The sequence below is a fragment of the Nicotiana sylvestris genome, chromosome 10 (assembly GCF_000393655.2).
Source record: "Nicotiana sylvestris chromosome 10, ASM39365v2, whole genome shotgun sequence".
Taxonomy (NCBI): Eukaryota; Viridiplantae; Streptophyta; class Magnoliopsida; order Solanales; family Solanaceae; genus Nicotiana; species Nicotiana sylvestris.
Genome location: NC_091066.1, coordinates 67,245,336 through 67,317,424, shown reverse-complemented (window position 1 = coordinate 67,317,424; position 72,089 = coordinate 67,245,336). Strand labels below are relative to the sequence as shown.

General features: G+C 38.0%; 4 protein-coding genes across 5 annotated transcripts; all 4 read right to left on the bottom strand.

Annotated features, from left to right (window-relative positions):
* Positions 1 to 5,332: 5,332 nt before the first annotated feature.
* Positions 5,333 to 7,720, bottom strand: LOC104248960 (U-box domain-containing protein 4-like). The gene is made up of 2 exons (XM_009805317.2): positions 6,548 to 7,720; positions 5,333 to 5,733 (listed from the first exon to the last, which is right to left on the bottom strand). The coding sequence occupies exons 1-2, from the start codon at positions 7,529 to 7,531 to the stop codon at positions 5,647 to 5,649; spliced, it is 1,071 nt and encodes a 356-aa protein (XP_009803619.1). The 5' UTR covers positions 7,532 to 7,720; the 3' UTR covers positions 5,333 to 5,646.
* A 6,930-nt stretch (positions 7,721 to 14,650) lies between these two features.
* LOC104248959 (WD repeat-containing protein ATCSA-1-like) lies at positions 14,651 to 24,335 on the bottom strand. 2 transcript variants are annotated; one of them, XM_009805315.2, is made up of 9 exons: positions 23,850 to 24,335; positions 21,768 to 22,015; positions 21,490 to 21,649; positions 19,149 to 19,327; positions 16,884 to 17,124; positions 15,905 to 16,059; positions 15,723 to 15,812; positions 15,063 to 15,134; positions 14,651 to 14,944 (listed from the first exon to the last, which is right to left on the bottom strand). In XM_009805315.2, the coding sequence occupies exons 1-9, from the start codon at positions 24,046 to 24,048 to the stop codon at positions 14,891 to 14,893; spliced, it is 1,398 nt and encodes a 465-aa protein (XP_009803617.1). In that variant the 5' UTR covers positions 24,049 to 24,335; the 3' UTR covers positions 14,651 to 14,890. The 2 variants fall into 2 exon arrangements, with proteins under 2 accessions (XP_009803617.1, XP_009803618.1); XM_009805316.2 differs by having other exon boundaries at positions 21,768 to 22,028; positions 23,888 to 24,333.
* A 20,809-nt stretch (positions 24,336 to 45,144) lies between these two features.
* LOC104248958 (uncharacterized) lies at positions 45,145 to 45,876 on the bottom strand. The gene has a single exon (XM_009805314.2). The coding sequence runs from the start codon at positions 45,874 to 45,876 to the stop codon at positions 45,145 to 45,147; it is 732 nt and encodes a 243-aa protein (XP_009803616.1).
* Positions 45,877 to 52,604: 6,728 nt separating this feature from the next.
* LOC138879461 (MAR-binding filament-like protein 1) lies at positions 52,605 to 54,251 on the bottom strand. The gene is made up of 6 exons (XM_070159072.1): positions 54,221 to 54,251; positions 54,010 to 54,138; positions 53,861 to 53,946; positions 53,496 to 53,759; positions 53,030 to 53,221; positions 52,605 to 52,961 (listed from the first exon to the last, which is right to left on the bottom strand). Exons 1-6 carry the CDS (start codon positions 54,249 to 54,251, stop codon positions 52,605 to 52,607), a joined length of 1,059 nt encoding a protein of 352 aa, XP_070015173.1.
* Between the last annotated feature and the right edge of the window lie 17,838 nt (positions 54,252 to 72,089).

The following is a 72,089-nucleotide window of genomic DNA, read 5'->3' as shown; positions in this document are numbered from 1 at the left end:
TCCTTATCAATTATGCAATCTTTTCGCTAAGGAGATATCAGATAAAACCACTTAAGCTTATCTCCTTCACGTGCATGCCTTGTGCTTGAATCAACCCGTGTCTGAGTATACTGTGTATGAACCTGGTTCATGCGTGAGTTCTTCTGTCAATCATCAAAATATACTTACTTAGGCGAACAAAATATTTTTGACATTTATTGAACGCGTAAATCAAAACTGCCGATAAATAAGTGAAATTAACATATTAAGTTTTCCTGTCCAGCAGATTAAAGGTTGGGAGATAGAAGGGTCCAGGAAAACTATCATGACGAATATTGAACGTTCCAATGTCCAGATAGACATCAGACATTTCTGTTCGGCTTTTAAGCGTGTTGTAGCTTAATTTAAAGTTTGATGTGAGGGTGAATGGAAAATGAAAGAGAAAATAAAATATTTGAGTTTCCCTCTTTGGTAAAGGGATATTGTCTCATATCGAGGAAGAAAAAACTTTTGATGGGTATATATACAATTGATCTTCTTCTAGCTCTTAAAGAGTTAAAAAGAAGGCAAGCCTCGCATCGTCGCCGCCGGCGGTCGCTCGGCTCGGCTTCAGATTCGGATTCGATCAAAGATCGATTGATTGATTAATTTTTTTGGACAAAATTCCGTTCCAGATTATTTTAAATCCATTTTTTAATTTTCCCGCAATATTCTCACCCGTTCCAATAGCTATGGCTATTCTGAAAGGTTGCAAACCTTTTCAGAAATAGTGCCAAATGGACTATAAATATGTCGTGAATCCCAGAATTTTTACTTACTAAATTTTTTGATTATCTTTTTCTTCTGCACAATATTTTCCAGTGTGTTTTACGACCATTGAGTGGTTCGCCGTTCGCCAGAGCTTTTGGTACCAATACGCTGGTGAGTTTAATCGTTCTATCCTGGGAGGATATATTCCAGCACCTCGGATATTTGAGTGTATTCAGGGGGCTCGATTTATTCCTATTTTTTTTCAGATTTTATTTTGTCATTCTGGTTCTACTAACTTTTTGTTTCTGTTTTTCCAAAAAGTTTACTGTTTTATTGTTTATTACAGCAATACAGATTGACAATTTCTACATATATATGTTTCAATACATAATTCTGGAGCTCATTAATCATTTCATGTTGCTACTTAATTAGAATTTCTACACATATATTCACATAATTCTGGAGCTCATTAGTCATTTCCATGTTGCTATGTAGTTAGTAATAGGGGTGGACGGGGACGCACCTGACTCAAGCGGTATCATCCGGCACCACTTGGTCAGAAAATATTACTAAGTATATGAATACTAACTGATATGCAAAGATAAATGCAGATAAATAAAATAAAGTGACATTGGTTAACAGAAAGTGATCCTTGCTCGCTTGGTCTAGCGCTGTAACTTTGTTAGGAAGATTGGGAGTTTGATTCCCAGCTGTTGTATATTTGTTACTTAGTTTTAGAAATCTTTAAAACAAAACGAGTAGATCTTGATGTCCTTACCACATTTGAGCTACAATAAATAATTTTAAAGTGAAAGCTAATTATTTTAGCCATTAGGTGCAATTTGCGATTTTGAGAATTGGGCATGCTATTTGCATAATAAAATGAATGGCGTGCTTTTCAGTGATTGTTTTGTGCATTATGTAAATAAAAGTATTTAGTATTAATTCTAATGAGACTATTATAATATATTAAAAAATTGAAAACTTGTCGAGTAGAATTATAGTAATGTATAAGGGTGGCAAGTGGATCGGTTAGGCTCAGGCCCCGCGAGCCCATATGGGTAATGGGCCTAAACGTACCTACCTATTTAAGCCCGGAACCAGAAGGGGTGCAGGCCCAAGTGGACCGGTTCAAAGAATAAGCCCGTTAGGACATTTGGGCCCGGGACCGGGTCCTAAGTGGGCCGGTTCAACCGGTCCCAAACGGTCCTAAACGGGCCCAACGATTACATTTTAGAAAAAAAAATCTCACAAAAAATTCTGACCGTTAACCATTTAAAATCTAGTTGTTATTTCTGCCAAAATAGCCGTCGGCTATTTATAAAATAGTCATTTCACCCCCCCCCCTCTCCCCAACTTTGTTTTAACTCCAAACTTTTTATAATTATATTTTTTTCCTATTTTCAACTATAAATACCCCCTCATTCTTTCATTTTTCTTCACAAAATCATCAACATCTCTCAATCTCTCTCTAATTTTTTTCTAAAATTGGTTACTTTATTGTTGCAATTTGTGTGAAAAATTGTGAAGTTGGTGAATTGAAGTTTTCAAGTCTTCAGCGATAATTAATTTTTAATAAGCTTTTCGTCAATTCGGTAAACTCGTTCCAACTCTTTAGTTTTAATATTATAGTTTTGTTTGTTTTATTTACTTTGTATAAGTATAATTAAGATGTCCTATTCCTTAAAAAATGTTTAGTAAAAATAAGGGAAAATTCAAGAATGGTGAATTTAGTGGCCAATCTATTCCTCCTCTAATTCCCCGTGCTCCCCTACCCAAACCCCATACCTGCCCTCCGCCTGCTCATTTTCTTGATAGTGATTATATTTTATTACAATTTACTGAGAATCAATATGTGCATAATATTGGAGGTGGTGAACACTTAGATTATGAATATATGAATTCTCTTTATGTTAAACGCAGCCGGATGATGATACACCCATTAGTCCTGTTGCTGAAGTTAACCCAACTAATCTAAATGATGCCCCGGTTGACCCCCCTCTTACTACCCCTATTTTTTCTAGACAACCTTCTAAACGGGTCGAATCATCTCTTGTTTGGCCATTTTTTATTTAAATAAGAGAAAAAAATAAAGCTAAATGTAAAACTTGTGGTAAAAAGTTAGCTTTTAACTATGTTGATCGAAGGGGGAGGGGGGGCGGAAAGTTTGAGGAGACACATAATGATACACCCTCAAGATAAAGTTAAATATAATCAAATAAAAGTTGCGGCCGGGGTGACAAGTCTACCTAGTCAGCCTGACCCTAGTACCGGGTCAAATCAATTTCAACCGGGAATTAACACTGTTACCGGTAGTATTTTATATTATGACCCAAGAAAAGATAGGGAGGAATTAGCAAAAATGGTTACTGTTATGTGCTTACCCTATAGTTTTCCTTCTAACCCTCACTTTGTGCATTATATTAGAAGAATTTTTAATCCTACTTATAAAAGATGGCCTCGCACAACCGTAAATAGCGATATTTATAAATATAAACATGAATATGAACAATATTTGCGCTATTTATTTACTCATATTAATTATCGTGTTGCTATTATTACTGATATTGGTAGAAGTGATAATGACCGTGATTATCTTACAGTTACAAGTCATTGGATAGATGAGGACTGGATAATGTAAAAGCACATTATTGCTTATAGAATAATTAATTCACGTCTCTCTAAATGCTCAAACTATTTGTAGTATTTATCAAATTGCAATAGATAATGCTAGACCAAATGTTCCAACTCCTTCTTCTTCTAGTTCTCAATCATCTAAAAGAACAGCAGGAGTAAGAGCACTTACTGCTTGGACCGAGTTCAGGGATTCTCAAGGTTGTCCCACTAGTGATTGTTCACAACTAAATGAGCTTGCAGTTTATTTGTCATAGGGACTTGATGAAGTGAATCCCGACGGCTCATTTAATCTTTTGGAACGGTGGAAGGACAAAGAAAAACACTTTTCGATTCTTTCACGGATGACCCGAGATATTTTAATCATTCAAGCTTCAACAGTAGCATCGAAGAGCGCTTTCAGTAAAGCAAAACTTCAACTCGGTGATTATAGAGCGTCTATGAGGGAGAGCTTGGAAATATCAGTACTTTTCAGAGACTGGATCCGTTCGAAACGAAGAAATTTTGGACTTGCTGAATCACAACCAGAGATAGACGAAGCTTACGAAGAAATGCTAGCTGAACTTGCAGATGATGTAGCTTCGTCGGAAGCAGTGATGAACAAGCTTCTTTTCCACCACCACCAACGGAAATTCCTCCGAACCTTGATGGATTTATGAAATTTGTAAGAGATACCATGTAAAATTAATATGTAACTTGTATTTTGGCACATCTTGATTAGTTTCTTTTTCTTCTCAATGGTGGTATTAGCATCTTGGTTCTGCTCATTCCATTGGGGGAGGGAGGAGGGGAGACTAAGAAAGATTGGGTCATGTTTTGTTAATGTCATAATAATAAAAATTATAACGCATTCCTTTGAATATCTTTTTACAATATTTTATCTTTTAAATTTGAGTTAAAAAATTTTAAGTCACAACTATATAATATAATTTACAAGAAATTACCTTAGATAAAAAAAATTAAAAAAAAGCTAGGCCCACATATACATATATACATATACATATACATATATACATATACATATACATATATATATATATATATATATATATATATATATATATATATATATAAGCCATGTATATAGTGTATATAATATATATAAGCTAAATAATTTACAAGAAATTGCCTTAGATAAAAAAAAATTTAAAAAAATTGGCCAGGCCCACTTAGGCCCGTTTACGCCCGGGCCCGGGCTCACTTAGCCCGAGACCATTAGTTCGTGGTCCTGGTTCCGGTCCGGTTACATCCAAAAGCCCACGAAGCCCAAGCCCACATAGAACTGGCCCGTTTAGGCCCGGACCGTTTGTCACCCTTAGTAATATACTTGAATTGTGTTTTATTCATATATTACAGTTTGTATTTTTAATTTTTTTTAATATGATGTCATTACAATAATTCATTCATTTGATCATATCTTTAAATAACAACACCATTTATAAAAATTTCTCCATACGCCCTGATTAGCATTTCCCTTTAAGAAATTATAGGCCATGCTGAACTATGACACACAAATGCCTTTTCATTCAATTGAAACAGAAAAAGATATTACGTGGAGTTCGTTTTACCTTCAAATTTCAACTCTCGTCGGTCCATATTAATCGTCTTTTACAATTTTTGTACTCCTTGATCACAATAATATTTGTCTTAGTAACACTTTATCTCTCTTTAAACACTAGCATTTAGGTGCAAAGTTTCATTTTCATTAAAGATTCCTATCTTCTATCTTTTCTTCTTCTCTTTATTACGGCCAATTCCATCCAAAAAAGATGAAGATAAAATTAAAAGAGGAAGAGTTAATATGTCAATTTCTTTACTCAATTTGACGTAATAAGTGGGTCTCACCTACAGCGAGTAGTAATACCTTAATTGCGAAAAAAAGAAAACCAATGAGATTCCTGGTGAGTTTTTGTTTTTCCTTTTCAAATTGTTATCGTTAAGGATTCGTGGGACAAAGTGTCGGGAGTAGTTGTGATTTTCACGTTTCATAAATAAGGTAGCTTTATATGAAAAGAAAAAGAAACAATCCAGGTACAAGTAACCTTTAAACCCATCCAAAAGTAGAAAGCAACTCAAGAAAGGGAAAAAGAAAACGCAAAAGTGACAGCCAAAAAACAACCAAAATTTACAAAGCTTTTGCTGAATTACAAAAGATATTTACAGTTTTCAGACTCATTTTTTTCTTCTACTTGACCATCTTTTGTGGTTCTCTTGAGTAGTGTTGGGTTGCTATGATACAAAATGAGGAAGCAAACAACAGAGGGACATAACATGTGGTGAGAATCAAAACGACACATCAGAAGCTCTGGCTGCTGCTGCAGCGGCGTTACCGGATCTTGGCTGTCGTAGAAGCGCAATCAGTGTCTCCGCCTGTCCATTCATAATACGACCAAAACACAAGATACTCATCAAATACTGCTGCTTAATAATACTCAAACACTGACAAATTCAAATATTTTATATACTCGTCGATCCAGCTTACTTTTTTCGGGGTCAATGACAAATTGTAAGTATAAAGTACGAAAAGATGAAGAGAAACCTATTTAAATTGTTCAAATAATTTACTAACACTGTCATATTTACATATTGAAAAGGACAAAGACACCAATTTAATTGAACTTCAGCTCTTAGTATTTTTCCCTAACCTGCTAGAGGCCACAGGAGGCAGACATATTGGAGAACGACTAGTGCATCCACCTAACAATAAATAGTTGTCATAACCAATTCACATCACCAAATTCACCATAATACTTACGTAGTCTATCTTTACACCTAAGCTCAGTGCTAACCCTACTTAATTAATTAGCCTAACTCATTAATTAATTACATACTTCACATTTCATGGCGGCGGTTATATCTTTTTCACTGTAGTAGCTAAATTTCACAAGGCAGATTTAATTGGGTTTTGAATATAACCTTTGCCATATTTTAGTGTATAAGGTACTCAATTCTTCCGAACCATATATTAAAGGATATATCCCCTATATGCAGCCCTGCAGGTGTGGATTTCACTACTTCCACAATAATTCTACATATATATTGATAAGTTTTTTCAATTAGAATTATATTTATATTGGAGTGATTAAAGTTACTATTAAGTACTACCGTTTTGTATGATTTAAAATTCTATCTCCATTTTTGACCAATAATAGACGGGGAAAAAAAGATATTTTTCATTTTTTACCTTTTGTTTGGCGCGACTTGTACCAGATTGGGACAAAGCAACCAATGGGGGAATAGCGCCTTCGCGTGCCACCATAGTACGGTAAGTCACGCTATCCTCACACAGCTGCCACAATATCGCCACCGCAATCTCCTTCTGTCGATGTGTCCCCACCTCCACGATCTCCACCAACACCGGAATTCCACCTTCCTCCACCACAGCCGCCCTCGCCTCTGTCAACGATATCAAAACGCTCACCACGAACGCCGATTTATCCACCATGTTTGAACTGAAATCCGCCATTGATTCCACTAACGGCTTCATTACTCCAGCTTGTACCGCTCTGACCTTGTTCTCCTTCACGGAGCATAAGGAGTACAGTGCAGTTGAGGCGTCCTTCTTCCCGCGGAAATTGCCGGCTTCTAGAAGGTTCACTAACGGGGGTATTGCACCCGACCGTCCGATTGCGATTTTGTTCTCTTCGATTTGCGACAAACGGAGCAGAGCGCAAGCGGAATTCTCCTTCGCGGTTGAATTGCCGATTTTCAGAGCTCGAACTAACGGTTTGATCGCTCCTGATGCTGCGATGAGCTCCTTATTTTCATCACAGAGAGATAAATTGAGAATCGCGGTAACGCCGTACTCTTGAAGGTGAAGATCAGTGGAAGAGATAAGAGAAATCAAAGGCTTAATCGCTCCAGCTCGAGCGATTTTGAGACGATTTTCCGATTTGTTCTTCGCTAAGAGTCTAAGCTCCATTGCCGCTTGCTTTTGCACGTCGATTGAGTTTGACTCGAGATCAGAGACGAGTTGCTGGATTAATTCATCTGAGTTCTCCGACGCGCATGCTATTAATAGTCGCCGGCTTTGAGAAGACGCCGTCGGGAACTCGCCGGATCTATCGCTGTTGCAGTCACTGAAAGCTGAGGAGGATTCAGTAATATTGAGACCGCTAAATGTTCGTCCCAGGTAGGTGAAATTTGGTTGATGAACCTCCGTTTCCATTGCTGGAGATAGTCTCTTCACCTCACCAACTATTCGCCGCCGGACATAATAATTCAATGTTTCCGGTGAGTTCACCGGAGTACAAGTTTTGAGTTAATAATACAAACTACAGCGTTTAGCTGGAGTTGTTTTGGGCCTAGACGATTTGGGCTTTGAGCAAACATGAATGAAAGGAAAATGGAACATATAGAGAGAGAACACCTGGATTAAGGCCTAGGAGAAAGGGAAGGACACGTGCGTGATCGTACAGAATCCAAGTAGGGACAGCACGTGCGAGGGGTCCCTTTTAACGCGTGTGTGGAAGGTTCGTTATTTCCATAATGCTCAAGTGTCCCTTCTTTTTTTTTTTTTTAGGAATTTTTATCTTTGATAATACCTTATTTATTTTAAATAAATATCATTTAAAAAAATATATTTTATAATACCTTTTAAGGTTTATAGCAAAATATTTAAATATGGTTACCTCCTAGCCCTAAACCACTAAATACCCTAATTTGTGACACTCTTTTCTTTCTCTCTCTACTTTGATACATTACATTCTCTTTCTCATCCCATTAAAATTTCCTATGGCGGAAGAGAAACAATCTTTGCTTGAGTATTGAGCCAAATTTTAGATTCTTTGAAAGGCGTTCGAAGTACGAAGAAGAAGAGGAGGAATAACAGCAAAAGCAGCCGCTGGAATAACAACAACGATGGCGGTTGTTTTTACGGTCACAATTGACCTCAAAAATGCCATTTTTTCAAAATCCTTTTATATATTCATTCAGACTAGAATTTTTAACAGTTGAGAGAGAGAGAGAGTGTCGTCGTCAGACTTCGGAACGCAATCTAGATTCTAAAATCATCGACTTCCTGTATTCAGCTAATTGGGTTGTTTCATCGGGCCACATAACTAAAATTATTTTCTTTTTTTTAATTGTAATTCAATGTATCTCGTTGTATTCCATGTATTTCATTGGATTCACTGTCTTTTTTTCCATTGTAATTCAATGTATCCCGTTGTATTCTATGTATTTCATCGTATTCACCGTCTCGCTATATGTCATGAATGTATTCATAAGTTTTTTTAATTAATATAATTTATGTATTCAGATGTATTATATAATTTCTCTGAAGATTGCTATGTTTTTTGGGTATTTTTCGGTTGAGAATCTTTTTTATAACTAAAAATACAAAATTTGTGTGTGATAAGTGAGTTTGTTGAGTTATATTAGGAGTCTATTATGTTAATTGATTCACTTTCCATTTTAAAAACAGTGTAATCCCCTATTTCACGCCGTGAATACAGTCGAATACAATAATCTACAATAATCTTTCCAGCTATAATCTCATATTTCACTTCATGAATATAGTCAAATGCACTCGAATACAACAACTGATTAACTGGACTTCCCTGATTCACGCCTATTTTTGCTACTGTATTCATGAATACAATAGCTTAAATACATCAAATACATCTTATCACCACATAAAAGGTATCTATAATCCATAATATAGCAAATGATATCTATAAATGACTAATTACTACTAAAAGATAATGAATGCTTTATGAAAATTTCTCTTTTTTTTACGCGATGCGTAACTCGCAGTCAAACGTTCCCTCGACCTAATAGCTTCGAACGTAACTTAACCTAATGGTTCACAAAATTTTGCAATTTCACATCAAGTATCATATTTCACTACGTTCTTCATTAATGCGAGAGTCAAGATAGGCCTCTCATTAACTATTTACTTCATGTTGAATTATGTTCAAGATCCTTTTCTTATTTGTCACTGTCATAACAAAAAATTTGGTTAATTAGTATATATCCTAATCGAGTTTGGAATTGGTCGAGCTTGACAACTATACATTTGGTTAGGCCGCATCGGGTCTCATACGTTCATATATCGCTACATCACTTATTCTATTGTTGATACAATAACATTCAATATATTCAATGAGCAGTGAAGTGAATTATTATGCAGGTATAGGAAGGAAGTTCTATCTTCATTAGTTTAAACATAGCTTCTTCACAACTTGTATTCCTTTTTAAACATGCCGAGAAATGCTTGAAATAATCTCTCTACTTCCACAAGGTAGGAGTAAGGTATACGTATATAATTATGTACTATTCTATCCAAACCTCATACAGTAAAAATACATTGGGTATGTTATTGTTATTATATACCCCATCCGTCTCATATTAAGTGTCGTGATTTTTAAAAATAATTGTCTCAAATTATTTGTCATTTTAGAAGTTCAAGAGTAAATTAGTTATTTTTTTCCTATTCTACCCTTAATATTAATTGTTCTTGAAGACTACAAACACCTTAATTATGAGTAAGTAATAAATGAAGAGAAATTATATTTTAAGATATAAATAAGGGTAAAATAGTTAAAATATTTTCTATTTATTATTTTTTTAAATAGCGTGTAAAAGAGAAACATGACAAATAATACGAGACGAAAGAAGCAGTTGTCAAATTTCTTTCCTAGTAGTTTCCGCTCATATTGGACTTCGAAAATGATGGTACATTAATCAAGAGATTAGTTGTCCTTTCTTTCTTCATTAGTTTTGTTGTATGTGACAGAGATATTAAATTTCAATTGGTACATTATCCAAGCGTGTAACTCTTCAAGCATTCCATGTCTCAGTCCGTGTGTCAAATATTTTTTTTTTAAATCAGGTTCATGCAGTATTACGAAGTATGAAGTGAGATATTGCGTACGACTATAAATTTTATATTACCAGGTTTCGAGAGATGCTTATTGTCCATGCTTTCGCATCGAATTGTGATGAAAATTTTATTTTGTATCTCATACAACGGACACTAGTTGCATGATGTAACTTTTTTGTTTCATTATTTTGTGGATCCAGATTTCTATAAATTCAGAAGTGTAAGATTGAGGTCTACAAATTTGTGAGACAAAAAAAACTCTTATACAATTAATGTAAGTTGTATGAGACACAAAATAAGACTTCTTAAATTGTGTTGCAAAGAACCTAGGAGTTTGATAACAAACGGAAGTTATGGTACAAGTACTTACATGCATCTTGTCCTTTTTAACTTATAATATTGTTTATTATTTTTTTATATAATTGTAATGTAGTACTAGTTTTTCCATATCTCAACTAATTATAATGGGTTAATTTTATTATCATATGTATTGAGTAACTCTATTCTTTAAGACGCTTTGACAGATGAGAAGTATTTACCTGGCATTTTTGTTTCCTCTAAAATTTCAGCCTGAGACTAACCGCCTCCACCCACCCCACCTCCTTCTTCCCTTTTGTCATTGTGCTTTTCAAAATTAAACTACTTAAACTTTAAATAATAATTTAGAATTTATTCTTGATCATAACTTTAAATAATAATTTAGAATTTATTCTTGATCATTTTGAGACAAAAATTTGAAAAGCTACAACTTTTGTATTTTTTAAGAGTTTAAAATGTTAGCTATTTAATTTAGTAAATATAACACAATAAATCAAATAGGTTAGCACAGAAGAGATAATTTAGTGCAGTACTTTTTTCCTGCTTAAATGGACATGATGATATTTCTTTTAGAGAAAGTAATAATAAAAAAATGTACACCTAACATATAAAATGTATAAGAGGTTAAGGATCTCCGATCACCGCCCACCCCTCACCCCCGGCGCAAAACCCTGTCCTTCGCTCCTTAATATATTCTAGTGTAGTGAACTGCCCTTTGATGAAAAAAGCCCCTTGCCTATGCTAAACAAGCAAATCCGAATACACTGAGGCGAATCCAAGATTTAGAGATAGCGTACGTTTGCATTCAATTAAAATTTGTTTTGTATATAAAGTGTCACTACTAATATATTACTATTTTTTAACGACATAACAACAACAATAATAACAACAACCCAGTAAAATTCCATTAGTGGAGTCTGGAGAGGGTTGTGTGTACGCAGACCTTACCCCTACCTCGAAGAAGTAGAAATATAACGACATACATATGTATATACAAAATTTTTATCGAACTTTGCGGGTGCAGGCGACCCCTTATTGTATAAGATATGTCCGCCTCTGCGAATACAAATGTGAAGAGGATGCTTTTTTTTTGGTCGTCGAAGAGGATGCTAATGTTACTGATTGGAGCTTTTTTTTAATTACATCAAGAGTGAGGAGTGAGAAAAGAAATGCTAAGCTTAGTAGCTTACTAATGAGATCTGAATCCTCCCCCTCAAATGTGAAAGACAAGGAAACTCACCAAGTCTACTAACACTCGACTGGAAATTGAATCCGAATAATATCCTTCCTCCGTCTCATAATATGTATCATGGTTAATAAAAATAGTTGTCTTAAATTATTTGTCATTTTAGAAGTTCAAGACCAAATAGATTATATTTTTTTCTTTTTTTACTCTTAATAATCAATTACATTCACATTTAGTCGTCTCATAATATGTATCATGGTTAATAAAAATAGTTGTCTTAAATTATTTGTCATTTTAGAAGTTCAAGACCAAATAGATTATATTTTTTTCTTTTTTTACTCTTAATAATCAATTGCATTCACATTTAGTCGTCTCATAATATGTATCATGGTTAATAAAAATAGTTGTCTTAAATTATTTGTCATTTTAGAAGTTCAAGACCAAATAGATTATATTTTTTTCTTTTTTTACTCTTAATAATCAATTGCATTCACATTTAGTAAAAATAGGATAATGTCATTGATAGAGATGATACATAAATTAAGAAAACATTTAATAAGGATAAAGTAGTCAAAAGCTATTCTTTCTTAAGGGACGCGCACAAGAGAATCATGACACATATTATGAGACGGAGAAAGTAATAAAAGTTTATTTATTTAATAATAGCTAAAGCCCATGACTTCCCATGTCACATTTTCAATTAAAATAGAGGACATTATTTCAGTCAACGAGCAGTATGGGAGGAAGTTAGTGGCTCAAACCCAAAGTTATAAGAACTAATTTTTGGTGTGGACCACGTCACGCATTACTACAAAATGACACGTGGATAGCACCAACAAGCTGATTATGATTTACATTTTGAAGCCTTCAGTAATTGATACGGAGTAACTTAGTTAATCTTTAGATTAGACCATTATAAAAAAACATAAAAGACGGAAAAAGGGAAAAGAAAAAAGAAGTGGCCAAGTAGCCATTATTTTATCGTAGCGACAATAAACAAGAGTAATATTAATCTTTCTAAATTAGACGTACTGGCTTTATCAAATCAAAGCTTCTTATTGAACCATAAACTGTGGGGACACTTCTGATGTTATTTCTATGGATAAAAAATATAGAAGATCGATTTGTTAATTGCAACTAAGAAAGCTGACATTTTTATTCGTCACATATCATATGTGCAGCCAAGTACATTCTTGATTTAGACCGAGTATATCCTTAGCATTCAAGAAGAATTCAATTAATATCTTCAGTTTTTGGTATACCAATACAATTGACATATCGTATTAGTACTGCAATACAGAAAAATGGAAATTTTATCTCCTATAACAAAGTTATACTATCCTATTTATTATAAACCAAAACCATTTTAAAATATTATTTTTTATAGCTACCTTTTATATTTTATAACAAAATAGATATTTATAGTATATACTACAATTAAAGAGTGAAATATGCTATTTATGTTTTTTTTCTCTTTTTTTTTTCAATTAACACACGATTCTCTCTCAAAATCCCAACAAAATTTTTCTTCTTTCTCTCTCTCTCTTCCTTTTCTCTCTCTTCGAGTACGCCAGATATTGCAATGAATTTGTACTGCTTAGTTTCTACCCCGGATATTTGCAATGGATTTGTACTGCAATATTAGAAAAAAAGAGACTGCTGCTTTCTTCTACGCCGGATATTGCAATAGATTCCTCTACACGGATGCTGCAATATTTTTGAATTGCATAAAGTCAAAACAAGAATAGAGAAAGGATTGATGCTTTGAGTCACGCCCAATTAATGATTTTTACCAGTCGAGGAAGTCAAGCAGGCGTTTTGGGTTAACAACCAATTTGTTTCGATCAAGCATGGAGTGGACCACATCTAGATTGAGCTTTTGAGGGATTTTCGATGACTCCAAGAGAAAATTTCAGTTTTTATGTTTCAGAAGCGCCGAGATTTTCCAGTTTTAGTCACATACAATGATACAAATACATTATGTTCTGTACAAATTCACTCAAATACATTGTATTTTTGTATAAATATATTATTTTTTGCATGTATTTATGTATCTCGAAGGTTTGTATTTTTTTAATACAGCTGAATACACATGTATTCATGCGTGAATACAAGATATAAACATTGAAATACACTGAATACAAACATTAAAATAGAACAGAATATAAACAGTGAATATATCTAATTTTAAAATACAATAAAATATAGTAAAATACACTGAATACAAATATAAATACAATGAATACAACCAATGAAATATACTGAATACAGCAGTAATAACATGTATTATGAATAACTAAAATATTGTTAATACAAATACATTAGAATACACTGAATATAAAACAGTGAATACAGTAAATACAAACATTGAATCTAATGAATGCAACAGTAAAAAAAATATTGAAAGACACTAAATACAAAAGTTAAATAGAACAATTATATACAACCGAAAAATTATTCTAATTAAATGGGTTGATAATGAGGCATGTTAGATTTGATTTTACCAAATTATATTAGGAGTATATCACACTAATTGATATTGTTTCCATTATTAAACAGCTGGACATATTTATTTTAAAGGTAATTATCGTTATTGTATTCATGAATACATAGGCGAATACATGTGAATATATGCGCCTACAACTAGAATGCCCTGATTTTAGGCGCTTTTTACTGCTGTATTCAGAATACAGTAATACAAATACAACAAATACACTATCGTAACAACTGAATAGTAACTGTAGGAAGTAATTATATATATAATGGTTATAAGAAGTTGATAGTTACTAAACAATAATGATTTTTGAAAGTTCGTCTAGAAAAATCTGGAGCCAACTGGTCTCTTCTTTTTTAAGAATGTTAAAAGAATTCTTGCTTGATAACATCTTCCTATAAAATTAGGATGAGAAAGCATAGTCCTATTTATCTCTTAACATGTTCAGCAGAAGGCGAAAGAATATCTCGAAATTTCTGAATAACAGCAAAACTTATCTTTTAGGAGAACCATTCCCCATGATTCGACAAACAGAGCGTTTGTTCTGTTTTGGATTAATACATTCAACTAGAAACACACATGTTCTGACTTATTACATCTTTCTTCAAGCAAAGGACAGCGGGAAGATGTTAATAGAGAATGTTCTAAAAGAACGAAGAAAACTATAAACTTGACATGGAACCTCCAAGCTTTTGTGAGGTATTCAGTCACTCCAATTATCTTGATCAATCGCAAAAGCTTGCCCGTCCCTGCCCTCCTGCATAACAACCCAGATACTGTAAGGTCTTATGCAACCTACGTACATACACCCTCAACACAAACATACTTGGGGTGTCTAGCAAATGAACAAAAAGTTTATGGTCTAGAAGGCATACCAATTCTTCAGTAGCGACTTTGCTTGAAGACCACACGAGAATTTTCCGATCATTTCCACCCGTGTATAGTTCCTGAACATAACCAAATTCAAATTAATGGCCAACTTTGACGTAACAGTATCAAGAATGACCAAAAGCCGTTTATCAGTCCTCGGGACAAAAGAAGTGATGGCTAGGGTAGTTGGAATTAAAGAAAACACTTGAACTCCATTGTCATCTACAATGAGATAAAAACAAAAGGATATGACCAACCATAAGAATTAATGCCTTACCAAAAGATAGCATTTTTATCAAGCTTTTACCTTGATGGGAAACATTTGAATGAGGTCGATAGTTCCTTGTTATGAGATCTTTGGTGTTTCATGTACTTTCTGTTTCTGGTGTACAAAAAACCGGTGTATACATGACTAGGGTAACTGATTTTTTTTCTGTTTGATAACCATGATTAGAGTAACTTATTAGCTAGTCGTGGGGTGAGTCACCCACTTGATTAATGTTTTCCAGACCGACCCCTTCCATATGCAATGAATGCACTATTTTGGTCAATCACAATAAGTTACTACTCAAATACTTAAGGTTCAGAACCTCACAGCTTATGCAGAATTCATTGCCTTGCCAGAAACATGAACCTTAGGGAGAGAGGAACAAAAATGATTGTACCTGGTCCAGTGCACTGTACAGACAACAGTTCACATTTTCATAGTGTCCACGTAAATCCATCATCGTCTTGCCCGACCACAAATCAAATGCCTACAAGATTTCCTCGTTAAGTTACTAAATAAAAACAATTCCATATAATGATATCAAACGGGGAGGTTGGGGGGTTGTGAAATGTTGTGTACCTTAGTTGTTGACATACACGGCGCAAATACAAGTTTTGAATCATGAGAGATGGCTAATTGTATAGCTTTGGTGGCCTGTAGTCGTGATGTTTCAAAGTTTACAAGTGTATTGCAACCAGATTCGATATCCCATAACCTTAACCTAGAATCAGAACCTGAAATGCAAAGGAATAGATGATTAAGCTTTATGTATTTCTTCAGCATGTAGCTAAAAGCACTAAACTACGGATGAGATACCTTAATCACATTGGAAACAGTAACTGTACCAACATCACGTCCAGTACTTCTAAATGACACACCAACAGCAAATGGAAGCAAGCTTTCTTTTGAGAGGGTAAGCTAATGATGGCTAAGGGACGCCAACCAATAGATAGTAGTAGCCTGAAAATGGCTTATTGGAACTAATTGCATTTTACTCAAGTAAATAACTAAATGAACTTCAAAATGGCTGAATGATCTGTTTTGGTTTCTACACAAACAAGTTATCCCTTTACAGTTCAGCTATTCTCACTGAATAAGTCCAGCCTCACACTAGTAATGTCGTCATACCACTCTAAACTAGATTAAGAAAAAAAATCCAGGCTCCTGCAACATAAATGTCTTACAATTGATATTATATTTTTTAAAATTTTTATCCAAGAGTGTTTCAAATGACGTATCTTAGAAAGAGTGCCCCAAAAATTTACAATTTTGCTAGAGATATGCTAGAGAAGCATATCAAAATGTAATTAGAAAGCACCATAACATGCTGTATAAATTCCAGAAGTCGCACTCCAGAGCTGACCAACTATACAAAGACAGAGTTATATGGGCCAGAGCGCACATTGTCAACATATATCTAAGAAAAAAATGACACAAGACCTTCTCAGCCTCTTTAAGTGGAGTATACTAATCACAATGCATACACAAATATCAAATAGTAGCAATATAAAGCTGGAGGAGGAAACTAGGGTCTTTCAAAAAAAATTGCAATGTCAACCTGCACTAAGAAGATACATTCCATCATTGGTAACTTTTAGTCCGTTGACAGCACCATAATGAGCAGTGGCTCTATCCTGACTAGACAGCATCCCTGGATGTAGTCTCTGTTTTCCAGCTCCCCTCACTTGTCTAGCTATTGCAGACTGTTTGATACTCATACCATTCCCCATTTTCTTATGAGATGGCCGGCCTTTTGCAGATGAACTTGGGCCTACTGAAGATGATTTTAGCGTGGAACTCTGGGCAGGAAGATAGAATATATTATGGGCACGAAAACTAGGAAACCTTGAACTCTAACCAAAGCAGCAATTCCATCCCAATTAAGCTTTTCCATAGATGAACTCCCATTAATTAGACATAAGGAAGGTTCATTGACGCAAAAGAAGATGGGTCAAAAGCAAAGACTCACTTGTAAACCAAGAGGATAACAGTGTGGTTTTTGATCTATCAGAAGGAAAAAGCAAATAAGTTGCATTAAAAGGTAAGCACACTTATAATCTACTCCCTTTTCTTCTCCAATGAGTTCCAATATGATGAAAGAGAGAAACACCTCTATCTATTCTCAGAAATCTGATTATTCAAGAAAGGAACTCCCTTAAAGCAACACATTTGCAGGATTCAAAGGTAAGTCTAGATAAACAGTCATGCATTATAGTCTCTGACAACTGTTGTACACTGTAAATGGATTAGATAGGCCAAATACATAGACAGCCCCTTGAACTTGTCCGAATATTCCATATAGCCACCTAAACTAAAGCCTATGACCATCTGAACACTAGACCTATGCCTAAATTGTGTGTATTGAACACATTTCACAATTCTAAACCAGTGCAGTGCGTGAATGTCCCTTGCTTGCGAGGGGGAAAATGAAACCAATGAGAAAAACACGGGTCAGCAAGGAAAAAAAAGTCAAAAAAAAAATTCAGAAGAAAAGGAAAAGGGGAGTTGACTGGAAAAGAATTCACACAAAACTCCACCTTTCCGACAAGACCATTTTTTCCTGGCAAGGGTAACCACGGAGAATAAGATTAAGATTTGGGTCTGAAAAAAAATATGTCGAAGAAGATGAAGAAAATATCAGATAAGTGGAGCATTAAGATACATTACCCGGACTGAGAAGTTGAAAGTTTCATCCGCTGGATTTTAATATTTTCCGGTGAAATATGTCTGGTTTCAGATCTGTGTGGCTATTATTTATTAATCTGTTTTCAAGACTTTTTTGGAAAAATTTGGGGAGTAAAAGGAGAGAGAATAGTATAAGAGGAAAGGGGAGGGAGCCAGTTCGTCACTGATGGTGGGGAAATATGGTGGGTCGCCATCGACAATGGTGGAAGTCCATTCTTCACGGTAGACACTTGGCGGGTCGCTGTCAAGAAGAAGAAAGGGATTGTCAATTTCGATCCCAGATATGGCCGGAAAGTATGGAGGGTCGCCGGCATTGGCTCTGAAGTCTTCCTTAGAAGCTATTGGGTGGGGCTGATATGTTTATAGAACTTTCATGGAGAAGAAGAACATTTATTCATATCTGCAGGATTCTTATCAAGAAGAAGCAGACTGGAAAAACATAGTCAAAATAGAACTTTCTGCCAATCTCCATTTGCTGGAATTGATTTTCTGGCAAAACTTTTTTTTTTTCCTTCATAATTATGCGCTCACATTTGAGTGGCAGACGCGCGACTTTCCATGTCATCAAGGTGTGCTTAATTGATACAGATTGAGCATAGACTAAATGTTCAGATGGTCGTAGATAGATTAAATGTTCAGATGGTCATAGGCTTAGTTTAGGTGGCTATATGAAATATTCGGACAAGTTCTGGGGGCTATCTATGTATTTGACCAACTAGATAACTACTCCTCCTGCCCCAACTTATGTGGCGGTGTTTGACCTGGAACGGAGTTTAAGAAAAGACAGACTTTTGAAGCTTGTTGTCTAAAACAAGTCATAGACAATTATGTGGCTATAAATCATCTCATTAAAGGTAAAATAAAAATTGCAAAATTTAGGTTAAATTGTTTCTAAAAAAGGAAGTATGACATTCTTTTTTGGAACATATTTAAAAGTAAAGTAAGTCACATAAATTGGGAAAGAGGGAGTAGATTTTAATGCATCAATACAAAAGAGAGGAACATAAACAACTTGTTATCATAAATGAAACGAAAAACAGTTATTCCTCTAAATTTTAAGAGAAATAAAAGAGCAATATCTAGCTATTAGAGTTCCAAATTCGATGATTCTGAAAAATACATAATAAAAGAAGGGAACCTTGTTTGTAACAGAACGTGTAAGTAGAGTGGGGCGTCTTCCAAGCTGAGAATGGGACTGATCTAAAACACGAAAGCATCCTGCACGCCTGATGTCCCAAAAGCGAATGGCACCATCGCATCCCCCTGTTACCAAAACCCACTCACTAGAAGCAGACCATTCGACTGACATTACTCCATCTGTCGTAACCCAAGAAAAAATTGCAACTAAGGGCTTCTGAAATAGTACTAGATATCATAAAACAGGTATCAAATCAAAGGGAATGCTTAAGCACGACGTAAAGAAAATATTAATGAGTGAGCTTAATCTGTTGATATGGAGGGGTTAAAATGGACAAGAAATGTGCCTTAGCATCTCTACAACAACAACAACCCAGTATAATCCCACAAGTAGGGTCTGGCCGTCTGGGCGTGCCTTAGCGTCTCTAGAGTGATATATTAAATATTGAGGAAATCCATGGATTATTAAAATTGCGCTTGGGGAGGAGAATTTAGAAATTAAGTATAAGAAAACTAGTCATTGCATTTTAATTAGAAACTTAGCACAATGCAGCAGCCTTCAACAAAACTAACATCGATTACACATCTCTCTTGTACTGCTGTGAGAATTATTCATTTACCAGTAAATTGTAATATAATATTGGTGACCCTCAGAGAAGCTAGGCAGATATTATACAGGGATCTGGGTTATTGCTAGGGGCGGGCGGGCGGCAAATGGGTGGGTTGGGCTGAATTTGGGCGGGTCAAGATGGGTTAAGTCAATAAATGGGTCATTGCCCAACCCATCCCAAAGTGTACTTGGGCTAAGATGGGCTGGGTCAAGATAAGCTAAACAATGGGCCATAGCCCAACCCGCCCAACTTGACCCATGTTTTAGAACCATGCACATACCTGCATAAAAAAGCCTTTTAACTTAAAATGTGTAAGTTGAAAAATATTTTGCGGGTGGAGGTGGTTGTGGGTGGTGCAGAAAAACCAAAAAAAAAAACAGAAAATTAAAAAAAAAAGTAAATTTTTTTTGAAGAGGTGTGGTGCAGAAAACCCAAAAAAAAAAAATGAAAATACAAAAAAAAATTGAGGGGGTTAGCGGGGGGAGGGGGTAGTGCAGAAAAACAAAAAAAAAACTGAAAACTGAAAATACAAAAAAAATAAAAATAAAAAGTAAAATTGGGGCAACTAAGTAAATTTTTAGATAAGTTGGGTTGAGATCTCTTTGTTTTGGGTGAGTTTTATGGGTTGTATTTGGGCTGCTTAATGGGTCAGAATGGGCTATAACAAATAATGGGTTAACTTGGGTTCAGCCCAAATAGACCCATGAGCTAAAATGTTTGTAGCCCAACCATCTCTGGGCGGCTTGGGCGGAATTGGGCTCAAATTGCCACCCCTAGTTATTGCCTGGGTTTGTATAGTTACGACAAAGTACTAGTTGGTTACACTCCAATATTCAAGCATGTATTATCTATAAATATATTTCTAATAAAATAGAATCAACATTGTCAACGTTTTCCTAAAGGCACTTGTAAAAACATACTACAACAGGATGCTAAGCATAATTGTCTGGCATTCTGTCCTGTGTCGGAGCGTTGCACTTGCCCTGATAGTTACACAAATAGCACAGGATGAAGGATGATTAGCTTTTGAATAAAAGATAATGTTGATTGTTCTTCTTGTTATTGCATCTACACTCTAGCTCCCAATTGCTTTATCATTTCCAGACATAGTAAAGAGGCCCCATTTATCATCAATAAATAAATAAATTCAAACACAATTATTACAGAAAAGACTTCAACTTCCATTCTTTAGCAGTAATTTAGTGTAAAGCTGGTTTAAGCTAATAAAAGAAAACCACATCACCCTAGCCTGTCTTGCGAGGTGGAAATGAGTATGGCACATTAAAGCTGGTTTAAAGCTAATAAAAGAAAATCACATCACCCTAGCCTGTCTTGCGAGGTGGAAATGGAGTATGGCACAGAGCTTCTATGTGGATGCACTAGGCCAGGAACTGTTAAATTGCTAAAGTGTTACCTTTATCACACAGAATGGCATGTGACTCTGCCTAAGAGCCGATAATGGAGACAGACTGTGATTGGTCTAAGCCTCAGTCTAAGCATTGATGAAAAAAGAGATGCTTTCCACTTGTCAAAAGTCAATCCCGTGTCTCCGTGCTCAAAGGAAGAGAACCTAGAATTTATTTTTTGGGGCAAGGAAAACTAGCAAAACCTCATGACATAGAGATTTCAGGAAAAGCTTCTCACTGGATAACACCTTGTTTCGAAGATGTAAAAGGTAAAGAATTGCAAAGGGAAATACTTTATTAATGCCTGAAATAGATATCGCCATACCACGATGGCCAGATAAAGTGTGAGCAAATGCACCCGAAGAAATATCACAGAGACGAACTTGAACATCTTCAGTTCCAGCAGCAATCAACATGTGTGAGGTTGCCACGGGAGACATGGCAGTCTTGTGCACTTTTCCAGGCATTTTGAAATTAACTGCCACCTTAAAATAAATAAAGAAATTCAAATTTCGGCTAGAAATTTATTCAATAGAAGAAAAGAACAAGCTGAAAATCTGCACTTTGGTGGAGTATGATAGGATGATCAGAAAGCTATGATACCTGAGTAGTGTTAGTATCCCAAACATTAATGTAATGATCATATGAGCCCGTGATGAAAAGCCCAGTGTCAATTGGATACCAGATGGCTGTGGAAATGGCATACTTGTGCCCCTGTTCGTGTTGCTTGTCAACCACAACTATGGGCTTATGCTTTGCAATCAGACCACTTCCGTCATAATCAGTTGCACGTTGGACGTCATAAACAGCAACTGATGCATCCGAAGCAGAGGATAACAGATATCGCCCCTCTGTCAAATCAACCTGATTTTGTGATCACAATAAATGGACACAAAGATATTTTCAACAATAATGCAACTTCCATTCCACACATCTGAACCAGATAATCTTGCCAACGTTTACCTAATATAAATAAAGATGTATGAAGAAATTTATTTTAAAAAAAAAAAAAGTCAAACTAGCTTCATGTACTAGTCTAACAACTACAACCTTAATTTTCCTGATGGGTATGTAACCAAGTGCATAAACTGAATTTAATTTTCCTGATGGGTATGTAACCAAATGCATAATCTGAATTTTTTGAAAAAAGATTACTGTGTGCAATTGGGACCAAGATTACCAGGTCTTGTGTCCAGTTTTTTCCTAGTAAACACTTGTCAGAATTACCACTCCATAAGTGACTCACAGTTCATTTTTCCGATTCTATGAGGTAATCATTATTTCCACAAAGCACATATGTCTAACTTTCTGCATTTAGAAATTGTACATTTTTTCATCTCGCTTATCTTCAGTATAAGGTATGAAGATGCAATTGATACGATGCATGTAAATGCACGCAATAAGGCACTTAAAATATAAGGGAGTTGATGAAAAATAGAGATACTAGGAGATGGCAAGGCATCGAGTTCCATTATGCTTAATATTAGATTTTATGATTTTCTTCTAAAATATGTTTATACTTGGACCACTTCATCCTATTTGCTGTGATTTCTCCTTCGAGCCAAGATCAACCAACTACACCTCAATCCAAAAATATTTAGGGTCGATTATATAAATCGCCAATCTCCATTCCTCTCTCTTCAGTCTCATCTAGGCGTGTGCTCTTGTTGTCAAAATTTCTTCAGAACTAAAAGCCACTCACATATGAACTACATGGAGAGTAGCCATGGGTATGAAATTACGCTGATTGATTCGTCGTCATTTCAATATGCAATAAACGGCAGCCTGCTGCACTGAGCTCTAGTTATGCGTGAGTCTAGGAAAGGGTAGGGCCACATTGAGTCTATTGTGCGCAGTCTTACCTTGCATTTCTGCTAGAGACCGTTTCCACTGTTGAACCCATGACTACTTTGTCACGCAATAGAAAGGGTATAAAATTAAAATTGTAACAAAACTTGCCTAATTAGGAAAAACTACCTTGAAGATATCACACTTTTTCGTATAGATGACTTTGTGATGATCCTGCTTGTTTATTACAAAGAAAAATTTAATGTATCTGTTTCAAGTTATATTCAAATCCATTAAGTTACTCAAATTTATACTTTGATTAACATTTTCTCTACTAACCTACTTTTCGACCATTACTTTACCACTTTCTTCCACTATCTCAAAATGCATATTTTAAACTTCATACCCAGTCAAACACCAGCTAACAGATTGAACCAGAGGGATTAAGCAAAAGCTACTCCAAATACATGGACCTTCTCAGTTCTCACAAAATCACCCTTAGCTATAAAGCGCGTAACTACAAAATAGCACATTTACATTAGAGGACTTCCAACCCAGTTGCACAGATGGATGTATTTATAATGCAATCGGTGCAGGCAGCCTAGCGATACATATGCAGTTGAAATTCCTTACAGTATAAATCATAATAATTCTGAACCCATTGTCAACAAAGAAATAGTGAATATAATATTATACTAACTTCAAATCCTATATCCATCTTAGCTCAGCGTCGAGGACGAATTGTATTAAAGAATGCAATGGGTACGAGCAGCCAACATATAAATACCTACAGTATTTGAAAAATTTCTTGAGGTACGTACTTATACTATGTCCCAAAACATTGTCAACAAAGAAATAGTAAAAAAAAAAAAAAAAAGGTATGTACTCTGCACCGACCAGCTTCAAATCGTAGATCGAGAAATGGGGAAAGTGACCTGTAGGGAGTTGACGGAGCCACGGTGAGGAGAAATGATATCTTTGTAGTTGGAGAGTTGAAGAGAAGAGACTCGAGACGACTTAATACAATTGCTGAATAAATTAGGGCGAAGCTTCCCAAATTCTCGGTCTGCAATCTCCTTCCACATCTTCCTCGCATCCTTCCCAAACAATTTACTCTTCCCCTATATTCCCAATCTCAACTGTTATAATTTGGATCACACCAATATCTATCCTTATATAATCAGCTCTGATTCAAAAGATTTTTGTTGGCAATAGTATGATCTAGTGATGGAACCAATCTTGGCCTTTGTTGTTTCTTCTGAACATTTCCTCAAACAGTTGGTAGGTTTATCTTCTTCTTCTTTTTTTCTGGTTTTGCCCCCTTTTGCAGAAGTGAGTAGCCCTAGCGCCTGGTAACGAAAAGCCTTAAAGAGAGAAATGAATGGATAAGTATAATACCAGAAAGGCCAAATGATGCCACTATGTCTACGTGGATTTTCGACGACTATTCAACGTGTGACAGGCAATGACTATTGACTTTTTTTTTTTCCTTTTCTTTATTTTTAACTATTTTGTCCAGGTTTTGGCTTTTGCCAAAATATACGTCATACTTCTATTAAAGTAAATATTGAGTGCGACTAAATTTTTTCCTAGCCGCAGCGACGTATATGCAGCTAGGAATGTGTCTTACATGCTCTTAAGGGAAGGGCAATCCTCATCTAACTATTGGATTGAATTAAGTGGGTGAACAAAAAATAGAGCATATTTGCAGCCACCAAGTCAATCACTTGGAGAACAGGAAACCATGACAGCTGAAAGAGATTGCTATAAGAAAGGCTCTCGAATATGGTATTAGTTATGGATAGAAAAAGGAAAAGATTTTTTTTAATTGATCCAAAAATAAGTGGCTACTTCATCGGAGATAGAAGTGATTAGTAAAGACATTTAGAAGCTATCAAGCATGCTTGATTATGTGGAAGTTCTATATATTTCCGGGAGTTTATGTCAGGATCAAAAATAACAAGGCGTCATGCGGAAGCTAACAAAGCATACCTTGATAACAATAAATCAAATGACATAAAAAATGTATTAAAAAGAGTTATACTAATTTAATATGGTTTGGTCAAGCGACCTACATCAATTTGCTAATATAAAATAACAAAAACTTATGAGAGAATAAATTTTCTCCCTAAACAAAACTCTTTAAAGACTACATTGTGGATACTATTGTTGTGTTTGAAGGAGGAATCCTCAATTTATAGAGATCCACAACATTTTCCTACAAGAAAGAGATCTGTTAAATATGGAAGAGATCCATATTTTCCTTTTAGGAAAAGTAAAATCAATTATGGAAAATTATTTTCCCTTCCTTCCAGAAAAGGTAAAATTCAAATATGTAAAAAAATATGGCAAACTCAAACAATTTATGTCGGGAAGCATGTCAGGATAATAGAAAGGGGAAAATATTCAAAAGAAAAAAGCAATAAATTGCACAAGACAAGACAAAATTTACGTGATTCGGCGAATATGAATATGCGGCAGGACGGTACCACAAACTGCGCATCGAATTCTTTCTTTCATATTGTGGCAGCCCAAGTTTTTTTTACCCTTCTTTCTTTATGTCTCTTTCTTTCTTATCTTTGTTTTTTTTTTCTTTTTGACTTTTCATTTACCCACATGAGTTTATCCCATCAATCTCCCCCTCAAACATATATACATCAAGAAAGAAAGTTCAAAAAAAAAGATTTATTATTCCCTGATGGCGCCTTCACATTATCAATCTTGAAGATTAACTGAGACAGTGCATAGCCTCAGTTTGTCAACACCTACAACTTTGTTTAACATATGTGACGGATTCTTCAATCATGATATCTTCCGTAGGGAAAGAGTTCTTGCACTTATCAACTCTCGAATATGATTATACCTCGGCTAGATATGCTTCGATCTTGCAAGAAACACTGGATTCTTGGCAAGATGAATTGCACTCTGGCTATTGCTGAAAAGCTCACAATTGTCCTGCTATTTACCTATCTCTTTAAGAAAATTCTTGAGTCAAATCATCTCTTTTTCAACTTCTGGTATTGCCATGTACTCTGCTTCAGTGGTAGATAGAGCAACACTTTTCTGAAGTCTGGACATCCATCTAACAGTAGTACCACCTAAGATGAACACGTAGCCTGTGGTACTTTTTCGACTATCCATATTGCCGCCTAAATTTGCATCAGCAAAACCTTGTAAGATAATATTGCTCTTTTTAAAACAAAGTTTCATAACTGAGGTGCCTTTGAGATATCGCAATATTCTTTTTACACCTTCCCAATGTTCCTTTCCTGGATCTTACATGTATCTACTAACGACTCCAACTGCATGGGCTATGTCAGGTCTAGTGCAGTCCATAGCATACATCAAACTTCTTACTACTGAAGCATATGGAACTTTGGACATGTACTTCCTTTCTTCCTCTATCTTAGGTAATTGGTCCTTTGACAGATTAAGATGGCTTCCGAGTGGAGTACTGCTTGTCTTTGCATCTTGAAGACAGAACATTCTTAGTACCTTCTATATGTACTTTTCTTGAGATAACTTTAAGGTTTCTTCAGACCTGTTTCTGTTAATCCTCATCCTAAGCATTTTTTAGCTAGTCCTAAGTCTTTCATTTTAAAATCTTCTGCTAGTTGTTGCTTAACCTTGTTGATCTCATTTATGCTAGATCCTGCAATTAGCATATCATCAACAATACAATAGTAAAAATGATATAGGATTCATCAAGATTTTTGATATAACATCAATGGTCCATCTCACACCGTGTAAACCATTGTTATGCATGAATCCATCAATTTTCTTGTACCATTATCAGGGAGCTTGTTTCAAACCGTACAAACTCATTTTCAACTTACACGCAAGGTTTTATTTACCAGAAACTTGAAAACTTCCGATTGTTTCATGTAGATGTCTTCTTCAAGATCACCATACAAAAAAGCAGTTTTAATATTTAGCTTCAGTAAATGCAAATTTCTGCAGCTACGATACTTAGCACCAACCTGGTAGTAGTTAATTTGACTACAAGAGAGAAGATCTTGGTGTACTCAATTCCTTCCTTCTGCTGAAAGCCTTTTATTACTAGTTGTACTTTATATCTCTTCTTACCATCATGCTCTTCTTTGACCATGTACACCCACTTGTTCTGCAATGCGTTCTTTCCTTTTGGTAACTCTATAAGTATTCATGTTTTATTCTTTTGAAGAGAATTCATCTCTTTTTTTATGGCTAACTTCCACTTATAAAAGTTCACCACCTGCATTGATTCACCAAAATTCTCTGGTTCTCCAGCAACAGTCAGAAGTTGATAGTGCGAGAGAGAGTTAACCTATCTGGAGCATTCGTGACTCTTTTAGATCTCCTTAATATAGGTTCAAGAGTAACTGATCCCGAATTTGATTCAAGTCCTGACTCCAGATTTGGTTCTGCATTTGATTCTATCTCTGGTTCTCGCTTTGATTCCGATCCAGATTTGGCTTCTGGTTCTCGCTTTGATTCCGATCTAGATTTGGCTTCTAGTTCTTCATCTTCAATTTCAGAATCAATTGTAATCCTTCTAGCCACTTCATTTCCTGAGATTTCTTCTAACTCAAGTGTTTCAGATGTCTGTCTGCTGGTGCTGGTTGGTTGTACTCCAAGCTTGTCCTTATACATCACATTTTCATTGAATGTGATATTCTTGTGTCTTAAGATCTTTATATTCTGATTATCCCAAAACTAATAATTAAAATTATCATAATCATGGCCAATAAAGAAATATTTCATGGCTTTAGGATCAAGCTTATCTCTATCAATGGAATTTACATGCACATAAGCAACACAACCAAAAAATTTCAAATGTGAGAAGGTTACCTCATTTCCTGTCCATACCTCCTCAGGAATTTTAAAATTCAGCGGTACAAAGGGTCTCCTGTTTATGAGGTAAGATGTCGTATGAACAGAGGCCTAAAAATACTTTGGCAATTAAGAATTCTCATACTTCTAGCTTGTTCATTCAGGATTCTGTTCATCCTCTCAGCAATGCCATTTTGTTCCGGTGTTCCAACAACTATCTTGATCATTTTGATCCCATTCTCAAAGCAGAATGCTTTGAACTCTTGACTATCATACTCTCTTTTATTATCAGACTTCAGACATTTTATCTTTAGACTTGTCTGATTTTCAACTTCAACATTTCATCTTTTAAAGGTAACAAACACATCCGATTTATTTTTCAAAAAATAAACCCAAACCTTTCTCGTGAAATAATTAATGAAGGTGACATAATAGCGTGAGCCTCCCAGAGAAGTTACAGAAGTTTATCCCCAGACATCCATATACACTAGTTTCAGCTTCTCTTTCTTTGGCGTCCTTCCCGCCTTTGAGAAACTAACTCTCTTTTATTTTCCGTAAATGCAATCTTTGCATAAACCTAATTCAACATGCTTGAGGTTTGGCAACTTTATTTTAGATGCCAACAACTTCATTCCCTTCTCACTCATATGCCCGAGCCTCCTGTGCCACAATGTTGTGTCACGACCATGGTCAATTACTGTTATAGTATCTCTCTATATCTAAAGGTTTGTCGTCTCCTAGATAAACCTTTCCAAATTTTCCAACCATATAATTATGCAATAATTCTTTGCATGAGGTAGAGTGAAAGGATGCACCTAAGTCCAAAATACAAGATTCGACTGCATTATCTGCACAACAAATTAGTGCATCGCCTATGTGTTTAGCAATTATATTTGCTGAATTTTCATCCTTCTTCTTATTTGGTTCTCTATACTGACTACTGTAGTGACCCTTTTTATCGCAATTCTAACAAGTAATGTCTTTGCGATTTTTGGATTTCCCTCTTCTCCTTGACTTTGATTTGCCACGACCATGACTTTGTCCTCTTTGCCTACTTCTCCCCCTGCTTTTGGTATTAAAAGCAGATCCTGTGAAATCACTTGATTCTCTCTGGTGAATATCTCCGCTTAGAACCAAGTCTCTAATATCATCCAATTTGACTTTGGTACTTCCCGATGAACTGCTAATTGTAGTTACTATTGCAAACCAATTCTTCGGTAGATATGATAGTAGAATCAACGCCCTAACTTCTTCATTGAATATTATATTAACAAAACTCAATTGAATTAATATTATATTAAACTCATTAATATTTTCCGCAACAGATCCACCGTTTGTCATCTTCAAGTCGAACAATTGATGTATCAAATAGACTTTATTTGAAGCAGATGACTTCTCGTACATATTTGGTAACACCTTTATCAGACCTGTAGTGATCTTCTTGTTAATGATGTTGAATTCTATATTTTGTATTAGCGTCAAAACGAATCACACCAAGAGCTTAGCGATCTAATAGATCCCAATCCGCTTTGACCATATTCTCTGGTTTTACCCCGATCAAAGGTAAGTGTAAATTTTTCTGGTACAAATAATCTTCTATCTGCATTTTCCAAAATCCAAAATCTTTGTCATTGAACTTGTCAATCTTAACCTTCCCTTCTTCCGAAGCCATTTCTTCTCACAAAACATATTTTTTATGTGAATAGTAACCGTGAATAGTACTATGTGTCAGAAAAAATGTCTCAACCGTATAAGGTAGACAACACTCACTATTGGTGCACAATATTATCACTATTAATAAATAGTATTGCACTATTATGAATAGTGTTAGTATCAATAAGCAATAGTGCCGCACTATTCTTGTGAATAGTACACTGCACCAATACCGTACTTTTTTGCCAGAGTTACACTATTTGTACTTTGATACCAATTGTTGGAAATTGTGTCAGGCTAATAGAAGGAAAAAAATATTTAAAAGAGAAAACCAATAAATTGCACAAGACAATATTTACGTGGTTCAATAATTTTTGCATACTCCATGGCTACACAAAGAATAGCTCTTTATTAATTAAAGAGAAAGAAGAAGTTGTAGGGATTACAACTCAAGAAGATGATGCCTATTTATAGGCAGAACGTCTGCTAAAAAAACATTCCAGCGAATGTGAATACGCGGCAGGACGGTATCACAAATTGCGTACAAAGTTCTTTCTTTCATATTGTGGCAGCCCAAGTTTTCTGACCCTTCTATCACGACCCAAAAACATACCGCATGCGTCGTGATGGAACCTAGTCTCTAAGACTAGGTAAGTCGATTACTAACAACGATTAGACAAATTTTTAACAATAATAATTTGAAACATGGTCTAATATGAATACTGAAACAAAAGCATAATAAGACTACGCGGTAATAATCGTAACAACCTCTCAAGATTTGGTAATACAGAGTCACGAACTCTAGCTAAGTACATAGAAATAACTCAAAGATCAAAATACAATATTGTTCAAATAACAAGCTGACAGTAAAATGAAAGGAAAAAACTCCAAGGGACTGCGACAACCAAGCAGCTCTACCTCGAATCCTCGCGACTAATATGCTAACTATGCCGAGTCAGATATCTCCAACACCCAGCTCTGCACAAAAATGTGCAGAAGTGTAGTATGAGTACACCACGGTCAGTACCCAGTAAGTATCAAGATTAACCTCGGTAGAGTAGTGACGAGATACAAGTCAAGACACTCACTAGGCAAAATAACATGTGCAGTATAGAAGTATAAAGCTAATAATGAAAGCAGAAATCAGTAAATGGCAACAAGAATCAACAAGTGATATAAACAGTAACACAATAAAAACACCGTGAAGTATCGTTAAAACCAAATAAGTAACACAAAGGACAACCAATTAATCAAGATGTTCTAACACAAGTTTTACAAAAAATTCACTCTGTGATACCTCATTTCATAATCACAAGTCACGGGTCTCAACCCACCATCATATGCTCACGGCACATTGTGCCCACATTTCAAATCACAACTACATGGACAACTCACGAGCCAATATCTCAATTCACCTGGCATGATCGCGGGATTACATTCACAATCCGCCTGGCGTGGTCACAGGCTCAATATCAATATGGAAACCGATAATACAAGAGTACATGGGCATGATTAATAAATGTCAAGTTTCATATTCTTGAGCTAGTGGCATGTTACAGTGTATATTTGTGTGAGTGTACTACTGTAGCCTAAGTCAACAAGTAATGTTAAAGACATCGAGAAGCTCATTGAAGCAACACAACAAATCGCATACGGTGTATGACATATACAAGGAAAGGTACATCATCACACGAAATTCACCAACACAATGTCCTCAAGCCATCACACATCATCCTTGACATTTGCACCCTTATCTCTCCGATAGCCACCTGTATCGCTCCGCCCTGACAATATCATTAGCCACTTGTATCACTCCGATAGACACCCATATCACTCCGTATAATAGCCACCCTTATCACTCCGTCAGGATAATAACACAATAGCCACTCGTATCACTTTGTACATTTAACAATAGTGAGATGCCACTCGCATAACAACAACGGTGAAATGCCACCCTTATATCGCGCATAACAACAACCAACCACACAACAATTCACATGTGCTAACATCACAATAACACGACATATCAACTTGTATCACAAGTTCCCATAGGCCATAACTTTTCCAAAGATCCAACAATATCAATATTTTCACAACAAATAGCCCACGACTCAACACAATGTGTATAGAATCTCAATAACAATAAAATGAATGGGAAAATAATTTAACAAGGAGTAACACCCCCTTTAAACACAAATTCAATTAAAATAGATTAATGACTTTAGATAATCTCAATCCCAATTAATTATTTAAGGATAAACTCAATAGTGAAAGTATTTCTATGAAATGGCAAATTTTGTATTCTAGTATATGAATAGGCTAACAATGAAAGAGATGTCACGAACTAGCACTACGTCTAAATGCATGAGAATAACCCGGCAACAAAAGGATATCATGTAACAACAATTTCAACTAAGAGCAACTCCACAATGAAACAAATCACATAACGATAAAAGTGATAACAACTTCAAATAAAGCATATAAGAGCAAACTTGACAAGTAAAGAATGTGACATGTAATGACAACTTTAAATAAAGCATATGATAGTAGACATGACGAATAAAAGATGTAACATGTGCTAACAATTCCAAATAAGTACATGAAAGAACACGAAGAGTCTAAGCTGGTCAATTTTCACATATAAGCCCGATTACGTACTCGTCACCTTGCGTACACGGCTTTCACATGACACAAATAGCACAAACGAATCAAATCCTAAGGGGTAGTTCCTCCACACAAAGTTAGGCAATATACTTACCTCAAAAGAGCTAAACTGATACTCTAAAATGATCTTCTCGTGTGAAACAACCTCCGGACGGCTCAAATTCCAATCCAAAGTGTGAAAATCCCCTTCAAAATCGCCCAATTCCGAACTTCATAGCTCAAAATATGATAAAATGATCAAAACCTTCAAAATAGAGTACTTTAAACACTGCTCCAGAGGTACCCTTTGCGATCATGGTCACCAACGTCACGATCGCGATTCAAAAAATTTCCAGCACAAATTTTACACTTCGCGATCGCAGCCTTTTTTCCGCGACAGCGATGAACAAATTCCCATTACCATTCCCAAACTCTTCTCAAATAGTTTTTAGTGTAGCCATAATATTTTGTACAAAACTCCAAATGATAAATCGTTTGATTTTCTGAAAACTGGACTCAAAGAACTATAACTTTTATTTTTGGATCATCTCCAAATTCTTTATAGATTGCAAGATATAAGCTTCCAAAGTCGGGTCAGAGACAGCAGAATTTCCTCTACGCAATCGCAGAAGCCTTTTCACAGTGCCCAAACAGCAAATTTGCTCTTCATGAACGCGATCCAAAGTCCGCGATCGTGATGCATACCCCTGTGGCCAAAAACCAACAATTAAAAATGGCCTAGAAATGGTCCAAAACCACCCCGAAACTCACCTGAGCCCCTCGGTACCCCATCCGAACATACCAACAAGTTCTGTAACATAACACGGACCTGCTCGAGGCTTCAAATCACATAAAACACTATCAAAACTACGAATCTCGTCTCAAATCGAACTTAATAAGCTTATGAACTTTCAACTTCTACAACTCGCGCCGAATCATATCAAATCAACCCGGAATAACCTCAAATTTTGCATGCAAGTCTCAAATGACATAACAAATCTATTCCAACACTCGGAATCACAATCCAAGCCCGATATTCATAGAGCCAACTCTCGGTCAAACCACTCAACCTTCTAAACCTTCAACTTTCCAATTTTTGCCAAAATGCATCAAGTCAACCTACGAACCTCCAAATCCAAATACGGGCATACGCCTAAGTCTAAAATCACCATACGAATCTATTGGAATCATCAAAATACCATTCCGGCGTCATCTACACAAAAGTCAAACTCCGATCAACTTTTACCTCTTAAGCTTCTAAGACAAGAATTATCCTTCCAATTCAATCCCGAATCATTGGAAAACCGAACTCGACCACAGACACAAGTCATAATGCATAACACGAAGTACTTGAGATGTTAAGCCACCGAACGGGTCGCTAGTTCTCAAAACAACCGATCAGGTTGTTACATTTTTCCCCCTCTTAAACAAACGTCGTCCTCAAACGTGCCAAGAAACATTCCAAAGTCATCAAATCACTGAATGTACTCACCATACATATACTCGCGGGGTGATCCCATGTCACCCCAATCCACATAGGCCCGAAAACACCATCTCAACTGAAAATTATCCCTTCCACCCACACTAATAGGCCTTAGAACCAAAATTTTCACTATTTGAATCTTCCCAAAGACCTGATTCCCATATAAATATATTGTATCAACCTCAACCAGTTGTCACAAGTTATGCATATGCCCATAAGGTATGACCACCCGACGTAATACATCGTCCATATGCCCATAACATCTCTAACCACCATAGCTACCCATAATCAAATCCAGCACCGACAATTAACCTCATACTAGCTAGAACGCTATTACAAACCCTCACAACACTAATAGAGATGCAAGAAACATGAATATCCCATAGCCATTCAATCAAATCAACAAGTCACATCTAATGCCACCTGGGCACACACCTCACAAGCTAAAACCCAATAAGTACAACATGAATGTGACTGAATATGCAAGGAGAAACATATGATATAACTATCAAACAAGCCCAACATGCACAATTCCCTATCAATACCATACTATGAATCAATTCTACAAAGGCAAATCAAAACATATGAACTAACCACAATGATCTCATCCTAATATAACCCCACTGCGGCACGTAGCCCGGTTCAAACATATCAACCCACATGAAAAGGCGAGGATCCCATCCTAGCTCTGAATCACAAGTAGAATACACATCATACCAATCGAACGCTTCCACTAATTCAATTTTGCGAAGTAAAATAAACAACATGTAATGAACTCCCTATACCGGTAGAGCATCAAATCACAAATCATAATCAAACCATCCAGAAATCACATCAAAACCTACTGTAATGAGTAACAGAAAGTCACTTCTAGTCTCATAGCTCTCAATAGTGAACAAAACAAAATGATAGATGCGAGATACCACTATAGAACCTCCCAACAAGGGTAAACATATAAGTAGAGTACAAAATCACGAAACTCACCCATATATGAAGTAAGATAGGAGGACTCACCCCGATACGAAGAACTGAATCAAAATAAGAATGGTGATCCTCTATAACAAATCGAAACCATTCCTGTAATGACACCATCTGGTGCAGTGCCTTAGCCCTACCATATAAATCATATCAACGGGTCAGACCTCCCCCTCTAGAGCGCCCTCTACCCACCTATCCTCCACCTTTAATTGGCTATGCAAGTGGAGTAGTAACTAGAATAGAGCCCGTAGCCTGAGTGCTCTGATGAAATCCGCCCCTCCCATGTCTGGAACAATCTCTCATGATGTTCCTAGTATCATCACACTCATAACAACCCATCTACGGGCGTGGCTGCTCGTATTGAGTCTATGCTGGATAACTGAAATAACTACTATAGAAACCTTGTGTCGGTGGTGCACTAAAGAACTAATTGGAGCACTACGAGTAGTCTTAAGTGAGGACTGGACTGGCCGACTGCCCGAGCCTCAGCCATGATGGGTCATAGCTGAAGAGTAGAATCCACTGAACCCTCCAGAACCTCGAGACCTCTTGGTCTCCTTATCCTCCCTTTCCTCACCCCGAATACGCTCTAACATCCTGACAATCTCCACCACCTATTGAAATGGAGTATCAGTGTGCAACTCTCGAGCCATGATGAATCTAAGATCATAACCGAGCCCCTCAATGAATCTATGGACTCTCTGACTGTAGGAACCAAAGTAGGTGCATGATGGGATAACTTACTGAACCTGATGGCATACTCTGACATCATCATGGTGCCCTGATGCAGCTAATCAAACTCTGTACGTCATGTATCCTGGAAGGTTTGGGGAACAAACTCCCTTAAAAACATCTCTAAAAACTGAGCTCATGATGTTGGGCATATTTCTATATGTTTTGATGTTACTTTACCCATGTTTTAACCGCTTTTTGTTGCTATTTGGTGTTAAAAATGCCCAACATGGTTTAATTATTGGTTTTATGACTAATTGAGTTGTGTGTGATGATTTAGGATGTTTGGAAAATATGAATAAAAGATGCTCCAACTAGAGGAGAAGATGGTGGATGCGTCGCATCCAACCTTGGAAAGAAAGTTACTTGGTGTACCCTTAGCAGTGAAGTCGGCCCATAACATCCCCATAGCATCCGCACCTGGGCAAAACTGAGATCGAGTAACAAAGGGTGGATGTGAATAACATGCGAAGCTGAGAAGCGGAGGACGAGGCTGATGTGAAGCATCCACCCCAGCATCAATCCCTAAAGCTGAGTCGGACTAGGAATAGGAGAACTTTGACCCTCAACTTTTGTACGCAATATATAAGCCAAAGCCACTTTTTTAGGTCATCTAACATATTGGGAAGCGAGAAAAAGCCATGACAAAGCTTGGGAACCAGGGAATTCGTGTTGAGTTCTAAACTTTTCCTTCTTTTATTGATTTTTATATGTTCTTGGGAATTACTTGAAATTGTTACCATGAGCATGCGTGGCTAAGAACCCTATTGTTATAGGGTTATGGGTGAAACATGAATGTTGATGTTTGAAGTTTAATTTGACGAAGTTGATTTTATCATATTGGGTTGTTTATTTAATTTTGTTCTTAATTATTTTGCTGAGTAGCTAACAGTGAAATACTATCTACTAATCTAGAGTTCTCGAAAGTGAAAATTCTAGATTGCATATAGAGTTAAATAGAGCAAGTTCTTGAACTCGGGCATCGGGGAACGGATTCACAATTAGGATAGAAATATACTTAATTGTCCTTCTTGGTTGAAATACAGAAAGCATAAATGCATTTTTGTTAATCTTAATTCCATAAACATATAGGCATTAAGTTAGATTGAATAGGCGAGTAAGAATTTGACAGATTCTTATGAGTAATATCAACCCTATCAATCAACAATCCAGATAAATCAATTAGTCATTTTAAGCCAAGAACGCAACACGATTGTTAGCTAACCCGTGACCTTGGAATATTCTCTCCTACTGATTATTATTCGAAATTGCTATTTGTTTTGGTTGATTTTTAGTTCATTCATTGCTTGATAATTTTAGGTAGTAAATTAGCCACTTCTATATTTTGTTGGAAATCTCTTGAATCGATAAGTTAATTGAGTTTGAATCAGTCAATAGTTAATCACAAGTCTTCGTGGGAACGATACTCTACTCACTACTTTATTAATTGACGATCACATACACTTGCGTGAGTGTTTTTGGTCGTAACAAGTTTTTGGCGCCATTGCCGGGGACTTAGAAATTAGCTACTTGAATGAATTGAGCTTTTATTAGTTATTTATTCAAGTTTTAATTTTTAGTTTACCTTGTTTGTTTTAACGCAGGCTCTTCTCTTGAATGCGGAGGAGTAGAAGTGCAAACAATCTCCTTCCTCTTGATCCTGAAATTGAACGAACACTTCACAGAGTGAGAAGGGAAGTTGAAGTTAGAACTTGAATAGAAGGAGACTTGGACATCATAGTTCAACCACAACCAATAGAGATGGCAGGAAATGAAGAGCGTGTGGTGATTGAAGCTGTAAGGCCCAACCTAGCTAATATGACTGAGGCTATTGTGAAGCTTGAGATAACAGGGCATTTTGAACTCAAACAGTACATAGTACAGCTGATTCAGTCCATAGGGCAGTATGTGGGTCTATCTCATGAAGATCCGCAGGGGCACATTCAGAACTTCTTGGAAATTACGGACATTTACAATTATCCGAACGTTTCCAAGGACTATGTCAGGCTGACACTATTTCCCTTTTCACTGCTGGGGGAAGCTAAGGAATGGTTGCAAAAGAATCCCGCGAACTCAATCCGCACTTGGAATGATTTAGCAAGGAAATTCTTAATCAAGTTTTTCCCTACTAAGAAGACAAAATCGGTGAGGAGCCAAATTATTGGGTTCTAGCAACGGGATGGCGAGACACTTCGTCAAGCTTGGGAAAGATACAAGAAGCTACTCAGAGACTGCACACATCATTATCAGACTGATGAGGTATTGGGTCACACTTTTGTTGATGGTATAGATGAGGCATCAAAGATGAATCTTGATTCAGCTTGTGGGGGTAGTTGCATGGCGAAACCGTACAGTGAAATCCAACTCCTGCTAAATAACTTCACCGCTAATGATCATAATTGGCAATGAGATGGGGACACGAGAAGAGCAATTAAACAGAAGGCAGCCGAGGTGATTGAGCTTGATGACTTCTCAACCATGAGAGCAAATATTACAAAATTGGCACATCAGATGAACAGAATGACAATGCAACAAACACAACAGATGCAACATGTACAGCAGATGTCCATTTGCTGCGAACTATGTGGTGACAGTCATATGAGTGACATGTGCCCCACGAATCCTAAATCTATATACTATATGGGGCAACAAAACAGAGGTCCGATGAATCAGCATGCACAATACGAGAACACTTACAATCCAAATTGGAGGAATCATCGTAACTTCTCATGGGGCGAAAATCAATAGAATCAGAATCAGTATAGGCCCCAAAGAAATTTCAATCAGCCTTAGAAGCCACCCTAACAAATAGAAGAGAGTACAAATGACTTGCTGAAGAAGTTGTTGCTTGACAATCAATAGCTCAGGACCAATTTTAGAAATCTTGAGAGGCAAATGGGGCAGTTAGCAGCAAATCAAAATACTAGACCTGGTGGAGCTCTCCCGAGTGATGCTAAGCCTAATCCTAAGGTCAAGACAATGCGGTTACCTTGAGAAATGAAAGAGAATTAGAAGAAGTTCTAGAGAAAAAGAAGTATATAGCTAGACCTGAAGGAGAATTAGTTCCTAAGCCCGTTGAGGAGAATAAGAAAGAAAAGCCAGAAATTGTGACAAGGCCACCACCTCCGTTTCCACAAAGACTTCAAAAGCAAAAAGATGATGCTATGTACAAGAAATTCTTAGACATTTTGAGCCAAGTGCGTGTGAATTTGCTGTTGGTGGAAATTTTGCAGGAAGTGTCTAAGTATGCAAGGTATCTTAGGGATATTATGGCAAACAAGCGAAGACATACAGAGTTTGAAACAGGTGCACTTACTGAAAGAGTGCATTGCTAGAGTTCAGAGTAAACTTCCTCCTAAGTTGAAGGATCTTGGGTGTTTCACAATTCCTCTGTCTCTCAGAAAATAAGAAGTTGGTAGAGCCCTATGTGATTTAGGGGATAATATAAATTTGATGTCATCCTCTTTGTTCAAGCAACTCGGATTGGGGGTGCTTAAACCTACTACAATCACTTTGTAGTTAGCCGATAGATCACTAGTTATGCTAGAAGGAATTATTGAGGATGTGTTAGTTCGAGTGGGCAAGTTTATTCTTCCTGCTGATTTTATTGTTCTTGATTATGAAGCAGATGAGGAAGTAGCAATTATTATGGGGCGACCATTCTTAGCTACTAGTGCAACACTTATTGATGTTAGGGAAGGGAAGTTGAAGATGAGAGTTGGCGATGAGGAAATCACTTTTAATGTGTACAAGGCACTTAATATCCCTAAGCATTATGAGGACTAGTGCATGTATTGTGGTAGAACTGAAGGGGATAAAACAAAGTCCTTATGCGAATTGTAGTGATTCGGATGGGACAACTGAATTGGAGGAGGTGGTGTTACAAGCTGAGTGTGTAAGGATGATTGAGAAAAGAGCCACAAATGAAATAGGAGACCTTCTGAGAGCGTGTAAAAAGGTTAGGCTTAATAGGAGAAAGAAGAAGAGAAAACGCCCAGTCTAAATAGAGTAGCAGTGTTGTGCCGCGACGTTAAATTAGGTGCTTGTTGGGAGGCAACCCAGCTTTACTGCTTTTTTTTATTTTTGATTTTTTTGTATTATTTTTATAGTGTTGTTTTATTTTGTAAGATTTTGAGCATAGGGAACAAAGCCATAGGAAGTGTGCAAAAGTGAGCCATGTGGTTTGAACTAAGTGTGGGGTGCCCGCACAAAGAATCATACTTGGGAGAAGTCTAAGCATCCTGTGAGCTGCTTATGCTTCGGCCTTTGGCCTACCAGGGAGTCTCTTTTACCCTCTTGTTATTTACAATGTGCATTGAGAACATTGCACAATTTTAAGTGTGGGATGAAGAGATTGTTTGGATGATTTTCCGTGCTATCCTAGGTTAGTTGTAGATTCTTTCTTAGTGTAGTAGTTTTTATGTAAGTAAAAAATAATTTTTTTTTAAAAAAAATTGGACTTATCCCTACGATGGATCTCCTAGACAGTTTTCTTGGGGGATTAAAGTCTAAACAAAAAAAAAAACAGAAAAATACAAAAATATGTCTTTTAGTTTTCTTTAGGTAGTAATAATCCCCCGTGACTTTTCTTTGTGCCTAGGTTATTTTTCATGGGATGTAATTTGTACCGAGTAATTTGTCTTTTAGAGTATATTAGAATTTAGGGAATAAACAAAGGAAGAAAGATGAGATTCCTAGACGCCTTGACTTGTTTGATAGTAGCATATTTAGTCTTTGGCATGTGTCATATCTTCCCTATATTTTGATATTAATCATGATGCCTTTATAGATTGGATAACATGTTCTGTGGCGCCTATGTTTCGTTTACTTGACTTATGTTCACTTTGTGCTTAATGCTTAATATCTTGTGGCTCTGTGAATACTTGCATTATTTGAGAGTCAGAATGGGACCGTCCATAGTAAGTCATGTTCCATGTGTGGTGAGGTTTTTGTGTAGTCTATGTATTGTACTTGTGTCTAGAACTTTCCCGGTACGTGATTCGAAGCGAAATTTTAGGTGATGCTCGATTTGAGAAATGATTTTAGGCTTTCTTTGATCTTTTTGAGCTTAAATGCTCATCACAAATAAAATCTATCCCTAGTTAACCCTTTTGAGTCTATAGACTTTTATTTGGCATCCACATTACAAGCTTATACCTTTTTTTATTCTCAATTGACATTGTTTTGATCCTTTTACCTCTTAAAACACTTTAATTGTGAGATGAGCGCTAAAATAAGTAAGAAGAGACTAAGTGTGGGGTAGCTTTTGAGTGGAACCAATGAAATAAAGAAGGGTGCACTTATTTTGTAAAATAATACACCACTAGCATAAATTGAAAAAAAGATAGTTGGGAAAAAAGAGGGAATAATCTGGAAAAAAACAAAAAAGGAAAAATAGAGATGAATAAATTGTTGTCTTGTTCTTGATAATGGGTATGAATTAAAGTAGCGCTTAAAGAAGAAGGGAACAATTTTGGGGATAATATTGTTTGTGAAAGTGAAGTGGATTGAAGAATTTGTGCTTAAAGTTGATTATGTGATGTGTTAAAGTGCTTCGGAGGGTTAGTCACTATTCCTATATATGTCATACTCATCCCTTAGCCCGCATTACAACCACAAAAAGATGCTAATTGATTTTAGATAGAGTAGGCCTATACTAGTAGAGATTTACATTATGGGCAAGCCTATGGTACCAATTGCATGCATGTGACTTTTTTGTGAGGGTGAGATATTTTCTTTGATATATATGAGTCCTTAAATTATATATGATCATGAGATTTGAATGTGTGGATTCAACTTACTCTCTGTTCTTGTTGAGAGGGCACATGGTTTCACGAGAGATATGTAACATTATTAGACTTCTCTCTATGATGTTGGGTGTTCAAGCCATGAGTGATTGTGACATTGAGTTGGTTTTTGAGGCTAGGATTGTGATGAGTATGTTGTCTTTATTTGAATATTTTTGAAGTTGGCATAAGAAAAAGGGAAGTGTATGTGATTGCATATGCAAGGGGCTAATTGTTGGTATCAACCAAAGTCATGGGTGCTTAAGCTTAATTGAAATATGTGTCTTGATAGTTATAAGCTTAATTTTGTTCGATCGGTTGTGGGTTGATTCTACTTTGCTCGAGGACGAATAAAGGTTTAAGTGTGGGGTGGTGATGTTGGGCATATTTCTATATGTTTTGATATTACTTTACCAATATTTTAACCACTTTTTGTTGCTATTTAGTGTTAAAAATGCCCAACATGATTTAATTATTGGTTTTATGACTAATTGAGTTGTATGTGATGATTTAGGGTGTTTGGAAAGCAAAAATATGAAGAAACGATGCTTCAACTAGAGGAGAAGAGGGTGGATGCATCGCATCCAACCTTGGAAAGAAGGTTACTTGGTGCACTCTTAGCAGTGAAGTCGGCCATAGCATCCCCATAACATCCGCACCTGCAAAGCTGAGATGGAGGAACAAAGGATGGATGCGAAACATCCACCCTAGCATGCGAAACAAAAGCAGAGGAGGAGGTGGATGCGCATCCACCCCAACATCAATCCCTGAAGCTGAGTCGGACTAGGAATAGGAGAACTTTGGCCCACGACTTTTGTATGCAATATATAAGCCCAAAACACTTTTTTAGGTCATCTAACATATTGGGAAACGAGAAAAAGCCACAACAAAGCTTGGGAACCAGGGAATTCATCTTGAGTTCTAAACTTTTTCCTTCTTTTATTGATTTTTATGTGTTCTTGGGAATTACTTGAAATTGTTACCATGAGCATGCGTGGCTAAGAACCCTATTGTTCTAGGGTCATGAGTGAAACATGTATATTGATGTTTGTTAATTTGACGAAGTTGATTCTATCATATTGGGCTGTTTATTTAATTTTGTTCTTAATTATTTTGCTGAGTAGCTAATAGTGAAATACTATCTACGAATCTAGAGTTGAACTCGAAAGTGGGAATTCTAGATTGCATATAGAATTAAATAGAGCAAGTTCTTGAACTGGGCATCGGGGAATGGATTCGCAATTAGGATAGAAATATACCTAATTGTCTTGCATGGTTGAAATACAGAATGTATAAATACATTTTTGTTAATCTTAATTCCATAGATATATATGCATTAAGTTAGCTTAAACAGGCGAGTAAGAATTCGACAGATTCTTATGAGTAATATCAACCCTGTCAATCAACAATCCAGATAAATCAATTATTCATTTTAAGCCAAGAATGCAACACGATTGTTAGATAACCCGTGACCCTGAAATATTCTCTCCTACTGATTGTTATTCGAAATCGCTATTTGTTTTGGTTGATTTTTAGTTCATTCATTGCTTGATAATTTTAGGTAGTAAACTAGTCGCTTCTATATTTTGTGGGAAATCTCTTGAATCGATAAGTTAATTGAGTTTGTATCAGTCAATAGTTAATCACAAGTCTTCATGGGAACGATACTCTACTCACTACTTTATTACTTGATGACCGCGTATACTTGCGTGAGTGTTTCTTGTCGCAACAGCCCAAGTGGATGGTGCTGCATCGACTGGTCTACCCTCCTTATAAACTTGCCACCACTGATACGCTGTTCCCGACAACTAAAATATAATAAAAGCAACTCCGCTCACCTTTACAATACCCATGGATCATCTCCAAATTCTTTATAGATTACAAGATATAAGCTTCTAAAGTCGGGTCAGTGATAACAGAATTTCCTCTACGCGACCACGAAAAGGCTTCCGCGATCGCGATTCACATTGCCTAAACAGAAATTTGCTCTTCGCGAACGCGACCTAAAATCCGTGATTGTGATGCATACCCTTGTGGCAAAAAATCAGCAATTAAAAATGGCCTAGATAACCACTCTGAAACTCACTCGAGCCCCTCGGGACCCCGTCCAAATATACCAACAAGTTCTCTAAATAACGCGGACATGCTCGAGGCCTCAAATCACATCAAACAACATCAAAACTACGAATCGCACCTCAAATCGAACTTAATAAACTTATGAACTTTCAACTTCTACAACTCGCGCCGAATCATATGAGATCAACCCGGAATAACCTCAAATTTTGCATGCAAGCCCCAAGTGACATAATGGAGCTATTTTCACTCTCAGAATTACAATCCAAGTCCGATATTCACATAGTCAACTCCCGGTCAAACCTCTCAACCTTCCAAACCTTCAACTTTTCAATTTTCGCCAAAATGTATCAAATCAACCTACGAACTTTCAAATTTAAATCCGGGCATACGCCTAAGTCCAAAATTACCATACTAAGCTATTAGAATCATAAAAACACCATTCCAGAGTCATCTATACAAAAGTCAAACTCTGGTCAACTCTTACCTCTTAAGCTTCTAAGACAAGAATCATCCTTCCAAATCAATCCCGAATCATCCGCAAATCGAACTCGACCACACACGCAAGTCATAATACATAATACGAAATTATTCGAGACGTTAAGCCATCGAACGGGATGGTAGTTCTCAAAACGACCGATCGAGTCGTTACACCTTCTTTCTTTAGGTCTCTTTCTTTCTTATCTTTGTTTCTTTTTCTTTAACTTTTCATTTACCCACGTGGGTTTGTCCCATCAGTTTATACAAAATAGCTCATAGTTTAGCTAGATTTTTTATTTTTTTGTTAAAGAATATCTCATGGGAAAAGCTTTCCCAAGTTGGGTTGTCGAAGATGCGAGGGGTACATTTGAACATTGTTGTTCGTTGATGCAGTAACATAAAGTTCCTCGTTTCGGATTGAAAAAAAAAAAACAAACATGAAACGTGCATTATGTATGGATCCAACTGACTTTCGTTTTATTCAAAAATTTACTTTCCCCATGAGGAAAATGAGAGGCGCTGTGTGGATTATTACTGAAGGCAATCGCTGAATAAGTTCATGGTGGCATTAGGTAAATGTCATACTTTATTCTATTTATTGGAGTATAATTATTACTCTAGTTGGTAACACTAATTGCTTTAACATATCAAGATAAATCTTAAATTCAAGACAATTTTAAAATATAAGGAGTCTATTAGGGTTACTTGGTGTAGTTACTCTACCCAAATCCTAATTTATGCCTATAAATAAGATTATATGTCTTTCAAAGACGATCTCAGTAATTCCATAAACTCTCGAAATATGCACAAAGAGATCAAATATGAGATCTCTGAAATTCCATGAAACTCTTAGAATATTCATTAAGAGATCAAAGACATGTCAAATATGTCTTGCTTAAAGTTCTACGTTCGAGAAGTATATCGCTAAAATCCTCGAATAATGTAGAATAAATCGGAGAAAATAATCAAGGGATAAACATAATTGTAACCTGCAATATTTATTAATAATTTTTTTTTTATAGTTTTCTACATAAGTTTGTTGCAAGCACTAATGACGCCATGACATTTGACAAACATGATTCTGTCACGGAATTTGTCTTTATTGCAGTATTTAAAATAGCTAAAGACACGTGGGCTGCTTTTTCGATCTAAATTTGGCAAGAGCTAGCGTCATTCGTAAACACTGTAATGAAATGTGAAAACATAACTTTTCTTAATGTGTCAACGTACATAACCAGTAATTTGGCCTAGTTATTAAAAATAGAAAAAACGAACACAAAAACTATTGATTTCCTTGAATTTTCAAAAAACATACAATTCAAGTCCGTTGAACACATGCGAAGCTTTAATTTACTACATATTGTTCAACCAGCATTGCTTGGTAACGCAACTAACATAGTTTTAATGTACATATGAGGAAAAAAATGTTAAAGAGTGGCTGAATTTCCAGCCCAACTCGATAATACAAGATTTACAAATCAACAAAAGAATTTTTCCACAAAATTAAAAAATGAAAACAAGTGGAAGAAAAAGAATACACAAAAAAAATACACTAGCTGCTCTTTTGGCCATGTTTCCTAGCAAGCAATTTATCTGTAGTTGGTCCTTCATTTATAGTAACTCTTTTTGCACTCAACTTTCTCACATATTCCTTCTTCCTTTTTGGCCTTCTTGTGCTTGATCTTATCATGGGAATTAAGTACCATCCAATTGAGGTGCACAATATTGCAAAAGACCTTCCATAAATAGCTAGAAAAACCAATATCAATATTATAGCCAATGGCAAATAATAAGCTGGCTTCTTAAAATTTGCCAACTTCAAATTCCTATAAAATTTCTTCTTCAGTATCCTTCTCTTTGATTCAACTTTTCGTTCTTGAATTTCACTTGAGGCCTCGTGAGTAGTCTGCTTATCAACAAATTCCGACTTCTTCTTGATCATTTGCTTATCATCATTTGTGTCGTCACTTGATATTTGGTTTTTATCCTTCAACTTGACAACAATAGGTTTGACTGAATCCGAATTCGAGAAAACGAAACGAACGAATGATATATCATCAGATCCCATTTGCGTATAAATATTTTGTTTCTTGTCTTCAAGATTGGCTAAGAGTGCAGAAAATTTGTCTAGGCCACGGTCTGCATAAGGATTATATTTGCTGTCTTTGGTTCTTGATAATGAAGTTCTCTTTGATCTTTTAGGAGTTGAACAAGGGCTTACTGTTTCCATATCATCATCTTCTTCTTTATGATGAAAGTTTCCACAAATACAAGAATTGAACATTTAGGGGGGAAATCAGAAAAAATACTAAGAGATTACAGAGAATAGATGATGTTGTTTAATTTGGACAGACTTTAATGTTGAGTTGAGATTTTAAGGAAATAGAGAGGGTGGCGTAAGCTTATTTAAAGAGTTCGTTTGGAAGACTAGATCCAAGAGAAAATAGAATAGTCAAATCAAAAGAAGAGGGCTTGAACTTCTTTTTTTTTTCTTTCATATTTTAATGTGGAATATAAATATTTCGTAGAATCTTCTTTGAGGATATTTCCCTTTGACTTCAAATTTTAGGAAAAGAGGCAACTGTAGCACGTTGAGTTAATTTAGTAATATATTTCTGCCAGTTAGAACATATAGTAAATAACTTGGAGGAAGGGCTTGAAATTTGAATGGGTCAAAACTCTACCACTTTGAGATGTAATCTAATTAACAAAATGAATATTTTAATTAGTGATATGGCAAGATATATTGTGAATTGTGATATTGTGAATAGATAATTACGTACATAATTGAGACGTTTTTATTCGTGCATTCCTGCTTTTTCAGATTGAAATATCTGGGTCAATTTAATACGGCTATTAAGCGAAAAATCGGAGATGTGATGATCATTCATTGGTTATAAACTTAAACTTTTGGAGCTATATTATGCTTCATTTTAAAACGTAAAAATTATATAATAAATGACTCAACTTAATGAAAAAGAAATAGAATTCAATATTTTCTCTAGAATTTGAATCGTGACATTCTGTAATTTTCATTTTACTTCATTAACAATTAGACAACACCCTTGAGTACTTTAGAAGGGTTATTATAGTAAAAATAGCACGGTATAGCCAGTTTTCGGACTGGTCATTCAAAAATAGTCAGTGTTTACGAAGTCAATGGAAAATAGCCACTATTTTGCTGCAACAGAGACCGGTCCAGCATAATATACTTGAGTTCGGTGCACCTGTGTATGAACTCCATCATATTATGCTGGACCGGTATACTTTGCTGACTCCAGTATAATATATTGGAGACTGGAACACCGGTGCTCCAAACTCCAGTATATTATACTGGACAATTATACTTGCTGGAACTTCAGTATATTATGCTGGAACTCCAGTATAATATACTGACATATTTTTCGGGTTTTGAACAGTGTTTTCGCTCAAATTTATCTTTACATGAAAATGGCTAAATTTCAATTACTTTGAAACTGGACTATTTTTAAACGACCAATTATAAATTTGGCTATTTTTGAATTTCTCCCGTTATTATATGCATGGAATTCAGTTGCTTATATCGATGTAAAACTCATGTAGATGGTGAGACATCTAATAAATAAAGGATTTAACTGAATAAAGAAAACTTCAGTCTAATATGCAAGTTCTAGTTATTTATCTCACACTCTAAAACTCTCGTTCACTCTCTTTTTTTAAACTTTATGATTTTAGGACCTAATTAATTATTGATAAATTCTAGTTTTCTTTTTAGGTTATCTAGCTAAATGCCTTTAAATAATCACTATATTTTCGAAAATTTTATGATTGGAGGGACATGAGAAATGCTCCTTAAGGATGGAATTGTGGTAGTCATGTTCATGACAACTTTTGTTGGAAACTAATTTCTAATTAGGGTTTCAGTAGGGAGCAAGTAAACGTAAACATTATTCTACCTTTGCACTAAAGACTAAAAACGACACTTCTGGAAGCTAGCCACTATATATTTAAACCAATTAAAAAAGATACAAAAAAAAATGATTGGAGAAAAAATAAATTTATTCTCATGTTACTTGATCTGTCACTATAGAAATTTAATTAAAAGAAGAATGAGATGTCATTTTCTAAAGGGGAAATATATAAAGGGTCTTTTTAAATTGTCAATTACAATTAAATGGACACCTCAAGTAACTTCATTGCTAATTAGACACTTCTTATTAAGAAATTTTATTGTATACCTCACACAACTGACGCTTTTTTTTCTCTTACAAATTTGTAGACCCTAATTTTATATTTCTGAATCCATAAAAATTAGGATCTACAAAATTGCGAGACAAAAAAATACTTCATACAACTAATGTAAAATGTAAATAGCATGAGACATAAAATAAAATTTTCACTGCTTATCGATTGAAGTGCTACCTCGTAAAAGTGGATACACGTCCACAACAAAAATAGCATCTTCAGATCTAATCGCGCGCTAAACCAATAGTCAACCCGAAACAAAAACCCCCCTATGACTCATTAACAAATCTTCGATTTCTGGGGCAAGTAAAAAAGAAAAATCAAATATGTGTAAAGAAGACATTAGCTTTTGTATAGCTTCAGGAGAGACCAGTAGCTTCATTGAGTAGCTTCGGGACAAAAGCAGTCAAGCAATGAACCGAAGAAGATTCAACTTTGACCACATTGTATACGGTCAAAATCGTATGCCTCCGATTTAAAGGTTTGAGGGCCCGTCCTGGGTCCAAGTCCTAGTAAGATCAAGTCCGAACTCGAAGGACCAGGCCCGAGTTTGAAGGCGAAGCGCGATGCATACCGAGGTCGAGTGTGTTCGACCCCAAAATAATACCATTATGGATTTGTACCAGAACGAGTTAGATTCCTGCAACGTCCCCAGAGTCATGGTGCAAATCTCAGAATATGATTGTACTATTCCGTACTAGGCGGTTAGACAACTGTACCAAGAATATTCCTTACTGTAAATAGAAATATTCCTTATTTAGGGCTCCCCTATTATATAAAGGGGACCCCAATCATTTGTAAGATCATCTTACCATCACGGAGAAAAGAATATATGCTTTGCCTTTTTGCCTACTGTTCATCAGTTTTGTCCTTTAACTCCATTGTTCTTGCTTTATTTTTATTACTTCATTGTTCTTACTGTCCTGAGCTACCTCGAGGTCATTGTTGCTAAGTAACATTGGTTTGATTCACTTCTATTTCATATTTCTTGACTATTAATTGGTATTGAATTAAATCACATATCTTTAAAACCACTAATCAAATTTAATTGTTACTCGTATTTTCGAGATAAACAGTTTAGCGCCCATCGTGAGGCTAAAGATAATAGTGATTATTTCTTTACTGATCCTCGTTACACATGTTATTTTTACATTTTTTCTTGTCAAGATTTGTTGATTTTCAGGCTGAAACATGTCTAGCTCACAAAACGCACCCATTCACGACGACGAAGGTCTCGGAGAAAACAACAACGCAGGAGTCGGTGTACCACCGATAAACCTAGGGGAAGTGCCAAATGTGGAACCTGTTGATGTTAGTTCGCACGTTGCTTTGAATACAGATCTAGGCGCGGACCCCGAAGTAGATATACACACGGAAGCCCGGCCCGGCGGCCAAAGAACACAAGGAATGGAAGAAGGAGGAGTCAGCCTCCAAGTGATATTTGAGATGCTGCAAGCTTAGCAAATCGCCATCGCTCAACTCCAGAGTCAGAATAGAACCCCAAACACAGCCGAACCAGTAAACAGTCGGCGCGCTAAACGGGCACTAGAGGATCGACCAAAATATTATTATATTTAACATAATAATATAATTGTTAAACGTTAGAACTGGGTCCCAGATTAGCGACCAAAGTTGATCTCTATCTGCTTCCCCTTTTGTAAGCGACCAACTTTGGTCGCTAACTTTGAATTATATTTATTTATATTTTATAATTTTTTTAAATAATAATATAATTATTAAAATTTTATAACTGGGTCCCAGATTAGCGACCAAAATTGGTCTCTATCTGCTTCCCCTTTCGTGAGCGACCAACTTTGGTCGCTAATTTTAAATTATATTTATTTATATTTTATAATTTTTTAAAATAATAATAATATAATTATTAAAATTTTATAAGTGGGTCCCCCTTTAGCGACCAAAGTTGGTCGCTAATTTCAGTATTTCTTTGACCAAGTAAGTCTGACCAGTTCGGTCAATATTTTGACGAAATTATCGACCAAAAAGCGACCAACCTTGGTCGCTAATGTATTTAGAATAATTATTTAATTATTTTCTCCAATTTAGCATCCAACTTTGGTCGCTTTTCTTGACAGACCAATTTTGGTCGCCAAATTTTGGTCATTTTTTTCGGATTTCTAGTAGTGTTTTCTCGATACCTACTCCGAGCACTTATTACATTTGGAACCTATTATTGCAACGTAATGCCCTTCGGGCTAAAAAAAATACAGGAGCTACATACCGATGCCTAGTTAACAAAATGTTCAAGGAACGAATAGGCAAAATAGGGGAAGTTTGTACTAACGATACGTTGGTTAAGTCCCTGTGCGCAGAGGACAATTCAGTTCATTTGCAGGAAATATTTGCCATCTTGAGGAAATACAACACGAGGCTTAGCCCGGAGAAATGTGCTTTCGGGGTTGGCTCGGGTAAGTCCCTCGGCTCCATGGCGTCAAATCGAGGTAACAAAATCGAAGCTATCGAGGGTATCACGATCGTGGATAGTGTGGAGGCCATGCGAAGGTTAACGGGGCAAATAGCCACCTCGGGTCGACTCACTTCGAGGTCGTGGGGTCGGAGTCACCGGTTCTTCTCTTTGCTCGAAAAGAAAAAGGACTTCACAATGTCAGCAAACCTTAGAACAATTAAAGCGACATCTGCTGAGCTCGCTTTTGCTTCACACCCCGAAGATAGGAGAAAAGCGAGAAGCAGCGCTTGTTAGGATGGCCGCACAAAAGCAAAAGATAGAAAGATAATGCAATAGAAGGACCAACCTTCGACATTTCGGAGTCGGGGACTTAGTTCTATGAAAGTCACCCTTGGTACTCGAGATCCAAATGAAGGAAAACAGGGCCCGAATCGGGGAGGACCTTACCAAATCCTCGGAGTTGTCGGTAAAGGATCCTACAAACTCAGCACCATGGAAGGTCAACAACTGCCAAACAATTGGAACATATCACTGCTCAAACGATACTACTGCTAAGGTACGATTTTATCCTTTTGTCCATTTGAGTTTAAAACTAATTCATTACAGATTTTGGATCGACGACATACGTTCTCAAAGGCATCGTTCTTTACACAAAGGTCTTAGGTTTTAAAGCATGCGTTGCACTCTTTTTCCCTTAGAACAGATTTTGTCCCAAATGGGTTTTACCAGCAAGGTTTTTAACGAGGCAACAACTACGTGCTACCTGAGGAAAACTCAACAATATCCAAGGCTTCTTTTCAATCAACCTCGAATACTGGGGGGCATCACCCTCGGATGGTTATATTTTGAGAAAAACGCTTCGCGCCTAAGAGGGCCTCGATAGTAAAACTTTGTAATGGGATAAACAGTTAGATGAACCGTGTCTGTATAGAATAGTCGAGCCCCAACGACAAAGCATGTACGCATGTATCAATTACCTGAAGAAGTATTCTACTAATATCAAAAACACTATGTGTCTCAAAGAAGTCTACTATTATACGAGCTCTACACCTATAATCTTACGGGAAACGGCTCAAGATCCAAAGCATAAAAGCACCCCCAATACTCGGGGACTATCACCGACAGTCAGTACATCCGAGTTATCAAAAACTTGGACTTATAAGGACCTCAAAGAGGAATCCCCTCGAAACAAAGGCCTAAACCAACATACTCAGGGACTAACTTTCCGAACAAGTTCGGAAAGTTATCGGGAAACAAGTCCAAGTGACATACCCGAAGGCTATGGTCACACTAAAGAGTAGGGTCATATAAAGGCTACGGCCAAAATAATGCGACTCGGAGACGTCTGGCTTCCATTATAAATTAAAGGCCTTCAAATATTGAAAAATCGGTTAAATCAGACTATCCTCGGCAAAAGCAAAATATGAAGGGCTTCGATAAATTCAGCCCCCAAAAAATCTAAGGGCCTCAATAAATCCAGCCCTCAAATAATCTAAGGGCTTCGATAAGATTGGCCTTCGGAAATACCTCAAGAGGTATTCAAGTATGTTTACACAAGCAAATTACTAATAAGGTTTCAAGACGTCAAACCCTAAAAAAAACCCAACAGGTACAAAAAAACACATGCTATGGCATAACTAAATATTCACTAAGTCTTTTAGACGAAATGAGGGAAAAACTATACAGCCATTTTAGAGGCCGAAACGGCCCAACTTAAAGAGCCTAAGGGTCAATTTTAAAAGAGCCTAAGGGCCAACTAAAAAAGCCTAAGGGCCGATATATAAGAGCCCAAAGGCCAACTTCGAAAGGCTTAAGGACCAAAAACTTATAGTTCAAGACTCTGCTCTCATTTCGATCCGAACTCAAGGTTCACAATACCTCGAGCTTGCATCAGATCGATTTAAACTTAGCTCGAAGATTATTATATCTATCGATAAAGATCTAAGGGTTTATTATATCCCTAACCCAAACCAATCCTCGGACCAACCATTCAAACGAAGGTTTCCATGAATAAAGACAATATTAAATCCAACACAAACCAAAGATGAGATAAAAAGTTTCCCTTGTATTTCCAAAAGATGATTACAAGTGATATATACACAAGGAAGGCTTGCACAGAAACAAAATAGAGAAACCTACAACTACTTTGGGGTCATATCTTCGGCAGCTACAGGAGCCGCGTCTTTGAGAGCCTCACCCTCGGGGACTTCATCTTCGTCTCCTCCGATCTCGGAGCCACTGGTTGAATCATCCTCATCAAAAAGTAGAGCGACAACCTCTTCTTCTAAAATCTTGGCCCTTTCAATATCGGCTGAGAGATTGAAGCCGCGAGCATGTACCTCCTCAAGGGTTACCCTCCGGGATTATAGCTTAACATTGTCGAGTGCACTTGATAGCTTGACTTCTGCTGTAGCAGAGATTTCCTTTGCCCGAGAATTTGCTGCTTCAGCATTGACTCGGTACGAAGACACAATGGCCTCAATGTCAAATTTGTCCAGCTCAGCAGCGGATCTAGCTTTAAGTCCCTCAATTTTGCGACCTCGAGCTAGGCTCTCCTCCTTTACACTTTGAAGCTGGCGTTCGAGTGAAGCCAGCTGCTCTCGAAGAGTTTCCTTTTCAGAGACAAGATTGTCCATGCCTTGCCTCCACCCCAACGTCTTGGCCTCCTTCATCTTAAGCTCCTCCCGGAGCTGCAACACCAATTCGCCCTTCTGACGAAACTATGAAATTAAAAGTATTAGTCGTCAAAACAAACAAGTACACAACAGACCCTCAAAGACTATGTTACCTCATCAATACACTCGGCCCGTTCTCGACAAGCTTTCGTCAATTCCACTCGCAGATCGCTGATCTCCCCTTCTTTCTTGACATAGAGGATTTTAAGGCTGTCCCTCTTTTTTAAGACTTTATTAAGCTCGGATTCATATCGGGAAAGCTCAGTACGAGATTTGGAAAATGCTCGTCGGTGAAGCAACACAGCCTTTTCACAAGGAAAGGAGGTCAGAACCAGAAAGATGGAGATTAAACTCAAAATAATGAAAGACAAAACTTACTTGTTTGAGGAGTTTCTCAGCTTCCTCAAGAATAAACGAGGAATCAGGATCGGGACCCTCTTCGATTCCTGTGAGACACTATTGAAAAATATTGTTCTCTTCGTGAGTCACTGCCACATCACAAGTCTCCATATCCTGGGCATCTCGGAGTTGCCCTTCAGAAAACACCAGGCCCTGCGGCGAGTTATCTATGTTGATTACCCCAAGTGAATTACTTGGGGAGTTATCCTGTCTTTGAACAGCCTCGAAGTTAGGCTTTTTGAGCTCACTCGCCAAACGTCCCCCGGGACGAGGAGCACCTTTTATGCCTGATGGCTCAGGGACTTTGCTCGAGCTCCCCTCTGAAATATCTTCTTTTCTATATTGAACCGCCTCCGTCTCCTTAGGATCATCAGTCTTCAAAGTGCTAGGGCTTCCTCTTTCCCAAGCTACTAGAAGGCAGTCATCATCCTCTTCCTCTTCCTCCTGATCTCGAAGGCGTTGAGTTGTTTTATGGAGATAAGGCCACGATGTTAGCCTTGGGCTTTCGAGCTTTGCTTTTCTTTCGCCTCGGGGTATTTGCAGACGACCCCCTCTTTCTTTTCTTTGGGAGGATTTGAGATCTCTTCTTCACCAGATGGGGGCGGCTGCATTTCAATAGCTTTCCTGGGTCCTACATAAAAGATGAAGTGAGTATTGCATTAAGAAAAACAAGTAAGCAAACAAGAAAGCTCACCGTGGTTTTTTGCCTTCCATCGGCCCTTGGTTAAATCATGCCAGCAACCCTCCATATATGAGGAAGTAGAGGCCAGTCGGCGAACCCAACCCTCGAGGTCCTGGACTGATCCAGGAAACCAAGCAACAGCTGCACCATCGGAAAGGGATTACATCGATAAAAAGACAAAACCAGGAAAGGAAAAAGGGAAGCAAGGTATGAAGTTATTTACGTTTCATATTCCATTCCTCGGGGAACGACATCCTTGCAGCAAAATCAGGTCAGATGTCCTGACTCAGACAAAACGACTCATCCACCCTCGATCTTTGTCCTCATCGATGTTGAAGAAAAATGATTTCAAGGATCGACATTGTAGTTTTATCAAACCACCTCGATCGAAGACTGTATAGCCTGATTAGGTGGTCGAGTGTGAAAGGCATCCCCTTGACCTGACTCGAGAAAAATCTGATAAGATGAACAATCCGTCAAAACGAAGTGTAGATCTGGCCAAGCGTCACTTGATATCATTGACAGAAGTCGAGAATAACTGGGTCTATGAGACCCTGAGCTAGATTTGCTGGGCCTAGCGTGAACGGGTAGGTGTACACGCTTAAGTACCCCGCTTTATGGGTAGTGATATCCTCTACTAAGGAAGGAATCACTACATCTTTGTCACCCCAGTTGCAATCATCCTTTACTTGCATGAGGTCGTCCTTGGTTATCAAATAGACATATTGAGACATAGGCTCGCATTGGCCTGGCGTCGATACAAATTTCTCGATCTTGAAATCAGACGTTATTTCGCATGGTGGGGTAATGCACTCCTCAATACGAGGGGGCACTACTGGTTTTCCCTTGGTCGATCGAGAAGATGAAGAAGCATTTTCCTTTTGGGGAACCGATTTAGAGGTCTTGGCCATTATAATATGGAAACTCAAGAAAATAGAGAATGCTGATAGTGAAAAGAAGAAGGAATTCAGAGAAATTAAAAGAGCTAATAAGACTTTGGGAGTTATATGAGAATAAAGTTTGCAAAAGTGTGAAGTTTATCTATTTATAGAGGTCATTTAAGCGTGCTGAGGAAGCTGAAAAGCCAACCGTTAGTCGCCTCCAATTAATAACTTTGGGAACCACACGAAAAGCAACCTTTCAGTCACTTCAGCCGCTGATGTCACGAGATTGGCATTAGGATCGAGGCGTCGAAGATTAATTCATTTTTTATCGATCTATTTCGAATTCGAGAAAACTGTTCACTCGACTACTAAGCCCAAGGGCTACCCAAGTTTGAGAAAATTCTCACTCAGGGACTATAAAAAAGCCTAAGGGCTAACTCTATTTCGAGTTCGAGCAAGTGCTCACTTGGCTACTAAGCCCAAGGGGCAAGGGCTACCCGAGCTTGGGAAAATTCTCACTCGGTGATTATTTACGGAGCCTAAAGACAAACTTTATTTCAAAGTCGAGACCTTTCTCTCACTCAACTCGGACTTAGGAGTTCCGATGTCCCGAGTTCGCAACAAATCGATTTAAGCTTAGCTCGAGGATTAACAAAAACCTTAAGAGGTATTATATTAGTTGATTAAAAACCTAAGGGCTTGTTATATCCCAAGTCCGGTATTTGGACTAGTCGATAAAAGTTATACAATCAGGTTTTCCACAAGTAAAGACGAAATAAAATTCAACACGAGCCAACAGGGAGACAAAGGGATCCTTTTATATTTACAAGAGATGGTTACAAAATATAACTACAACATCCACGAGAGGTACTTACATAGGAACAAAGAAGCAAAAAACAAAAGCCAAGAACTTAATCTACTTTTAAGACCACGACCTCGAGAGCGTCATCTTCAGGAACCTCCTTCCTGGGGACCCCATTTTGATCTTTGGAAACTTGTGTGCCCGAAGATATTTAGGGCAGAAAGCCCTGGATAAATGTAACTATGTCTCCAGCAGCGGGGGTTGAACATTCCGCTGAGATTTTGGGCCATAATCCATTAGAAATGTTCAGCAAAAGAAAAAGACCAGAAGGGAAGACCAGAAGATATAGCTTTACCTTCTATCACAAGAAAAACCAAAAGATTCGCGGGATGTACGAGCAACGACCCAAGAATGTTCTTCCTTGGGACATTGTTCCAGTGTGGAATGTAAAAGTTAGTAGATGATAGTGCCACATCATTTTATGGGAAACAAAAGGAATGAAGTGTCACACCAGGTTGAAGTCAAGAGAGATGAGCAGCGGTGTAAAGTTCACGTATTTTCTGATACGGGAAGGATTCGGCGCCTTACTCTCGTTGTCTCGAATCGAAGCTTTGAAAAAGGGAGCCTTGGCGTGACTGATAAAATTACTACCATGTGACCTTATGATCGCACGTTCAAACCATGGAAATAGATGATTAAAGAAGGAAGCAGAGAAGGGAAAAGATCAAAAGCAGGTGAAGATGAAAAAAGTACAGTTCTTTGTTTAAAAGAGTGGCCTCCTATTTATAGAAAGGCGGCGACAGATCGGTGGCGCAAGTGGCCGACCAACGTTGGAGAGTATTTGACATTTTGGGGAAGTGTGCTAACATGACATTTCTGATCATTTCAAGTGCCAACATCACGGGCATGACATCATTATAAGAGGTTCGAGAAAATCGAGGTTCGAATCGTTTCTTATCATCTTACTCTAAGAAACGCAGGGACTATCTGTATACGATCAAAATCATATGCCTCCGACTTAAAGTTTCGAGGGCCCGTCCTGGGTCATAGTGCAAGTAAGATCAAGTCCGAGCTTGAAGAACCAGGCTCGAGTTCGAAGGCAAAGTGCGATGCATACCGAGGTCGAGTGTGTTCAACCCCGAAATAGTACCATTGTGGATTTGTACCAGAACGAGTTAGATTTCTGCCACGTCCTCAAAGTCATGGCGCAAATCCAGAATATGATTGTACTATTCCGTACTAAGCGGTTAGACAGCTGTACCAAGAATATTCCTTACTGTAAATGGAAATATTCCTTATTTAGGGCTCCCCTATTATATAAAGGGGACCCCAATCATTTGTAAGATCATCTTACCATCACTGAGAAAAGAATATACGCTTTGCCTTTTTGCCTACTGTTCATCAGTTTTGTCTTTTAGCTCCATTGTTCTTGCTTTATTTTTATTACTTAATTGTTCTTACTGTCCTGAGCTACCTCGAGCCACTAAGCTCGAGGTCACTGCTGCTATGTAACATTGGTTTGATTCACTTCTATCTTTCATTTCTATTTCATATTTCTTGACTATTAATTGGTATTGAACTAAATCATATATTTTTAGAACCACTTATCAAATTTAATTGCTATTCGTATTTTCAATTTAAACAGACAACTCTTTCTATTTCTACATGTGTTATTTTATAATTCGTTCTTTTATATTCTACACTTGTGATTTATTGAACTCGAGTGTTCAAGAGTTTTCACTTTAATCAAGAAGAAGTGTTTAATTAGTAATGAAGCCAGTTAATATATCTATCTGATCGTTGTAGATAAATTAAATGAGTTGTTTATGTATTTTATCTTTTTCTAAGAGTAGTGCACATCCTATACCTAACGGGGTGCCTTGTACTAATTATAGTGATGATCAACACAGACACACATTAGCTGTCACAATATTTTTAATTTCTAGAAGAAAAAGAAAACAGAAAAAGATTTATCTACTGAATCTACTGATCACTTCATTTAATTGATTTTATTCTACAATATTTGAACAAAGACAAGAGTTTCAAGTCTCGCATCTGCTCGAACCCGGATTTTCTTTTCGAACTTGCCTATTAAGTTAAAGCACCAAGTCTTGCGATGCTTCAAATTCAGATACTAACAAGTGCAACCTTTACATATTAATTAGTAAATTCATTCGCGCTTCTTGCAGTCACGAGAGAAATCAGTAAATCCAAGAAATATATTTTCTATAAAAAAATTAGTCGGATAGAGGAGATAAAATTTTGATGTATATGCATACGAGAGTGTATCTATAAATTGAACGAATGACAAATGCATTAGATAAAATTTACAGCTTACGTGTGTATGTTTCTTAAGCAGACACGTGGCACTGATCGGGTGAAGTTGAGTCAGCAAATAGCCGATACCGGAGATAGGCATGCGATCAATGTGTAAATTTGAAGGCAAAAAGGCCGGGGAAGAGAATTCGAAAGTAAGGCATCGGTTGGAGAGAGCAACAATAAAAGAGCAGTCATTACAGAAAATTATAGCATTTACTCCCAAACATTATGCACCCATCAAGAGGGATTTTTATTCATCTTTAAGAAGAGCATGATTTGAGAATGTTATCTCCTCAAATTTGACGATAAATAGGAACATTTGTATTCATTTGGGGGACACAAAGTACTGAATCAAAAAGATTAATACTCTTTCTTTCATTCTTTTAAGCTTTATACTATTGTTATTACTCTTGGTTCCAGTGGAATCAGTCGAAAGCTCAAGAGTGTTCTTTTTTTAATTGTCTTTATTTTATTTTCTTTACACTGTGTTATTTTATTAACCAGATCAATTAAATTCATGTGTCTATAAATCATATTACAACTTCAACTGTATTTTTTTGGTAGGTAAACAGTTTGGCACCATCGTGGGGCATAGAAAATTGTGGTGTTATAGATCTGCTCATCTTTTACTAACTTGCTTTGAAGTTTTTCTGTTTTAAGCATACTACAGTAATGGCACACAATGATATTAAAAACTTGCTCAATGTTGGCATGAATTACAACAACGAGCACGTGGATAATTTACATGAGGGACTCAACAGAACGATTTAACTAGTGAAACCTATATTGATGGGAATGAATCATTTCGAGCTGGGTGGAATAAAATACTCGACGTACGAGGAGTCCAACTCCTGATGATTTGGATGATGAGCCCGTGGCCGATACTGTAAAAATTTTGAGAGCACAACAACGGAAAATTATGAACAATTTTTCAAGACATTATCAAATAATGATTGAGCTTCAACAAGCGTTATCAGTGACTTCAAATAATTCAAATAGTAGATTTCGAGCCCCTCCTTGTGTGCCTATAAATCAAAATGCACCAAGAATCGGTAACGTCGCTTCCAGAGGGGAATTTAGATCGAACAACAACCAAGTAGGCGGTACAGGTAGGGGATCCAAAAATAAAAATTATGCAGACGATCCTTTCAACATCGAACTCATGAGGTTCATATGGGAAATAAATGCTCAAATGAATTAGAATGCCAAAGAATTTCATGCTCGGATGGATCAGATCTCGGGACACCTCCGGTCTTAAAGGGCCTGGACTCAAAAAAGTATATGCATGTGCTATTCAAATCTACTGTGGCTCCGAAGTTGATCACAAAGAGATTTAAGATGCTGGATATTCCAAAATACAATGGAACACCAGATCCATAATTACAACTTATACTACATTTGTGAAGGGAAACGGTTTGGATCCGCAAAAGATCAAATCAGCCTTGCTAAAGAAATATGGCAAAACTCTAAAGAAAGGGGCTTTAACATGGTATTTATTTTACCTGAATACTCAATTGATTCTTTTGAAATACTTGTAGATTCTTTCATCAAAGCTGACACTAGAGAGAGAAAAGTTCAAGCTAGAAAAGCAGATATTTTCATAAACACTCAAGGAGACTCAAAGTTGTTGTGAGAGTTTGTTATTAGATTTCAAAAGTAGAGAATGTTATTGACTTCAGTACCAGTTGAATAGGCAGCGGAAGTATTTACTAAAGGTCGCAATCCATTAAGCTCTGATGCCTCATGGAAGTTGAAGGAGAGTTTGTTGGAATTTCAAGCAACCACATTGGCTAATGTCCATAACCAGTATGAATCTAAATTAGGATTGAAGATGATCAGCTAGGTTCCGCGGTGTATTTTAAAGGTCGAAATTGTGATCAAAATCTAGAAAGGTCCAAGAATATCCTTGGTGCATTCCGGAGGTCATCTAGGAGTCGTTTTCAATCGTATGTATTAAACACAAGGATGGATTCACGTACATGACAAGGGCATAAAGTTTATCAATCATGGAAATATCTAGACTGGAAAGGAGGACTTATCGTGGATGAAGTAGTAGAACTTTGTAAGATAAAGAGCCATTGGAGTCCCGAGATTCAAGCTGTCCCTGAGTATAAGATTATAATTTTTGTATAAGCTTGGTGGAGTTGGTTTCCGCCATGAGGAACATAAAGTATCAAGGTTCCCAAAATCAATTCGATTAGACCTAGTCAGAGCAATCCTAATTTATTGTGTGAATTCCATAGTACACATGGTCATAGGACTGGGGACTGTTGGCATCTTCATGAAGAGATTGCAATGTTGCTAAAAAGTTCATCTTAGAGATTTCTTAAATGACCGGGCTAATAATAATTATGGCAAAGTTCATGATACAATAGAACCAACGAAACCAACATGGTCTTCCCATATCACAATAGATATGATTTTTGGAGGCATTGAAGTGAATGGGATGACATTTTTGGCTGGAAAAAAGAAGAAGATATCAGTCACTCATGGAAAGAGAATATGGAAAATATCAGAAGATGATGAAATTACCTTCAATGAGGATGATGTGAATGACCTTATTTTATCACACAATGATGCACTGGTAATATCTTCAATTTTTTTTAAATTTTAAAATTAAACGTGTGTTGGTTGATCCAGTTAGTTCATCCAATATTATTCAACTAAGAGTCCTAGAGCAAGCGAAGTTTACCGGTAACATGGTTTCGACAACAAAGCTTTTGGTTGGATTCAACTTAACAAGTGTGATGACCCAAGAAGAAATATTGTTGCCTACGTACGTTGAAGTGGTGATAAAATAAACATTATTTGAAGTTGTGGATGATGATATGGGGTATAACATGATTCTCGGTAGGCCATGGATCCATAATATGAAACTTTTCCTATCAATTTATAACTAGTTGATAATGTTTCCAACACCGGATATAATTAAGCTGATTAGAGGTGATCAACTTGCTGCAAGTAAAGTGAATGTTGTTACTTTGTCTAACAGTAAGGAAGATGGAGTCAGTAAATAGCAATTACAGGTACCGGTGCCAACTTCCTATTCAATCCCGGTGACAATACCGAAAAAAGATTCAATATCGAAGGAAGACGATAATGAGGAGGAGACACCAAATATTTACCAGGTACCTAGATCCTTCCAGGTACCAAAAGATACGAATGCAACATAATCAACCGTAGAAGATCTCGAGAAAATTACTTTGTTCACTGAGTTCCCGAAAAGAAAGGTTTACCTGAGAACGGGGTTAAGCCCCCAACTCATATGTAAAATTCTTAAATTCTTAAAGATAATGCTAATTGTTTTGTGTGGTATCACTTAGTTATGACAGGTATCCCACTTGAAGTGGCGGTTCACAAGCTAAGCTTGGACCTTAATTTCTCTCTAGTAAAGAAGAAAAAACTTCCAATAGCTGAGGTCAGAAACAAGTTTGTTAAGAAGGAGGTAACCAGGTTACTTAATATAAGTTTAATATGTGAAGTTGAATATCCTGATTAGTTAGCTAATGTAGTGGTAGTACCAAATTACTATGATGTGTACTGATTTCAAAGATTTGACTAAGCCTTGCCTTAAAGACTCTTTCCCATTATCTAACATCGATCAAATGATTGATGCAACAACTGAGCATGAGTTGATAAGTTTTCTTGATGCATATTTTGTGTATAATCAAATAAGGATGCACCCCGGAAGATCAAGAAAAAATATTATTTATTATTAATTTGGTACTTTTTGATATAATGTGATGCCTTTTGGGCTCAAAATGCTGGAGCCACCTCCCAGAGGTTCATGAATAAAATATTTGAACTTCAAATTGGTAAAACTATGAAAGTTTATATTGATGACATTTTGGTTAAGTCTCTTAGTGTAGGGGATCATTTGACTCATCTACAAGAGACATTTGACATCTTAAGAAAGTACAATATGAAGCTTAACCCGGAGAAATGTACTTTTGGAGTAGGGTCTGAAAAATTTCTTGGTTTTTTGGTTTTGCAAAGAGGAATTGAAGTAAATCCTGACAAGATCAATGATATAGAAGATATTTCTGATCAACTAAATAGCTATAACGACCCGACCGGTCGTTTCATGAGTTACCGCTCCGTTTCCCCTATTTCTGCTTCTTTATGCCTTGTTCAACTGTATTATGTGGTATTGAGTTGGTTGGTTTGAGTTCGGAATGGTTTTGGAGAGGAATGAGATACTTAGTCTCTTTTTGGGGAACTTTAGTTGGAAAAGTCAACCGGAAGTTGACTTGTGAGTAAATGATCTCGGAACACGGTTTTTATGGTTCAGATAGCTTCGTAAGGTGATTTGGGACTTAATAGCATGATCGAAATATAATTCGAAGGCCGTGGTAGATTTAGTCTTGAATTGACGAAATTGAAATTTTGGCATTTTTCGGTTGGTAGTGGAAATTTTGAAATCGAGGTCGCAATGGAATTACGGAAATTGCAGTAGGTCCGTTATGTCATTTGTGACGTGTGTGTATAATTGAAGATCATTCAGATGAGATTTGATAGACATTTTGATCGATTGCGGAATTTGGAAGTTTCTAATCTTTAGGCTTGAATCCGAGGGTGTTTTGATGATTCGATATTATTTTGAGTGTTCCGAAGATTGGTATAAGTTTGAGTAGTGATATTTGACTTGTTTGTTTTTTGGATGAGGTCCCTGGGGCCTCGGGATGATTTCGGATGGTTATCGGAAAGTTTAAAAATTTGAGAATGCAGCGGAAGCTGCTGGTTCTGTCATAACCTCACCTGCGGTTAGGGGACCGCAGGTGCGACATTCACAGGAGAGAGGAAGCAGCCGCAGATGCGGACACAAGTGAAAAGGGCAAAAGCCGCATGTGCAGAAGAAGGAACGCACCTGCGTTACCGCATGTACGGGTAGGCATCCAACAAGCCCGAATCCGGAATGCTTCGTTGCGGAGTTAGGCTCCGGAAAGACCTAGATGAGGGTAGGTCCTTTGGGCTCCTTTGCGAGGATAAGGAAGTTGAGTTGGCACACTGGCGACATGAGACATACTGGAGCTCGAATTACGAGAGCTACTTGATGAAATAGGTAATTTCTTGTCCCGGGCGGGTATGTGTTTCGCCTTTTGACTTCTAAGGTTAACTCTTCGTCTATCCCAGCTGCAGAAAAAATTTAGAGGTTTTGGAGAACCTTAGGGATGAAGCCGACCGAGTCAGGAATGACCGTGGCGGGCTAGGATCTCAGGTGCAGGCTCAAGCTTCAGAGAAGGAGGGTGTCTTGTCTAAAGTTCCTGCCTTCGAGGCCTAACTCCCTTAGCTCGTGACAACGCTTCAGTTTAAGCGGATATGATCACAAAGCTCGAGTCCAAACTTTCAGAGATCAGGGCTGAGACTATTTATGCTCGGGCTGAAGCAGCACTGGGCTAGACTAAAGCTGATCAGGAGATGGCAATTCATTTGAAGGATGCTACCGATGCCTAAGCCAAGTTGAAGAGGGTTCTTGATCATGAAGAGAGGATAGAATAATATGTTCGTTGTAGATCCCGAAGAAGGGTACTTGAGGAGATCGGTGCCAATGGTTTTGTTCTCCCAGAAGAGCTGGTGCAAGCGAGGGTGGATGAGGGTAACACTCGGTCACTCTTGCCCGGCGCTGAGGAGAGCGAAGACAAGGCTGATAGGCCGTAACCATGGGGGGTAGACTTTGCCATCTTGTATGCGATATTTCCAGAGCGTGTTTGTAGATGAATGATGCACTTTTGTATGTAAATATAAGAGAACTTGAAGCTTTATTTCTTATGTACCCCTTTCTGTTTTGTTTCTGACCAGGCGGCCTGGTTTCGGAGTTGATGAGAAACCTTAGATTCGTAACATGGCTCCGGGGCTCATCAGGCATGCCCGGGGGCTCTTACGCGTTCGGTCGCGATGCGGCCTTTAGTGTAAGCTGGCGTTAGAGCTCTTATGCTTTGCTCAACTATTTTAGTTTTAGTCTCCGAGTCGGGCTTCGACTCGAGCCCACTCAACCCTCAAGCTTTTGTGTCTGCATGGGCTGGCGACAACGACTCTTACGCCTTGGGTCGAAGCTATCTTTTATGTATGTAGCCTTGAGGCTCATGAAGCTGGCGACGATGACTCTTACGATGTGCCCTTAGGCATGTATAGTTAACTATTTTGGATCCAGTCTCCGAATCGGGTTACGACTTGAGCTCACTTTGACCCTTAAGCTTTCAAATTTTTAAGCTGGCAACAGTGGCTCTTACGCTTTTGGTTGCTGCGACCGTTTAGTGTGTGTGGCCCTGAGGCTCATTAGGCTGGCGACCATGGCTCTTATGCTTTTCCCTTAGGCATATGTAGGATTTATTTTCCTCTCGTTAAGGACTTTTTGAAATATTTTTGCCTGACCCGTCATTGGTTCAGGAAGAACCTCGATTTCAAGTCGTTTGCGGCAATGTTCGAGCACCTCGAAAGGTTTAGCTCGTAGGCTGAGTAGCTTGAAGCCTTGTGATTTGGAGCTGACATGCTCGAAGCTTGTTTGCCTGTCGATGGTAGCCTGTTTAACCGATTCTTTTCGAAGTAGATTCGAAGTAATAGCCTATGATTTTATAGCGATGGTCAGACGTCTCCAAGTCGCGTTAATTTGGTCGGTACTGCCATGTAACCGTAGTCATTTGCGTTTGGCCGGAGCTATTTTTGATCCCTAGTGTAGTAGTTTAGGTGTCTATATTGAGGGTATGCCCTTTCAGTAGTCTTACAAATGCGACATATAGCCTAAATTTCGGGATTGAGTTTATTCCTGTAGTAAGGTCTTACAAAATTTTTATGCCTGTTGAGGACTTACAGCTTTGTTGACACTTGGTACACGTATGATTCATGCCTTGCTTGAGGTCTTACAATATGTCCATGCTTGTTGGGTATTACACTATGTTCATGCCTGTTGAGGTCTTGCAGTTTTTCATGCCTGTTGAGGTCTTGCAGTTTTTCATGCCTGTTGAGGTCTTACAGTTTTTCATACCTGTTGAGGTCTTACTATATATCCATGCCTGTTGAGGTCTTATAGTTTTTCATGCCTATTGAGGTCTTACAGCTTTTTCATACCGTTGAGGTCTTACAGATGTAGATGCTGCCTTAGGTAGGTCTTACGGGACTGAGTCTGCCCGCTCGAGATCTTATGGCCTCGTGTTTTGGTGAGTCGATGGAGATGGCATTTTGACGGCAGACCCCGAGTCATCGAAAGTTTCTTGACTCGGGAGCCATTCTTCATAAACTTTGCATTGCCTCGTCGAGGGCTTGCGATTTCAGAGATCCCAACCCTGAGGCCGTGCATTTTTCTTTTGAGGTTTCGACATCAGTCCCTGAGTACTCGTGGCACCTTCGACTAAGTGTTGAATTGTCGATGCCAGTCCCCGAGTGTTAGAGACATTTTCGGTGGAGGAATTGTTTCCTTATCTTACGAAAGTGACTTGACAAAGGATATTCTTTGATTATTCGGTATGAGTACATGTATTCACCGACGGGAGCCTGGCTATACAGACACGTTTTGTTTGACTGTTTGGCCTGGTATATTACTTTCCTACATGGACCCCATTTGGTGTTTCATGACTTCTCCAAACGGGTGGCTTCCTGGGGAGTGCCCCTCCTAGCGTTCAAGGTTGACTGCAAAAGAAGTCTCGAGCATTTGTTAAGTTTCCCTTAGGTAGCATGCAAATGTTGCCTCGTTAAAAACCTTGCTGGTAAAAACCTTTTTCGGGATAGAAACTCAATCGAAGGAAAAGAGTGAAACAGATGCTTTAAAAACTTAAGGTCTTCGAGCAGGATTAGCATTCTGACCACTCCGATCGAGTCCCTACATAAGGGTTAGTCCAAAATACGAAATAAAAAAAGGAGATGGTTGTACCTTAAAGTGAGATATGCTAGCGATGCCTTGAGGATTGATATGTTACAATCGTGAAGGCCGATATGTTACAATCACTCGAGGTGAGGACACGGTATGGTCCTTTATTTCGTTTAATCATGTTTTATTAAGGGTGAGTCTCGATCACCCTTTGGCTTATTCGAGGCGGAGGTGCGAGCGCTGGTGACATGTCGTGTACTGCAAACATTTCTCTTGCCGCATGCTGTTCCCCGCAGACGGTTTTAATTCCATCCTTTGTTGGGAATTTCATCATCTGGTGAAGAGTGGACAATACCGCTCTTATGCAGTGTATCCACGACCGTCCGAATAAGGCATTATACCTCATGTCTCTTTCGATGACATGCAATTTGGCATCCTGGGTCGTGCCGACCACAGTGACTGGAAGGATGATTTCTCCTTTCGTTGTTTCACTTGCCATTTTGAATCCGTTGAGGACTCGAGTTGCAGGCACGATTTGGTTGAGCAATCTGAGCTGCTCTATCACCCTCGACCTGACAATATTGGCCGAGCTACCTGGATCCACGAGTACACATTTTATTTGAAAAAAATTTACAAGGAAAGAGATTACCAGAGCGTCATTGTGAGGTCGAGACAAGGTCTTGGTGTCCTCTTCGCTGAATATGAGGGTGTCCTCAGAAATATATCCCCGGGTTCGCTTTTCTCTGGTGATGGATATTTTTTGTTCTTCTTATTACGGGTTCTTGCGGGGCATCATCGCCCCCCATGATCATGTGGATGACATGTTGTGGCTCGTTTGCCTTGTTCTTCTTGGTCGCCTCTCTTTACCGGAACTGATTTTTGGCTCGATCGCTAAGGAATTCCTGGAGATTCCCTTTATTAAGTAGTTTATCTACCTCTTCTCGTAGCTGATGACAATCCTCGGTCCTATGGCCGTGTGTGTTGTGAAATTCACACACTAAGTTGTGATTTCTTTGTGAAGGATCCGATTGTATAGGCTTGGGCCACTTGGCATCTCTGATTTTGCTGATGGCAAACACGATGTCCGATACATCGATGTTGAAGTTGTATTCCGACAAGTGAGGTTCTCCCGCTGGCCCTACGTTCCTATTGAATCTGGCTCTGTGGATGAGTCCTCGAGGATCATGTCCTTGGTCTATTCTTCGATTGTTGAGAGGTGGGTTGCGCCGCGGGGTGTTCCTTCTATCCTCGATATATGGCTGATATCTATCTTTGTTTGGTTTTGGTTCCTTTGCTAGGAGCCTGTTTGGGTATACTGATCCCGATGGGGCTCCCAACTGGTCATCCTCGGCCCTGATTTTCAATTGGTACCAGTTGTGGATGTCTGACCAGGTCACAGCTAGGTACTCGATCAAATTCTATTACAGTTGTTTTGAAGCCACCGAGCTTCGTTCATTCAGACCTTGAGGGAAAGCTTGTACTGCCCAATCGTCATAGACTGGTGGTAGCTCCATCCGTTCCATTTGAAAGAGGGACACAAATTCCTGCACCATTTCGTTCTCTCTTTGCTTAATTTTGAAAATGTCGGACTTCCTCGTTGCTACTTTGATGGCACTGGCGTGTGCCTTCACAAAGGCGTCTGCTAGCATAGCGAGTGAATCTATGGAGTTAGGCTCCAAGTTTACCACATCATGGCCCCCTTCGAGAGTGTTTCCCCGAACTTTTTCAGCAATACGGACTCGATCTCATCGTTCTTTATGTCATTGCCCTTTACTGCGCAAGTGTAGGCGGTAACGTGTTCATTGGGGTTTGATGTCCCGTTGTACTTTGGGAATTCCGGCATTCTGAATTTCTTAGGAATGGGTTTCGGGGATGCTTCTTTAGGGAACGACCTTTGTATGAACTTCTTCGAATCCACACCTTTCAAGACCGGGGGTGCGCCCGAGATATGGTCGACCCTGGAGTTGTAGGTCTCGACCTTCTTATTGTTGGCTGCCATCATTTTCTCACCCGATTTGATCCTTTTGGTGAGGTCTTCAAGAATTTTCACGATGGCATGGTCGGCTATCGATCTGTTGTTGCTCGATCTCTCCGGTAGCTGTTCAGCCGGGGGAATAGTTTCCGGTGCTACTGTGCTGGGAGTCTTCGGGTGGCTTTGCAGTTGAGCGATAGCCAGCTGTTGTGCCTGCAATATTTCAAAAATAACATGAAGACTAACTTCCTGTTCTTCCTGAGCTGGGGTCTTTTGGGCTTCCTGTTGGTCGCCATGTCGTACGCTCCTGTCGGTGTGCGAGGTTTTGTCGACCTGCTGTGCGTCTTGCGATCCCGCATCTGCTGGAATCGGTCCAGGTGTGTTATCGGGGTTCTGCGGTGGCATGCCAACAACTGGAATAGCCACACCGTTTCTCCATGGTTTTCAAGGTTGTTATTCTCAACCCTGTTTACCGAGCCATACATTTTGACCTGAAATTGAAGATCTTGGACAAGAAAAAGTTTGAAAGATAACTTGTGTTTCGTAATGAAACCAGCAAGGAAATAATCACTATTATTTTTAGCCCCACGGTGGGCACCAAGCTATTTACCGTGAAAATGGTAATAACAATTAAATTTGTTGATGAGACTCTAAAAATATGTGATCTATTTTTATGCTAGTTGTTAGGGAAGTTGATGCTAGATATGTGAAGCTTAACAGTGGAATTACGAACTAATGCAGAGTTAAGATCAAACCGAGGGGCCTTTTGCCCGGGCCTCGGACTAACCGATAAGGGGCCTTGAGGTCGATGCCTGGGCTTGGGCTCAAGCCATCGGGGATAATCGGGAATGGGCTAACAGTTAGGATATAATTAAAGGAGGCTCTTTGTAGCCGATATCAAGCAATAAATGAAGAACACGTATGAAAGCAATAAATGATAGTGGTAGTCTCGAGCGAGTAAGTTAGAGAGAAACGAGAGAGAGTTGTTATTGATTTTGTGTAGAATGGTTGAAGCAACAACTTACAAAGTGAATGATCCCCTTTATATAAGAGAGGGAATCCAAACATAGTACAAGATACATTAAATGATAAAGGAAGCAGGATGGGACAACTAACTAGCTTCATGATGTAGATGTAGACCAGCGTTTGACTAGCCTGGTAGACTTAACCGGACCCGGATGCATTCTTCGAAAGCCTCCCATACTTGTTGGGGTCTCGGCCAACATTATCCCAGGCCAGGTGTCGATAGATTTTGAGGGAGGTACCCGGCCCAAGGCCTCGAGCCTCCGAGGCGATCTCCTGAAGTACCTTATCAACGAGAAATTGGTCCCCCTGATTTTGCTGTACACATGGGCTTTGTTCCCTTAGTGTATATTGATGTTGTAATTCTAATTTTGGATATATTCGAGGCACGTTGAGGCCGAGTCAAGAGGCAAGGGCGTCGCGGAGTAGGATTTCATCCGGTTTGGGGTAAGTAACGATTGTAAATCTAGACTTGAGGGTATGAAACCCTGGAATTTCATACTGTTTTGAGAAATGAGGTGACGCACATGCTAGGTGACAGGCCTGTGGGCATGCTCGTAGGGATTATGACTTGGTCCGTCTCGTGGCGACTGTAGAGTTGCATATTTTGATAAAGCTTTATATGATATCCATGTGTTTTAGAAATGAATCTGTTAACTTGGGCTAAATGCCATGTTTGGGGCCTTGTGCCGAACTGTTTGGAACCTTAGGGTATTTTACTACTTTCCTCACACTGTTTTGATTTGAAAGAATATCCTCAGTCATGATTTTACCTGATTATTGTTGATTCAGTTTCATTACTCTACTTTCAAATATGTGAAAATTGTTTGGGTTGAGTTCCCTGATTTTTACTGGAATGCCCGAGTGGCTGTGAGGGTAATGATTGAGAGAGAGAGAGGTCGAGGACCTGATAGTGAGGATTATATATATATATGGATCGGGCTGCACGCCGCAATGATATTTATATGTATGGATCGGACTGCATGCCACAACGATATATTAGATCGGGCTACGCGCCACAGCGATATGGCGCTTGGGCTGTAGGAGCCCCTCCGGAGTCTGTACACCCCCAGTGAGCGTAGTCGACTATATATATTACGGATCGGGATGCACACCGCAACAATATTTATTATGATATATCTATTGAGCGGGATGGCTGAGTGTGATTACTGAATGATGAGAGTTGAGTCACGAGTGATTGAGAGGCTTGCCTGAGGGGCTATACTTATGAGTGATACTTTGCTCGAGGGGCTTGTTTAATGAGATTTTCTGTTTTCACTCTTCTTTTATATTGAGCCTCTACTGAAAAATGTTGAGTAAATGTTTTAAAGGATTTTCATTGAAACCTGAGTTTTTACGAGATAATTGGTTATTAAACTACAAATTCTGATTTTGATATTTCTGTTCAGATTCTTGATAAAGTATGCATATGATTTTTAAATGCTCATCACTGCACTCAAACTTTATTTACTTTGGTTACTTACTGAGCTGGCGTACTTACGTTACTCCCTGCATCTTGTGTGTAGATCCAGGTGCCCGAGCATCAGAGTGAGAGATTCCAGCAACTTCTGTGTATTTTTCGGAGTTAGCAAGGTAGCTGCACCGCGTTCGCAGCCCTGCTTTTCTCCTTCCTATCCTAGTACTTTATATTCAGACTAGTTTTGTATTAAGCAGATAGTGTTGGGTTGTACTTAGTGGCTCATGACTAGTGACACCAGATTTCGGGTTGTGTTGATGTATTTTCGTATTTGTTTCTGCATAGTTCTTTTGATATATATTTAAAATGAAAGATTTAAGACTTAATCTATTTTAGAAAAATGAATTTATAAAAATAACTCAATGTTGTAAATGTTGAATTGGCTTGCCTAGTACTGTGATAGGCGCCATCACGACCAGGATGGTTTGGGGTCGTGACAAGTTGGTATTAGAGCCTAGGTTACATAGGTCTCATGGGTCATGAGCCGGTTTAGTAGAGTCTTGCGGATCGGTCCAGAAACGTCTGTACTTATCCTCGGGAGGTTGCAAAACCTAGAAAAATTTCACATTCTCGAAATTTCCTATCATGTGAATCTGATGATTCTGGTACTAAACTTTTGTTATTCTATTCTCTCATAGATGGTGAGAACATGTGCTATAGGGTAGGATGGACGACCGCCAGTACCACCAGTTGGGGCCACCAGAGGTCGAGGACGCGATCAAGGCCGTGGTAGGGGCAGAGCAGCTAGGGCAGCACCTGCAGATCCACTAGCTACCTTAGTTCAGGATTAAGTCCCAGATGTGGATGCTACAGCAGCACCAACTCAGGTACCATCCATGCCTATTATGACTCCAGGCCTTCAAGAGTCTTTAGCTCAGATCTTGTCAGTGTGTACCAGTTTGGCTCAGGCAATCTCAGTTACTATGGCCCTAGCAGCTTCTCAGGCCGGGGAGGCACCCAGACTCCCATTGCTCGCACACTTGAGCAGGTTGTGCAGGGACTCCAGACACCGGGGGCACCTCCAGCCCAGCCGATTGCACCAGCTCAGGAGTATGTGGTACCAATTATGCTGGACGACGAGAAGCGTCGACTAGAGAGGTTTGGCAGGCTTCAGCCTCCGACTTTCAGCGGTGCAGAGGGCGAGGATGCCCAGGGTTTCTTGGATAAGTGCTAGAGGATGCTTCGTACAGTGGGTATTCTAGAGACCAGTGGTGTAGCTTTTACCACCTTTCAGTTTTCTGGGGATGCCTGCACTTGGTAGGAGGCATATGAGAGGTGTAGGCATGTTGGTGCAGCGCCCCTTACCTGGTAGCAGTTCTCTGTTCTCTTTCAGGAGAAGTATATGCCATAGTCTCGTCGAGAGGAGCTGCGCAGGCAGTTCAAGTAGTTGTGTTAGGAGAAATAAGTGTGATGCAGTATGAGATGGTGATATATACTACTTTCGATAAGGTTGTTGACATCGCCCGTGAGATTGAGTCGGTTCGCTGCCAGGAGCGAGAGGAGATGGAGGCCAAGAGGCCTCGGGGATCTGGTAGCTTTAGTGGTGCTCCTTCGAGGGGTCAGTTCCAGCAGGGTAGAGGCCGTCCATTCAGGCAGGCTCATTCAGCTCGCCCAGGTTATTGTGGGGCATCATCGGGTCATGGTTCTCACAGTTCTCATCAGGGACACTCATCACTCAGTACCCTTCCAGCCCAGAGTTTGTCCCGTGCTCCATCAGTGCAGGGTTCTTCCATGCCAGGTCCTTCTACTGGTCATTCTGGTTCTAGGGGTTCCCTTCAGTCCCCATCTCCAGTACCGAGGAGTTGTTATGAGTG

Bases quoted from the DNA above. Each gene is read 5' to 3' on its own strand.
- LOC104248958 (XM_009805314.2), bottom strand. From the start codon at position 45,876: ATGTTCAATTCTTGTATTTGTGGAAACTTTCATCATAAAGAAGAAGAT.
- LOC104248959 (XM_009805315.2), bottom strand. From the start codon at position 24,048: ATGCGAGGAAGATGTGGAAGGAGATTGCAGACCGAGAATTTGGGAAGC. The intron at 15,135-15,722 runs GTACAATCATTT...GGTTATGTTCAG, and splicing joins TGTACAGTGCACTGGACCAG to GAACTATACACGGGTGGAAA. The intron at 14,945-15,062 runs GTATGCCTTCTA...GTTGTTATGCAG, and splicing joins AAGTCGCTACTGAAGAATTG to GAGGGCAGGGACGGGCAAGC.
- LOC104248960 (XM_009805317.2), bottom strand. From the start codon at position 7,531: ATGGAAACGGAGGTTCATCAACCAAATTTCACCTACCTGGGACGAACA. The intron at 5,734-6,547 runs GTAAAAAATGAA...ATGAATGGACAG, and splicing joins CAAGTCGCGCCAAACAAAAG to GCGGAGACACTGATTGCGCT.
- LOC138879461 (XM_070159072.1), bottom strand. From the start codon at position 54,251: ATGTCGTTCCCCGAGGAATGGAATATGAAAC. The intron at 54,139-54,220 runs GTAAATAACTTC...CCGATGGTGCAG, and splicing joins CGAGGAATGGAATATGAAAC to CTGTTGCTTGGTTTCCTGGA. The intron at 52,962-53,029 runs GTAACATAGTCT...TTAATTTCATAG, and splicing joins GGGCCGAGTGTATTGATGAG to TTTCGTCAGAAGGGCGAATT.